Source organism: Pollicipes pollicipes, unplaced genomic scaffold, assembly GCF_011947565.3.
Source record: "Pollicipes pollicipes isolate AB1234 unplaced genomic scaffold, Ppol_2.1 Scaffold_1600;HRSCAF=1878_pilon_pilon_pilon, whole genome shotgun sequence".
Lineage (NCBI taxonomy): Eukaryota > Metazoa > Arthropoda > Thecostraca > Pollicipedomorpha > Pollicipedidae > Pollicipes > Pollicipes pollicipes.
Window position 1 is genome coordinate 13,109,745 of NW_023595962.1, and position 72,089 is coordinate 13,181,833.

Here is a 72,089-nt window from a genome sequence, read left to right on the forward strand (position 1 = left end):
CACCAGGTATTTGAAAATCATGACCTCAGGTCACCATCGTTACCTTCAAACCCCGCATAAACCACTTGGCGCATGGCTGCTAAGTCTGAACTCGTGAATTGGTTGCCAGGTTACCTCCAGACCCCTGCAAAGAGATAGACTCAGACTGGTAGATGCGAATATATAGATCAGTAAATTTTACACTTTCACAAAAGTTGGGAGGATATTGGCCGAGCCGTTGGCCGAGTTCAGACTTTGCTGCAACGCCCCAAGATCGATTTTTTCGGGTTTTAGGTTGAGTACAGTGTGACAATAGGCCACCAGTTTAGATCGACCAATGAATCACATCCTCGTTTCCGACTGACGTCATTCGCGAAAGAAATCGACACAACGGTCCCCGATCCTGAAGTCGGTCTCATGAATGGCGGCGGAGGCACGCGCCCCCCCCCCCCCCCCCCGTCCTCGGCGAGCGGCGGCCAGCGCGCGGTAACAGCCAGGCGTCATGATATACAGCACGAGTCGATCACGAATCGAATAACGGTCCCGGCTGCAGGACGGCGCAGATCGGCGTCCGCGCCGCGTCCGCCGCGCTCATTTGAATTGCGGCGATGGATGGCGCACTGCTCATGGCGAACTCTCCAACGGGGCGTTCTCGGAAGGCGGGAGATGCGTCCGAGAGGATGGCAGGAGATGCGGTCGGTTGCGGGCCGCTGGCAGCGGGTGCTAGGCGCAGAGCATGCAGCATTCCCATGCAGCGAATGTCTTCTTAACTCCGCACCGGTCTCCAAGTCGGTTCGCATGAAATCTCGGAATGCATAATAAACCGTTGGTGACGGGCGAGCTCCTTACGAACGGTTGTGGCCAAAGCAAACTATCTGACTGGGCAAATTTTGAGAAACGTCAGTGGGGCAACGAAAAGTCCTAAAAGTGTGGTGCTGCTGCAAACATTTTACTGTAAATGCCCAAGACATCCCCATTTGTTGCCATGCTTTGGCGTATTTTCTTTTTTCTGCAGTCAGTGCTGTGAGCGTGTTGAGCCCACATGCATTTATCTTGAACATTTCGGACTGTAGTGGAGGTGGGTTAGAATGGAAAGTAGCGGATGTGGGATATCCGAGTGTAGTAGAGCCACGCAAGCTGGCAACAGAGTTGGGATATTAAAGGTCACGTGTTACATCTGTAATTTAGCGCATCCGCTTTCGGCATCATTCGAGCTCTGTTGAAGTGTCATAGCTTCTTTGGTACAATAAGTAACACGCTCATGATAATCACAAATAAAAGCTGACTATCTTGCCTTAGAACTTTTCATAGACCGCCATGGCAACATCTCATCCCCTCGACAAAATGTCTAAATTTATCACCCAAAAGATAACTGATGGCAGGCTTACGCTCATCAATTGGGAAGCATGCACACCGAGACTATTGTGGGTTCATCAAAGCAGTCCTTCCCCGAAAAGATCAGGACTTGCAAGGACCTTTCCGGCCCCTCCCTTCTCCTGGTTAGCTCATTTTGTACAGCGTTGACTAGTCTTCAGAAGACCTCGTTTCGAATCCCACTAATCCAAGGAGAGAGCCCTGTTTGTGACGCGTACCTGGCTGAAAAGCCAAATACCAATCATTTCTTCTCAGGACTCAGTGACACTGACGATGGTCGTAGAATTAACGACGAAAGCGTTGTGCACATTGATGAAACGTCGTCTAAAAAAAAAACTAAAACTAAAAAACGTTGTATAACACCAGACGAGGATAGTTGTCCGAGCACTGATTCCCTCCGTAATGCATTATTACTTGAATTGGCATCAAACAATGCATTACAAGTGGCGTCGAGGCTTAAAACTACCGTCAATGCCATATGCCAATGCCAGTGTCGCCTTGGTAGGGGTACGAGTTGTGCAAGCAATGACACACAGTTTGGAAAATATTATTGCTAAAGTGACATTGGTATCAGGGAAACTTACTTTTATTAAAGTGTTTTAAGTCAACGGAGACTGCTTTCAAGGAAGAGCATGTAGTGTTATCCTCTTTGGGAGATTAGTTCTTGGATGTAAACACCATTTATGAGTACGACTGGGGTGCGCTTGTAAGCGGAGATCAGTCGGCGTCAGGCTTGGTAAGAGATGACTGTATACTATGGCAAAGGAAGCATTAGTTATTTGTTGAAGGGATCTTGGAAGTGCATGCCATTATCAATGGCGCAATGAGCGAACCAATGATCATTGGCGCACAGTGAGCGGACCCATGATCATTGGTACATAGTGAGCGAGCCCATGATCATTGGTGGACAGTGAGCGAGCCCATGATCATTGTTGCAAAGTGAGCTGGTCCACGATCACTGTTGCACAGTGAGCAAGCCCATGATCATTAGCGCACAGTAAGCGGGCCCATGATCATTGGTGCAGAGTGGGCTGGTCCACGATCACTGTTGCACAGTGAGAGGACCCATGATCATTGGTACATAGTGAGCGAGCCCATGATCATTGGTGGACAGTGAGCGAGCCCATGATCATTAGCGCACAGTAAGCGGGCCCATGATCATTGTTGCAGAGTGAGCTGGTCCACGATCACTGTTGCACAGTGAGCAAGCCCATGATCATTAGCGCACAGTAAACGGGCCCATGATCATTGGTGCAGAGTGGGCGGGTCCACGACCACTGTTGCATAGTGAGCAAGCCCATGATCACTGGCGCACAGTGAGTGGGCCCATGATAGACATGTAGACATAAACTTAAAGTCTTCAGTATCAGCGTGGGTCAGTCTGGGCAGTGGCCACAACACAGATATGAGCTGCCTAAAACCCGGTCTAAAGTGACTCAAGTTTTGCGATGCGTGACCAGGTATCGGGGCCTGACCATTGTGCAGGCCCCGACCTTCTTCCAAGTTGCAAGTGGTATCTGAGGTTATTGCATGACCTTCCATGACCTTGACTCTGGGTTGCTTGGATTTAAGATCTCCATACACGATGGTGCTATTGGTGCGCCGTTAAAACACCGCTGGGGGAGGTTTTAAGAAATTGAATTGACTAGAGTTTGACTGTGAAATACTGTTATATCACCACATGACACCTGGAATTCACTTAGGTCATGGTATCGTGGGTAAGATGACTATTATGTCGTAATAATCCGTTGTAATATCCGGGTTTTCGTCTGATGTGACCTTGACCTCAAATAAACGCACAGTCGTTGAGCGGCTCATGATCTGTTTACGGAACCCCAGCAGAACCACTGGTGACGTTTTTGTACAGTCAATGCTAAAAATGTGACAGGCCATGCAACTCTCCCATGTCTTCGCCTTGCCTATCGTTGGCAGCGGGGCGATAGGTCAGTGACTTCAACGACGGAAGCGTAAAACGCGCGGGTCGGGCTGTAAACAGGGTAAGAACTCAACTGACCAGTTCATGATTTCATTGCGGTGGGTGGCTCTGGAGATGCCCTGAAAAAACTGGAGGTATTTGTTCTCCTAAAGGTGTCCCATCCTAACAAGGTTTACCCGATTTTTGGAGCGCAAGTGTATGCGTAGGAGCTTTAGCCGTAGCCAAGTATGTCCGAAGTTCCGAAGAAGTGAAAAGCACTGTGCTTTATTAGTGAAGGAGGGCATTGCGAACAGGCACAGGGCGCGGGGGGCGTCTGCGCCACAATGATCGGGAGAGAACAGCACACCGCGCCGGTTAGTGGAGGTCCTGGACACGTGAGGTGAGTCCTTGAGTGTCATGGCAGAAGCCAGGGTCGTCATGTGACGGCCGTGGCGCCTCGCAGAGACTCGTGAGACGTCTGCAAGGTCATGCATGCAGTTATTTCACATTTGCATTCAAAACTATCACATTCAAAAGATCAATAACATGCGTTTGAGGTAGGACGGATGAAAACTGTTTACATACACAGGTAATCTGCGAAGACACTGAAACACGGTGATCTTTTCTTAGCTGGATACATTTGCGTGGTTTACTACGTCTTGCGTAGAACGACACCACGAAATTTATTTTTACTGAAATCATAGTGAAATATTAATCAACTTTTTTGTACAATCTGCAGTCTACGGTCAATATGTAGTTTGCCGGACATCTAAGATTACAAAACCCGTAAATTTCCCACCACATATAAAAAATGCAGCATTTAGACCCACCACGTCGAAATTGAAATACCTTCAGCGCCCAGCACCCAAACCCACAACGGTGAGCTACGGTATTGGCCCACTGAAAGGAGAGATTTCTTTATATTTATTCTGTCGTTTGTATATGATCAGCGTGGAGTCATGGAGATACTAAGCGCGTGAAATGTAACGTGTTTTACTCTTAGCATGCCTCAGAGAGAAACAGTAAGTTTAACGTAGGTAATCTTGCCAAACAAACTTACGTTTGCCCTTGCCGCCATTTTATATCTTCTGGTTCAGTATGGCGTTGGGGGGATAAAGAATGAGGACAGGATGGAGCAGTGGGCTGCTCGTGCTGGTTCCCGCCTAATGTTCCGACGAAAATAATGAACAGAAAAGCAAAACGTTGGTTTCGTACGCGATCCAAAGCTTTTTTCATGCTCTCTTACGAAGCCTCTTGTAGTTCAGCCGACAGAGCTGGTCGAACCAGGTCAACCTACATCTTCCTCGTCTCCCGGTAACCGTTCTGCCAGTCCTAGGCCATAGCTACCACAGGTCAAGGAGGGCTATCACGTGGTCCTAAACGGCAACGTGAGGTCACTTGGGTCATCTCGCGTCCTTCCATGATACCGATCTGCCATGACTGTGCAATTATCAAGGTCACTTTGATATGCAACGCGTGACGGGGTCGAATTCCGTCATGGACTCAGCCGACGGAGCAGGGTTCGAATCCCACGAGCGGCACATTTCGCCGGCCACATACACCGCCCGGCTTCGCAGCGCCTATCGCGAGTGACCGCAGCTCTTGGACCCCCAGCAGTCGCTCGCGTCGACCGCCAGCCGACAACCCGTATCCACGCGGCTGCCGGCGCCATCAGCGTGGTGGTGGTGCGGGAGCGGGGAAGGCCCTCCACCGACGTCTTGGTCCTCTCTGCGGAGCCACCCCGGAGGCTTCAGCACGGCGTCTGCGGGGGCGCTCCGAAGGCCATGTAACTGTCCCTCGGCTGCTGGCGCCGGCCGGTCGGACGCGACCAGGTCCGACGCAAGCGGTCAGAGCGAATTATGCACGGGAGACGGGCGCCAGGCGGCCGGCAGCGTCCTCCGCCATGGACTTGGACACGGGCCGGCCTCGCGAAATTGTACCGGGCGTGGGTACGAAAGTACGCGGCCGGCAACGGCTAAAATGACGGTGCTCAACGAATCAGGCGGAATTCATGCTTCAGATTCAGAATTCATTTTCATGCAAAAAGAAGCTGACTTGTAGCATAGCAAGATTTTGTTGTAGGTATTAGTCGTAGCGTAGCAAGTTTGAGCAGCGCATGGACTTGATCGAATCGATACATTCCTGAGCCCTTCTCGGTCCGTCTTTGCGGGCTGTTGATACGTTACGTGGAACTCCTCAAGATCAAAAGCAGTGTCGTTCAGAGCACATTTAACAAATTTTGCACCGGTGTTTTCCACCGGCGTGGGTTAGTAGAGAAGTGGGTAGTGTGCTTTTCCTGTGCCAGTTCCTCGACATTTCAGAAACGTGGTGACGGGTGCACCTCTTCTTTCCAAGGAAGACCCGAAACAGAGGGTTATGTGTACATTGGGGAGAAGGGGGAGGGGGGGGGGGAGGGGGCAGCCGCACCTCTTACTCTACGGCAGGGTGGACGGGAGCGCTGCGATTTGTCTGAGAAAGGTCAGGTAAAAGTCAGCCGATGCCGAACAGACCGGATGGCAACCTGCCGCCACCTGGCACCTGAGGCTCGCACAGTTCTACATGATAAGGGGGCGCGATGGCCGATTGGTTAATGCCCTGGACTCCTACGTCGGGAGCCCGGATTTCAAACTCGGTTGTGTCATGGCCCCTGAGCGCTATCACGGCCAATGTAGTTGCTGGCGCTCTATAAAGAGGCGTGACGACGTCCTTTTATAGAGGAAATATTCCTCTATGGAAATTTTCCATCTAGCTGTTTAAATGCCTTGATGCTTTGACATGCGCATTAAGTCCGGACCAAGAGCAACCAAGCCGTTTTGTTCCTGCGTCAACAAATTCTGGTATTCCTGGCCGCTGGCTGCTGGTTGCATGGTTGTGCAGCCGGTTCTCCTTTTGTCGCGTTATAGCTAGTTGCCCATTTGCCACAGTGTAGCTGGCTGTCCATTTGTCACATTGCATCTGGTTGTCCATCTGTCACATCACAGCTGGTCGTCCATTTTCCGCGCATGACGCTTGAAACATCTGGTGACCTACAAACAGGCGTCAATCGCAAAACGCACACTCGAGCTTCCCCTGGACATGGCCCCAGCGCCGGCCATAAGCTTCGCTGGGTCCTCTCTGTGACCAGTTCATCTATAAAAGGATGGAAGGGTGGAAGGGTGGTTAGCGGCTTTGATGGAACTGACCTCAGGACAGAGGAACAGAGCTCCGACAACTTACCAAAAGGTGGATGGCCGAGACCAGCTTAAACTTCACATTTAGCATGCAACCCGCAGGGTATATGGTGATACTTCACCACAGAATGGGGCATTCGAGGAGCGGAAATGTTACACCTCCTTTGGGGATATCCTTTGCCGCAACTCCACGTCACCCGTGGCTGCATCGTCTTGCCATGACGTGTTAACCCGAACATGCACTGTGTCATCCCAGGCTTACTCAATCCAAACTGTCTCATCCGATGAGTCACGGGAGCACGGCCAAGTGTTTAGTGGAGAGGGCCTCCTCGATATTATGGCTTTCCGTGCAGCTTGCGCAGCTCACTAATGAACCACTATGAATTCCTAATGAGCCAGAGCCAGAGATGCTGAGAATGATGCGGGAATGTCCCTGGAGAAACGTCACGCCAACCCTACAATTATGCTGGAGATAACGGCAAGTATGTGGTCTCATTTCTTTCCTCCCATGCAGCGCTACAGGTTTACCATTTAATTTCTGTTCAAGGATGAAATAGGAGAGTCGTAAAACCGGGTTCTCCAGCCCGCCGTCCCTGTACTTCTGCGCTGTGTAATGGAACCGGGGTAAAGCCCATACTCCCCCGCTTGCCAGAGGCCGCGCTGCCAAAGATACGAACCGGGGTAAAGCCCACCCCTCCCTGTTCTCCAGAGGCTCCACCGCCAGTGATGCGAAGCGGGGTAAGGCCCGCGCTCCCCTGTTCTCCAGAGGTTGCACCGCCAGTGATGCGGAGAGGGGCCGCGTTGTGACAGCCAGCAAACGGCACAGCTCGTCAGGAGCGGCGCAGAAGTCTCCCTGACCCAGAATCTCACCCACGATGCGGCGGCTAGCGTTCGGGGAAAAGCGTGCTGGTTACCACCTCGTCTCTGGCCGCGCTGTGCGCCGCAGATTTTATCTCCAGCGCGGCTGACGGCACCGGATCATGGTGTGACACTGAGCCTTTTACAGGCATCAGCGCAATTACGCTGATGGGCTAACATCTTACTGGGCCAATGGGTTAACGTCTTGCGGCATACTTATACCTTGCTCCTGGCAACAGCGCGACAAAGAATCGGTGTCATACTTTTGATGCGCGATAGATGACTCGCCTTTTTCAGTAAACCGTTTTGGCCCTCGTTATACAAATTAAATCACTGTTTTTTATATTCCGCTGGCTGAGACGACGTAGAATTCTCTTACCTTTTTACAAACCGGCAAATGAACAGGGATATATCGGATAGTTGGTGGCGGATCTATTACACAAAGACAGCCATTCCGATCTATGCCAACCCTTACTACTACATTCGCCGTGGGCGGGGCGAGATATTCGGTTGGTTTTCATTGAAATGCATCGACTGTTAATGCTTTTGTGTCAAGTATGCCGTTTGATATTAATCGCAGTGCTGACAGTTACGGCAGTGTTTGCCGATTCGGGCATTGCTCAGGATTTCTGACAAAGCGAGTCGCCTTTGAGCAGTAAAGCGTTAACGGAGCGTACGTCTTCTGGAATAATAATCAAAACTCACTGAGTGACCGACGGATTGTAACTGGCGTCTTAGGCGGGGCAGGAGAAGTATCGCGCCGGTCATCCTGTGGTTTCTGAAGTGAAAAATTAGTCCGCACAGTCTGGTTGCCTTAGGTCAATCAATCGCATGTCAGGTAATGCCAGCATGAAACACCGAGAGTCTTCCCAGCTGCGCGCCCCTAGATAGTTACAAATAACCAGAAACAGCAGTACCAGAGCATCGTGAGATTACCAGAGCAGGCGAGATGCACAGCCCTCCGCATGAATTTGCACCAGTTATGAGCTATGGTTCACCAAAGGTTGCAGATAACGCATTATGAGCAAAACTGCGAATGATGTCGGGTTACGGAGGTATGGCCGTCGTTCTGAAGGCTCACAGGAAAAATTTTAGGTCAAATTTTGCTTTACGGAAGATTTTTCGACGTTGCCTGTGCTTTGCGTCTTAATTTTCGTATGCGTCCTACTGACTTAGTATGTTCTGGCATTGACAAAGGCAGGGCGGGGTAGCATATACCTTGTGTAATGCAAGACCATCAAAGAAAAGGAGAACTGCAATAACTGGCCTCACAAGAACATGAAGATAGTATTGACGTATAACTAATCAATTACCATTGTTGTGTAAGGTTAAATACGAAATGTGACTGAGGTTTTCGCTAACGGTACCAAGAGAACGCACCCGCATAAAAAGTGTTCTTTACACATGTTGTCCACTGTCAGTGACCTCGCTTGAGCAGAGGAATTCCCTTATTTCAAAATCCATGCCAGTGTGTTGTTAGTTTCACACAGTGCTGGTTATGAAGTCAGAGCACAGAAAAAGGGCCGTAAGCAGGAGGCACAGACGAGTGTGCCCCTCTCCCTCCCTTAGATACTGAGGGCCTTTGAGCCCCACGGGCGACGATAAAGCGGCCCATTGTAGGGCCTGAAGGGCCCGCAGGGCTTGGCCCTCAACTGTAAGTCAAGGGACCTCTTGAACCTATTGTGGATCCTCTGGAGCAATGCATGCCTCTGTTTTGGTCTGAGACCAACAGCATCGAAAAGTCGACTCTGTGTTTGCTTGAGCCAAGGGGAGGACGCTTTCCAAGCAAGGACACGGCTGGTCCCGCATTCGCATCGATCGGGTCTCCTAAACAACGAGGGTTCTGTGCCGACACGAGGTTCCGAGTTGGCCAGGGGTACACTGGTTGAACAGGGACAGCGACGGGACCCCAAAAGTCAGGGGCCTCTTGCACCGATTTGCCCTCCGTGAGATTTAAGATGAGAGTCTACAAGGAGACAATAGACGGGGTCTGTATCGGTCAGGGACCCAGCGCCGAACAGGGCCTTTCTTTCCCTTATACTCAGTGGCTCTATAAAGCAAACTTGAGTCTCTGTGGCAATTGTTGGACCCCTGGGGCGGTACGTGATCCGAATGACGGCTCTGCGTCCATCCAGGAGGGATAACTGCCCGGACGACTCTACCCAGACGGACAGAACGACAGAACATGATGGACGGACGGACAGACAGAACATGGATTGGCCATGTCGATACAACAGTTTGACTCAACTTCGATCTACGGTTTACAGTCGATCCACGGGGACTTTTATGTACCTGTAGAGATCAGAAAATGCCAGCGGAGACAGGTAACTGTCCCATAAATTTACGACTTTCCATGCCACTTCGACCAAAAGCACGAAGGCAAGACCCAAAAGCATCAACCAGACACTACGGAATCTTAATGTCAGGTAAGCACTTACACAGAGCCGGTCCTAGTACGCCACCTTCAAACAGTGCCGATAAAACCGATGAGCCTCACCGCGAGCCCCTGTTTACAAAAGCCCTCCTTCCACCGTGAGGTGATGACCTTGGCACGCGAGTGTTAATGCGCTAATTTGCCCTGCGGCGGCGGCCGCCCACCGGACACAATAGACCGTATCCGCCGTTGTTTGCGCCCGCTTTCGCAAAGTAACAACCGAGCGGGGAGGCTCTGGAGTGGCCCTGCACAAACCTGTCCCGTCCAGAGTCCAGCGCTGGCTGACTTCCGGCGGGGGAGGCTTCGGCGGGACCGGCGGGACCGAGACGGAAGGCAACAGACCAAGATGACAGACCAAGATAACAGACCAAGACAACAGACCAACGACGGGATCAGAGGAAAACGGGGTTGGCGAACAAGACGCTGACGAAGCCACACACACACAACCCACAGGCCGTTGTGTTGGGCGGCAATCTTCTGCAGCAGCTGTAGCAGCTTCAGTACCGGCTGTCCGCTGCCTCGAGCAGCAGTTGCAGCACCGCTTCCTGGCCGCTGCCCCGACGGCTGGCGGAGCTCCCGGTCGTGGTGGGAGTCTTCATTCTTTATCACGTGATCCTCCAGCGCCCACCTGTCCTCCATCACATTCTTTCTTTCCATCGCATTGTTCCCCCACCACATGCTCAGTCACGGGCTCCGCGATGTTGCCGGTACATTCCGTCGCGTTCCACCCACAATCCGGCTCTAGTGAAGCCAGCCGTCCGTTTGTCGTCTTCATACAGGCGTTCATCAGGGTACCCCACAAAATACTCCGCAAATATATTAATATAAGATATGGAAATATGAATACAAATACTTGTTGAGCGGCGGGAGCATCGTCAGGCCATGCCCGGCAAGGCAGGCGGCAGTGGCAGGGGTGACTCCGGTGATCCGGGTGGCCTGGCCAGGCAGGCCGGCTTCTCGTGTTTTACGGGGGTACATTTAAGAGTGTTCTTCTTACAAGTATCGGTTTAAAACAAAACCTCGAAGTTCTCTTCAAGCTTCCTTGGGGACCACCACACGGCACTATGTCTGCTTTTGGGCACGCCACGCCCAAAATCAGTCATGGCGCCAAGCCTGTGGCGTCCAAGCAATACACCTTCCTCAACACCTGGCAACGAGTTCGAAGACGCGGGGCACGGCGGACGCCGTAAATGCGGGGCTCAACTTATTTCGACCGTCATCTATGACGTCACATCTTCTGAGGTGGGGAAAACTTTACTATCGGGCGGCCGCGTCTTGATATTGTGAGTGAAATTCCCAGTTCATAACTGATGCATGGATGGAAAGCTAGCACAACCTTATCTCATGGTTTACATGACTTGGGTGGTGTCATGAGTTATGCGCAACAATCCGTCCTTAGCACGGCCGTCCATCCAAACGGCACTTCAATGACAATGCATAAGCATCGAAAAGTCATCCTTGGAACGGTCTCCCTGACCACACCACCGAGAATACGTCTCCTTTGGTGGGGACTTAGTGTTCTATCCCGCCTGGCAGTGCCTTGCCAGCCGAGGGCATCTGGCAGTCATTGCTGGAGGCAGCTTCGCTGATAACTTGAAGATAAATGCACGATACATTGCAAATCATTCAAACATGCAGAACATCTGGCTGATGTAAACCGAGGCCGAGCAGCCGAGAGTGAAACGGGAAAGCCACGAGCTTGGTTAGGGCCAAGACGTTTGACTGATGAAACTGTCGGCTTTGGTGAGCGATGGCTACAAACAAATAGCGTAACTTGCTTAAATATGTTAGCTTACGTCAACTGACCTGGATGGTCAGCTCAACGGTGAGTAAAACTGCGCCGTAAGCTTAACAACTAATATACAACACAAAACACAACTCACATGTCTCATAGAAAAAAGGCGTACACACACCGCTTCCGGCCCAGGCGAAACCGTTGGTGGGATGGCGGGAGGCGGGAAACTGGCGAGAGGCGGAAAATGGCGGGAGGCGGCGGGGGTTGGCGGCGGGAGGTCTCCAGGCCTGTGGCACGAAGTTCGTCGGTATTTCTATTCTGCGTGCTCTTTCAGCCATCGAGTTCAATTTGTCGCGCGGTTTTGATAAGTTGAGCGGCGCGTGGAAGCCTCTGAGCTCTGAGAGCCCCTGAGAAGCCCCTGGCAGTCCCTGAGAACACCCCTGAGAACGCCCCTGAGCATCACTTGGTTATTGCCTTCTGTAATGAATCACGCGTTCTTCTGCGAGTTGAGTGAAGAATACCGGCTTACACACAGGTTTGTGTGTTTACTGTGTTTACTTTACTGTGTCTACTGTGGTTACATATACCACTGGGTGTATGAAGTTTCTTTCAAAGCCGTACGACTCCATTACAAACGGACCTACGGCCAAACGACTCCATCAAAAGCAGGCATGCATTCACACGACTCCATCACAACTAGACATGCAGCTCCGCGCATATCAATGTTTTTTTTATTTCTTGTCATGGCTATATGCCGATCGGCAAACGTTTTGGTAATGCATGTCCAACTACCGCATTCAAAAGGATCATTTTCTCATGGAGCACCAAAGAAATGTGACGCGACGTTCATGTCGGGCAGCACAGGAGGGTGTCGTGCGTTCGTGTCTCTACACACTTGTTGATGAACCTATGACTGGATTTTGTACATCAGCTCAAAATCCAACAAAAAAAAATGTCCTTTCCTTTTTTGAACGCACTCCAACCATGACGTTCTGCCACTATCGGTTGTGCAATATTTTACTGACCGGAGTGCTTCTAGCTTTCAATGCGTTTCCGAAGATAAACATGTATATATATTATGTATAAACGTGGAGTTCTTTTTGCATTGCCGCAATTTCTAAACGTGGTTTTGCATGTGGGTGCGATGCAATGTCTATGCACGGTTTGGTGCGGTGAATGTGTTGTGAGGCAGCTCTAACCTTGCTCACGTGCCAGTATGAAATAACGTGGGGATCAGGATGGAGGAGCGGTGTTTTACGTGTTTGTTGACAGCAGGATATCCTTCTGCGCTTAATGTTTATCGATACTTAACTAACAATGAAATAAAGCAACAACGCTTTTGCGGTCCTGTATGCATTTTTTGCGTAGCTAGTCGACATAGTGGGCAGTTGAGGATGCTGCTTCTGATTTTGGTGCCGGCTGACAAGCTTATCAGCACAATAGGATGTTACGTTGCATGAGCAGAGCAGAGGTTACCATCATCGCAGAACACGTCTGCCAGCAGCGGGACATGAGTCCTACTGGTCAACTGGATAGACAGTGGTCGCGTGCCACATGTCTTCCTGGGCGACTGGATGTGGTCACGTGCCACATGTCCCCCTAGGCAACTGGATAGGACACTTGTCACGTGACACATGCCCTGCTGGGCGACTGTATAGAACACTGGCCAGCAAACAGCCGGCAGAGGCAGTCACCGTTGGTTCAAGCCCGAATGAGGCAGTCACCGTTGGTTCAAGCCCGAATGAGGCAGTCACCGTTGGTTCAAGCCCGAATGCGATAAACTGGCGCCGGAGGCAATTGGTAGAGCGGGTTCAGTGTACCAGCAACACGCGGTGACCACACTGACCCTTGATCCCATCATGCACATCCCGCTTGGTTTTAAGGATTCGGCATCACCGAGTCAGTTGGCTCTGGCGTTTGCCGCCTCCTCTGCTGGGCGGAATTACTCCGGAGCGTTCAACGAGTCACGTGTCGTCCGCTGTCGGCCTGCGCCACCAAGCTGGAAAATCTCGAGACAAGACCGCATACTGACCTTCGCAGGCAGCTGAGCTTCTTGTGACGCGGGGTAAGTCCCAGTGACGTCATTATCAGCTGTTTGCATCAATACCCGCATCAACAAACGCTGACAGTGCAGTGAAATTGAACAGCGAAACAGTTTGGTTTGTTTGCTTACCCCAGGGCCTTGAATTCAGTTTTCTAACCGAGATAAGAAAGGTCTGATATCTGGTGGTCTGACTATCCTTCGTTCACCGCACGATGGAGGTCTCTGGCTTCCAAAATAGCAAAAATAGCATAATAGTAAAAAATAAAGACACTTGTAATTTGTAAATGCTGATATTTTGTGGACCCATCAATGCCTCCAGCCAACAGTTTGGTGCAACTCCGACTCCTACTCGCACAAATGTTTACAAGAAATTATTTCACCTTGAAGCAATGATTTTTGATGATCTGAGGTCGACGCCGACCTCACCCGGAATTAAACACAAGTATACGATAGAGAGGCAGTTAGCCTGCAGATCGTGAGTGACATCCCGCCTTGGCGTGCAGAGAACGCTTCTACTTCCGCCGAGCCGTGCCGCAATGAACAATGGCCTTCAAATGTCAAAGCCACCAGCGGACCGCTGCCAGGATCAGGCATTCGAATAGCGAGAAGCTGTTCAGAAGCTGAACAGCAAGTCAACGAAGAAGACGGCAACGCTACACAAGAGGCTATCACAGTGAGCTGCGTTGCCAACCAGCACACTATCCACGTTCTTGGTGCTCGCTGCGTGCGTCGGTGAGCGGGGTGCTCAGTGTTGTTGATATATTTCTGCACTCTTTTGACCGCACGGATCAGGGTATGACACCCTTTTGTCAGACCTATGGAGATAAAGCGTGCGGGCGTCATGCGCATGATGCGTGAATACGCGTTATGTATGATGACATAATATGCGTGATTAAGCGTGCGGACGTCTTGCGTATGCTGCGTGAATACGCGTTATTTATGATGACATAATATGCGTGATTAAGCGTGATGTACATAATATCCATGATAAAACGTTTTCCAATTCGTGTTCTATTTTGCACGCACTACCAACCAGCTCAATTTCAGCTTTTGGCTCCTCTTCCTTATGGACACTGTTTATAAGCTTGTTTACGGCACTAACATTCCCCGAATCTGGCTTAGATTCAAATGCACTCCGTGTATCCGATCTGACCTGACCTGGTTCTGACCTCTTGAGATATTGATGCATCTCGGGATGATTTGTTGTTCTCAAACGCAGACTGTAGCATAATCCCTGACGCTTATTCGAATGGAAGATATGAGCAATCGCGTAGATATTTCGTCACTTTAATCTTATAAAGGTAAAAAAGTCACTGACCTCATTTACCTTGTTCTTAGAACAGGTGTCTTCCTTCATGGCGGTTGTATGGGGAATTCTGGGGACACCTGAGGCACCTATCTGGGGTTCAGCCTTGTTTGACCCTATTTGATCCTAAGGTCATGGCCGAACCTTGACCTCGAATTCTGATAAAACTGAGTTCACAAGCATTGAGGACGAGCTCCAGAGCGAGTGCATTGCCTGGCCCGACTAAAATAAAAAAGTCAGCTGGCAACTGGCCCACGAGGGTCAACCCAGGCCCGGGGCGGCCGTGCCGCAGCATTGTGCGGCACGTAAACCCCTCTACATTTCTGTCTGTCGAAACGAAGACAGAAATGCGAGGGTTAAAATCATTCGTGGAGCTGGATATTTGCGCTTGGCAATGGCGGGCACTCTGAATCCAAAGAGCGCAACCTGAATCCATGAATCTCTTATCCCGAATCTTTGAATTCATGCAACCAATTCAGTGCAGCTTTAGCACGGCTTAAGTACAAGTTAAGTAGAAAACAAAGACGCGAGCTGCTGTTTGGGTCAGTCTTAAGACTACAAGTACCGTTTGAAGCAGACAAATGACTTTCAAGCTCAAACGGCCATGTATCTACTTCAGGCACAATGCTCTACATCAATGCGGCGCTGTCCGAAAACTCCGCTTCAGATAGTAATACATGCTATCACGCGGCAGCGACTTCTGAGCGCATAGCCTCTTGCCATCCAATCTTCGGTGGCATGGTAGCATTAATGTGGTGGTCATGTTAAAACTGGAAACAGTGGAGGAGGCGTCACTACGGTGGGCTTCATTTCAGGCAAGTTCATGCTCTTTTCACAACGCGAGAATCATACTAGGATCAAATGAACAAAAAGACAGAGTCATTCCTCTTCGCCAAGCTTTAAAACTGTCCATCGAACTACTTAAAATATGCAGAGCCACAATGTTGTACAAGGTAATATTAGCCAAAGAACAATTTAACTAACATACGTCAATCTTGCCTTGCCATGCAAAGCGCCGTCGACAAATCACAAAAAATCAAGACTGGAAAAGAGCATGAACGAATTGAACCAAATCGAAAACGAACCGAATGGGTCAAACCAGCCCCACTCTAAGTTTTAAGTGGCCACAGCCATTCACAGTGGTGAGCATGCTACGCTGCTTAAAATGCATTTGTTGTAGAATACTCACTAGAAGAATATTCAGACTGTCGTATAATTTTCTCACTTTGGGAGCTTTTGGGAGCACATTTTTGGCTACAGTGATGTATGACATATTTATAACTATGTGAATATCGTAAGAACACACAAGCAGACCATTTTGTGTTGTCAACAGTGGACATAGGAATATTATCGTTTCTATCATTACCCTAGAAATGTCGCTAACACATTTCGTGTCATTTGGCCTTTGAAAATACTTCTTAGGACAAGTCAGTAGCTTTAAAAGCGTTTCTTTAACAGCCTGAAAAGCAAAATGAAAATAGCAATGAAAAGTGAAAAAATAAGATATCGGTTCGGTGCGCTGCTATCAGGAAGGCTCAATATACTGCTCTATAAACAGCTGATATCTGACACTCAGGAGCATATGATGCAGACTACGCAGAGCATTTTATCGCACATATACAGGTGTTCATTTGGGCCGAATGAAACGAACATCTGGTGGAATCATCAAACGTTAAAAGTGACTGAGAAGGCCATTTTAGCTTCTGCATCTGGCCATTTGTAACCTTTGGTCGCTGCATCGTAGGCCAAGATAGACGATCTATTCATGGTTATGGATGCGAAATCTTATCACTTTTACACCACCCTTAGATAATTTACCAAGTAATTTTTCTAAGCCATTTTTTAACTTTAAGTATGTGAAAGTGCTTGTAACAATATGCGGTTTCATGTTTTCACGTCTTCGATACTTTTTTAGTGCATTTATAACCTTTTGGCATGCTTTTAAATTCAGTAAAGTCACTACGATTACAGGAAATAGCATTCGCAGCATTTCCTATATCATGATATGGCTCCAGTTATCAAAAGAATCTTTCTGTGTGTTGTGTGTGTTGGGACTTTCCATGTCCGTCGTTGAGGTGAACACAAAAATTCAGCCAAAAGCCAGGCGGAATAAAAAAAAAACTCTTGGTGCCCCAAGAGATGGATGATACTGATGGTGACTAGTTCCCTCGGGTATACACATCAGTTGACCCGCAAAGTGGAGCTCTCAATCTTTGCTAACTGCTCTTCGCAATTTTCACCCTCATTTTCATCTCCGCCGACGGATGTTGGCCACGGCGGCCGGGCGCTCCAGCGCGATGTGTCGGAGTGTCCTCATGTGTATCACAGTGGACTGGCCAGAATATTTCCGTGCTAAACTTTGATGCGTACTTTACGAGGGATATTGCTTTGTGCGTACGGGTACATCCAGCGTTTTCAGGCAAAAATTTAGGCATCCTCCTTTTGAGCATCAAATAAGCTGTAAAATGTGACAGCAGACTGTGAATATTTGTGTGTTGCTGACTATGACTGCATCTCATAGCGCAGGACAAAAGTCAGGATGCTTAGAAATAAACGGTAATGAACGGTGCAAAACTAAAATTAGTTCGAACACCGCATTATCTGGAGGTCGACTCCTACGGCTGCTTCCAGAGTAAACGCATTTTTTTCAGACTTCAGATACATTGCCTTTGGAATTTTTCCTGTTCATCATCAGCATCGACGGACGAAAAACGGATGATTTTTTGCATCCATCTGTTTAGAAGGCGTAATGTCACCGAGTTTATCAACAGATACCAGATGGGCAGTCCTGCGTTGCGCTCCAAAAAGACACGCTAAACACATTCCCGATCGCCAATCACGCCTAGAGGAGGCAACAGCGTCCTGCTTGACACCGTTAGTTTTGACTGTTTTGGTTTGCCTTCCGCTCTTGGTGAACCTGTTCCGAACCGCGCCGTTGTACTCCGGATCATACCGGGTGAAACTGGTGATGTAAATCAGGGGTTCAGCACGGACGCTACATTGGTAGGGCATATCAAACGGGCAGGTAACGGTCCCCGTGCCGTTATGCTGCATACTATTCTGTCCCAACATGGACTGGCGGCACGGTTCTCGCAACATCACTCTGGCAGCGACGGATGGGACTTTCAATGCTTTGAGCTGATCCCCTCCCCCACTCCTGTGCCGTCGGTAACTGCTCATAGTGGTCTGACTGCCGGATGGGCAAGTGGTCTCATTACCGGCTACTGGCTAGCGGCCTCATTACCGGCTACTGGCTAGTGGTCTCATTACCGGCTACTGGCTAGCGGCCTCATTACCGGCTACTGGCTAGCGGCCTCATTACCGGCTACTGGCTAGCGGCCTCATTACCGGCTACTGGCTAGTGGCCTAATTACCGGCTACTGGCTAGCGGCCTCATTACCGGCTACTGGCTAGCGGCCTCATTACCGGCTACTGGCTAGCGGCCTCATTACCGGCTACTGGCTAGCGGCCTCATTACCGGCTACTGGCTAGCGGCCTCATTACCGGCTACTGGCTAGCGGCCTCATTACCGGCTACTGGCTAGCGGCCCTCATTACCGGCTACTGGCTAGCGGTCTCATTACCGGCTACTGGCTAGCGGTCTCATTACGGCTACTGCTGGTCTCATTACCGGCTACTGGCTAGTGATCTCATCACCGGCAACTGGCTGATGATCTCCATACCGGATACTGACAATAGTGGTCTCATCAACGGCCACTTGCCAGTGGTCTCCTTACCGGTTGCTGGCTAGAGGTATCATCAACGGCCACTGGTCAGTGGTCTCATCACCATCTACTGGCTAGTGGTCTCATCACCGGCTACTAACAAGTGGTCTCATCACCGGATACTGACAAGTGGTTTCGTTACCGGCTCGTGGCTAGCGGTCTCATCGCCGGCTACTGGCTAGTGGTTTCATCACTAGCTACTGGCTAACTGTCTTATTACCGGCTACTGGCTAACTGTCTCAGTACCGGCCACTGGCTAGTGGTCACATCATTGATCACTGGTTAAGTGGCTGATCATTGGTCACTGGTTACTGGTCTGCTCACCGGTCAGTGGTCTGGTCGCCGATCAGTGGTCTGACCAACAGTCTGACAGATAGACGGATTAGCGTGGTCAGCCTGGTTAGCGGGCTGGGCTCCTGTGTACAGCCTCTGGACACTCCAACCCACCGACCCATCTCACTGTCAACCGCCGTACTGAGCGCAGTAAGTCTGTCCGTGTCCCAGGTCAGCTGGGCGACACCAGAGGTCAGACCGAAGAGTCGGGATCATGGCGTTCAGGTCGCGTACATCGCCGGGAGCAGTGATGGGCAGTACGGGATACCGGACGATGGGGAGAAGGACTTTGGTTAGTAGGTCAACGGGTTTGGTTATCTTCTACTTACGCGCGTGCTTGGTCGCAATTCTCACTCAAGTCCCGAATGCCTTTCCGAAATCAGTCAACGTTCACGAGGCCACCAGGCCATTTCCAGGAATTGGGACCGTTACTGATGCTCGCAGCTCCCCGGCAGCTTCCAAAAGCGGTCCCTGACTACCTCAGCGCCGTTCCTGCCATCTCTTGGTCAATGAAGGCCATCTGATTATTTTAAGTCGCGCTGAGTGCAGGGCTGAGAACGCCTCATGGAACCTTCTCACCATCTCTCACCATCTTGCGGCCTCGAGCCTCACGATATTCCAACACAACACCAGCATGTAGACGTACGTGTGCAAGGCCACAACTGCTTTGGAACAGAGCAAGAATACATGAATAGGTAACGGAAGAGCGAAGCGATACGTGAAAGATGTCACCCGTTTCTGCACGGCACGAGAAGCGGTTTTCTTTGATACAGATGTCCACCGCGAGCAGACGTTGCGGTCTCGAAGAGGCAGCGTGGTTTTCCCTGCGTTTCAATGCATAGGTTGTCACAGTTACCGGGGACGCAAGATTGATATACAGATCAATAGACGGTAGACCACCTTGTTCGCTACTCTCATATTTTAAACATACGGAACTACTTATCTGTGAGTGGCCGCATTCTCGCCCGACCTCTTCCCAATAATGATCATTACGGCCAAATTAATCTCAATTCATTTAGTTTCGTTACATTCTGTGATTTGGGCACATGCCGTAATGAAAATGAAGTGAAGTTCTGTATTAATTACGCGTAATTTTGACGAAAACAGGCAAACAATAGCGTGATAACTGAGATATGTATGCTGAATCTAATACACACATTATTAAATCGAACGCACCTAGGAAACTGCTTATTTTGAAGCGAAGTTTCCCATCAGCCCAGCAATCACGTGAAAGCTGGTAATCTATCACATTCACTGTTCACATCTGAAGCTGCATCCATATAAATCGCATGCGTCAATAAGCAAATGACAAGTTTTGTCGCTCTGGCCACATACATATCTCTTACATTGACAAGCGACGAAAAACCCGCATATCAGCAGTACGTGAGCTGATTCATCCCTGGCCAATTCTGTCCATTATGAAGTGCAGTGCCAACGATCCGGCTCAGCTTCAACACATATTCAAGGACCGTCACCTGGCTTCACCGGGGTACAGCTTGTCCGCAGCGACTATGTCCCGACAGTGTTCGGATAGGCGGCCGCCGTTGGTCCTGCTCCGAGATGGGTCGTCAGGTGCGTTAGCGGGGGTTGGCGCACTTCGCTTATGCAGAACCCCACCTAAATACCAGGCGCCAGGGGCGAGCCCAGCCACCAGCTCGAGGGGTAGTCCGGAGAACCGGTTCTCAAAAGGCGAAGAGAACGGTCGTGTCCGTCTTACTGTCCGCTGTCACTATCACAGGCATCGCACCACAATTACCACCTTTTCTTTGTTTGCACGATACCGAAAACGCCTCTTTCTTCTTCCGCACCCCAGCATGTAGCGTATTCAACCCCACTCTCCTGCCACTTGACCTGGGGCCATCCCTGATGGGTCGACGCGTATCCGCAGAATGGAAGTGAACGGGTAGGCGGTGCAGTTGAGGACGCACGGACAGGCCTGGCAGATCAGCCTGGCCGGCTGCGCGTGTGTCAAGGATAACTGGCGCACATCCCAGCGGTGCGTGGGCGATTTTTGTGCGCAGGATTGTGCGCAGACGTCGCTAATCAGGCGAGGGTACTCACACTGGACGACCGGCGGCCGTGAACGTGGGTGTGCGGGAAAAAGTTTTTCATAACGTGGAATGTATTTATAGACCGCGCCATCTGCAGATTGCACCATGCATTTACAGGTTACTCTGACTCAGTTTGTTGTGGTAAGTTAACAGAAAGACACCCTTTCCTGCGTGGAACGAGCGAGCTCCTCAGAACCGATGCGAATAACTTATGGCTGTAGTGAATTTTCATGTTTTCATGCATTTGGAAGCCAGAGGTGTAGTTATGTTTGGCGTTCGTATTTAAATTCAAAAGCGCCATTCCTGGAATATTGACCGACTTTACGTCCACCATGGCCTGGAAACTTCAATCAGCAAGGTGGACGAACTTGGAGCAGATTAGTTTTCTGATTGCCGTGACAAAAGTGTGGGGAAAAACGCCTATGTTTTCGGTAGATGTCGGTCACAACAAAGTGAGCCATGCGTTTATGTCGTTTTCATGAAATGATCTGTCTGGGCTTAGACGACAGCACGATGCATTTGGGGCCAGCTCCACAGTAGGTATTCTTGGCTGCTTCCCTTTTTTACTAGTGCACTTGTGGGCTGGAAAACCTCGAATTTGCTTCATGACTTGCGGACGGTTTGCTTGTCACATCATACAGCTGCACCGCACTACTGCACCGCACAACTACACCGCACTAGTGCACCGTACAACTGCACCATATTATTGCACCGTACAACTGGCTTTACGTTTCTACCTCGTCTGGCTGCTAAAATATGGCATCTTGCGCACAATTGTGCGTGATAGTGCGCACACATCGACCAACAAGTCTGCCGTTGCGGTTGTCCGTTTTTCGTTAGCATGGGCTGTTTTCAGATGTCTGCGTTATCAATCTCTGCACCAGCTCCGAGCCGATTTTTCAGTTCTCTCACTGTTTAAAAGCTTTATGCTCCCCGCGTTATTTTTCAAAAATGTTATTCAAGCTTTTTTGGTTGGACGGATTTCTGCGATCAGAGTTCACGCTAAACAGTGCTTGTTATTTGAGCCCTGACCCCTACCAGCTGATCACAAAATTCCAGATCAGTGGCAAAATTTGGTGACGAAACTTTAACGTGCTGCAATACTCGGCACGGTCCGTCCTGCCCTCTGACGTCACTTGAGCTTTAGCACGGCCGCTGCCACCGGCCGCATGCCATACCTGTCAAAGGCAAGAAGCGAACGCCTTAAGTGACACGAGCCCACCCAACCAAGGGTGGGTGGGTTGGGAAGCAGGCTCTCTAACCAACTGAGCCATCCGGACCGACTAATTGATTGGGAAGGAAAAAATGCACTGTTATTGCACCGTGGTGAAGTACGTCACCTGTCCGTTCTTTCCCGTGCAAGAGCCCTGTAAACATCAAAAACCTTTAATGTTTTTTTGTTGTTTGCACGGACATCAGCCTGTCAAAAGCGTGAGTTACAGTGCTGCGTCGGATCAGGCCACTGGAGTCACAAATTTTTGACTTTGTTGACGTTAAACGCCCCTTGGTCTCGCATTATAATCTTGGTCGGTATATGCGTATGCATTGCCTCATTTTTGATCAGCGCTTTAAGTATGGAAATGGTTGAAGTGTCAAGTTGTAGTAAAAACACATAATTTAAACTGATAAGTTAATAAAGTGCAAACAGAAAACGTACAGGCGGCCATTTCCGATCTTTTACTGGGCTGTTCTGGTACAGGACTTCTTTGCATTGTTATTCGGGTGGCGTTCTTGTTTGCTCCGGGACCTCTCAATGGTGATTTAAGCTCTTATGCTACTTTTCCGACGATTGAAATAATACCCTAGCCTATTCACCAGGAAGGACGGGTGTGCATACTGATCTGAACTAAAACAACGTCTACAATGAAATGCTGGAGGAACAGTAAAATCCTGGAGCCTTTTGTTTCAAACGCTGAGGACAGACCTCTAACAGCCGGGTGGTACTACTAGTGTTCTGCGTTCGATCGATGTCGTTTGGAACGGACTGGTAGTACACGGACTTGAAGCGCCTTCGAGATATACGGGGGCACAGCAGGATGTTAAGTCATCTCCTACTATAGAACGCTTATAGTCCTCCATGCTCCATTTAGAAAAAGTGGGACATTCCAGCCCCTCCACATGCAATGAAGGTACTGTCTATGGAAGCGCGCCACACATGTGTGTCGGACGGGCACCTTTGCCAGGCTGCTATGTAACACATTGGTGCCCGAGTTAATTTGAATATATCTTCTAAATGATATTGAATTTAACTCACACTATCGGTACGTGCACACGCTTCATTCAAAGTTGTCACTTCACCACACTCTACTTAACCAATTACTTTTCATCATTACGGCTGAGAGCCATCATCGTTACGGCTAAGATGCACCTCGTTTGTGGTTCAAATAGCCCTTTTAATTTATGTTTATGTCATGAGCACACAAAACTTTACTAGCCTCCCACACTAGCTGCACTTAGACAAGCAGCACTGCCTACTTTCTTCCACCTGCACTCCGTATAGACCAGCCCGAGCGTGCCCGCATCTCAGAGGTGGAACACACGCTCCCGACAACGCTCTTCTCTTCACCCCAGCCACAGGACAATCGCTGCTCGCCCCCCCCCCCCCCTCCCTGCCGCCTCGCCATCCGCTCCGCCACTCTGCCTCGTCCTTGCCCGCAGCACATTTCATTTGTCTGCTCTCCGGGTACGCGTGTCTTGTCTGGGCTGGTTGTCTGGCGCCGGGCACCCGATCCGCTGTCTGACCTCGTCCGTCGGCGGCGCTGCAGAGCTTTGACAAAAACCAGCCCCGTCACTCCGAGCTGCACGCGCAGCCGCCCCCCCCCCTTCCCTCCCCACCCGCACCCACTGACAACCACCGCACAATGCGTCCATGAGTCGGGATGATGTCCACGAGATCAATCTGGCATATTAACAGCTGCTATCACGGTTTTAATGTGGGGAATGTTGCCAAAAATCGATAGCAACGAGGGAGGGGTATTCGGTTTGCTGGGGCCTTGAAATGGATGGGATCGGTTTTGATAGAAAGTGGCTTAAAACCAAGATTATGATTTGATCCAACCTTTTTATTTGAACAGCAATTTGAAAATAAATCAGCAATACACTGCTGAAAAACGAAGACAAAATCTAGACAGTTTGTCTTTGGGGCAATTTGCCTAAATACAAAAGGATTGGGCAATGCTGTGCAATGCAGGTTGTAGCAGTGGCACCTGTTCCTCATATTGTGATCTCTGTATTCATCTCTATCAAAGCACCGATCTTGATGAAATGTGGAACATCGTGGGAAGAGAGGAGCCCCTCCTTCCATGACTGCTGCTAGGAAGTAAAGTGGCGCGGAGAAAACATGGGACATGTAAGAGGTACGCCAGCCCGTTCGCAGCGATGGGAGCACCCGGCTTCTATCTCAGAGTGAGTTGCAAGCTGCTGCTTTTGTAGCTGCGTACCTGACTGCATCTCCGTTGGCGAAGAGGTAGGTGCCAACTGGAAACCTACGCTCTGAGCCGTTCCACCGGTTCTCGCGGTCCATACCCAGCAGGGCGTCGAATGTCTCGTTCTTCACCATCTCTGTATCGTCCGTCCAGCTCTGTATCGTATTTTAAGGAGTGGAAACGATGGCTGATGGTTGCTGCGCATTACATAAGACATTGCAACATAGACGCAGAAGATTATGCAATTTTGCTGTTAGAACGCAGGAAGGTGCAATATTTTACGGCGTCGTTTCAATCAGGGATAATTCTGAAAATGGAAAGGAACATGCCAGATGAATTCTACTTTATCAATCGGGCTAGCTTATCATCGGGACCAGCCGATGAAAAGCTAGCCTCATCACCTTTAACAGAGTAATACATGGCACAGGTATTTGCCTTGCGTGCGTGCCATTGGAAGGCATGGGGTGTTTTCGATAATTACTGCCAGATAGAAACAGAAGGAAGGCAAGCATCACAAGTAAAAACTAATGAAATATCTGTAAATCTGACGTAGAGGCGCGGAGAGGGCTTCGTGGGCGGTCCCGAAGCTCATTGAAAACTCACAACACGATATTGACGCATTCTACCAGGAGCTATCCACGGTGCTAACAAGAAAACGCGAGTCAACCCGGAAGGTGGGGAGTGCGTCCCCCTTGGCTGCGCCTATGGCCTAACGTCAGCGTAGGCAATCGTTTTCACGGATAATTTACCTTCGGGTAAACGCCATCACCTCTCTAATTAGAGTGCCACAGCATGTCAGAGCTGGTGAGGGCCGGCGCAGCAGGCACGGCAAGAACAGACTCGATCGCCAACGGTCGTTCCGGCACGCTTTTTGTGCACGCGCCGCGCCGGGCAAGACCGCTTTCGACCCGCAGGCCCTGAGCGCGGCCTCTGATCCCGCATGACCCTGCTGGAGGCGGCCCTGACCCCGCCTGACGACAGCTCGTGCTCCTGCGAGTCTGCAGCTCGCGCTACTCCTCGCTCTAGCTCAGCTCCTGAGCCGCGATCGCTGTAGGTCAGTTGCTGAGCTTCGCTCACTCTAGCTTAGTTGCTGAGCCTTGCTCACTCTAGCGCCGTTGCTAACCCTCGCTCATTCTAACCCCGTTGCCGAGCCTCGCTCACTAGCTCCGTTGCTGAGTCTCGCCGACTCTTGCCGCCCCTCCCCCTCCCCCAGGTATTGACACGGTAGGGCGTGCCTGTCGAGGTCCGGGCGCTGTTTTTTAGGCGTGTCGCCGTGCCCCCGCGTGAAACATGTGCCTATAACGGGGACAGCCTCTACCTTCGCGAGGGAAGAAAAAAACGCAGAGCGTCTTCTTACATCGCACGCTCTCTGCATGGAGTCTTCTGCCATCATACATCATGAACATACACCGCCTGACGATGTATTGTAGCATCATCATCAGCAGCAGCGTCATCACGCTGAGCGCATTTAAGACTGCTATGCGTAATTATATGAGTAAAGCCAATCATCGAGATTTGCGTTATGTCTCCGTGACAAAATGGCAGTTTTGAATTTGGCGTTTCAACTTGACTGGATAAATTAAATGTTTGACTGCCCTGTGTGACAGACAACGTAGGTGCAGAGTGTCCGTCATCTTTTGACGTGAAACAGTGAAGCCCACATCTTGGATTGTTTCAAATAAACTAACCTGAATTTAGCTGAACTAAACTGAGCTGAGCTAAACTGAAGGCGACGACACTGCTGGAGGCCATTCCCAACATAACCGAGATACGAAACGTTTGCGAAAAGCCACAGTTAGTGCATAGAGTCATTAGAGCCACCATGCATAGAGTCATTCATACATTACGTCACGTATCAAGGGGAGGGGGCAGGGGATATAGCATAATCAGATCGAAACATCGGGGCGGGTGGACGGCATAACGTTAAGTTCAGGTGTAGCAACAAACCATGTCTAAGGTGTTTTAATGTTCTGAAACCTTGAAGTTGGATACCACGACTTCCACTTCTGACAAGCAATGCGCTCAACCTTGTTTCGCAACTGTGGCTCAATTAAAGGCCAAATCGACATCACCTTTTCGAGACTTTACGCAGCAAACGGCGTAACCAGAGGGGACTCATCCAGCATGACCACTGCGTAACCAAGGGAATGGCCCGTTGAAAATTGAAAATCTTGTGCAGCGTAATCATGGACGACCCCCATAACAATGTCTAACAGGTGTCAGCGCGCATCGACTGTTGTGCTGTGGTGCACAACACTGGTGCCGGTTGACCTGATCGCTGTGCACAAGGCTGGTGTGCTTGTAGCCTTGGGCGCTGTGTCAATGGCCGTCGATCGTTCAACCCAACACTCGGTTTGCACCGAAGCGTTGCCTCCAAGACGTTGGCTACGAGGATTCGAGACGAGTGTGGTTTCTTGGTGTGATGGCATGCGTTTGGAAGGCGCTGGAGTTCAACACAAGCTTACGACCGTTTGGGACTTACGGCGGGAGGTTGGCACAATATGCTGTCGCCAGCAGCATCGCCGAAGACGATCAAGAGGTCAAGAGGAAGGCTATTTTCGCAGCGTCGTGGGAGCCCAGACTTTTGTCTGGTGGTAGACATAGTGGCGCCGGCAAATATAAGTCAGTGCAGTTATGCACACAACGTAAACTGGCTTGGGGGCGCTTTTCAAACCCCAGACGTCTGTAATCGTAGCCAGATTCCGATTCCACTACTTGATCACCATTAAAGTTATTTTATGTCGAACAACTTGGAAATAAATTCATTGCAAATTGTTTGCATCTGTGACTTGTAGTTAAGGGTACCTGCCAGGCGTAGCCTGTTGCGTGTACCCTGACCTCGCCGCCCGGGTTATGCCGTCCAGCTCAGGGGATGGTTTTGCCTTCACTCTTTCGTCACACAAGACTGTAGAGGACTGTCTTCCTGCACAAAGCTGCCGCACACCAACCATGGTCTGGGTTTGCCTTCTTTGGCAAGTTGCCATCTGACCTGTCCACGTCAGTCAAGCAAAACAACGCGCCCAGCCTGGGACTCGAACCCAGCGCCGCTGGATAATGGATCATGCATCCTTCTTCTAAACCATAGCAACAGCTTTTGGCCACGTGACGAGCACCTTTGTGACGATTGGTTGTGTTTTTTACCACACACGCCGCCGATCAATCAAACAACATCCCAGTGTGACAATGCCGCGTGCTAGAAATCTCCCTGGACAGCCGCTGAGTCATCTGACGCCATTTCTTGCCCATATTTGGACTTATGCGCGTTCTTTATGTCGTACATGACGCGCCTGCCTGTGACGCCAGTGGTTGCTACCTGAGTGAACGGCGTTTGCATGCAAAAAACGCCGGCCCGGGCTTCAGCAAAACGCCTGCAAAACCAGCCTGTGTGAGAACAGTGGCGCCACGCGCGGCCAGCGGCCAACCGTCGAACTAGACTCGGCCGGGGTCTTGCGGGGATCTCCGGTGATGAGGTGCCTACGGTTGGACTCTCCATATTGTTGTGATTAGATGCACCACGTGACAGCTCGCAATATTTCCCTGAAGCCAGCCTGCCACATCAACAGTCCAGTGAGGACGTGCCATGTCAGACTGTTAAGCCCCCCACCTCACAGGCTGATAATGGTCAGCAATCATCTCCTATATGGCAGGTTCCTGATCATCATCGGGATGCACGCACAATGATTGGCGGCGTTAAGCAGAAAACACAGGCTACTGGGTACAGAATCCCAGCCCAATTGAAAGCTGGGCGAATATTTCCGTCCTAGGATAGAGAGAATCGTTACTTTGGTATTACGAATAATATCTGAAGTTTATCCGACCAACTTGCTTCCTGGATACCTAAGTTAAATCATGAAACACATATTTCAAAATACGGCACGCATCTTATCAGCAAAAAGGAAGGCCAATTTTATAGCTCGTCGGTGACACCGCCCGCTTCTGATCTGAAGTAGTTATGAACCGAGGGGAATTATGGCGGATCAGATGATGATGATGATGCAGCGGATCAACACCCCTAAGAGTAAATGTCTTTTAGTGTAGGCACAGGCATTTAGTGTATTGCTAGTAAACAAACCGAAACCACTGGTATGGAATGGTAATACAAGTTTACTCTGCATCTGGAATATCAATGTGAGGTTATCCTGCCTCTAGAATGATAATAAGATTTAATCCCGCGTTTGGAATGGCTACCATACCAAGATGGGCACCATGCTAACGATTTGGGAGGCACAACGTACGTGTTATGAAGTGTGTGTGTGTCGTGTTCGGTGCGTTGCGTTGTTGAATGCCACGCGAGCTATGCGGTTTGGGGCTGCCAAAGTCTGCGTTTGCAGTGGAGCGCCGTGTCGGGCGTGTGATGATCTCGGGTGGCGCAGTGGAGAAATGCTGTCTCATGTGTCCAGCGCTATCCCAGTGTTGTGATCTCGGGTGGCGCAGTGGAGAAATGCTGTCTCATGTGTCCAGCGCTATCCCAGTGTTGTGATCTCGGGTGGTACAGTGGAGAAATGCTGTCTTATGTGTCCAGCGCTATCCCAGTGTTGTGATCTCGGGTGGTACAGTGGAGAAATGCTGTCTCATGTGTCCAGCGCTATCCCAGTGTTATGATCTCGGGTGGTGCAGTGGAGCAGTGCTGTCTCATGTGTCCAGCGCTGTCCCAGTGTTATGATCTCGGGTGGTGCAGTGGAGAAATGCTGTCTCATGTGTCCAGCGCTGCCCCAGTGTTATGATCTCGGGTGGTGCAGTGGAGAAATGCTGTCTTATGTGTCCAGCGCTATCCCAGTGTTGTGATCTCGGGTGGTACAGTGGAGAAATGCTGTCTTATGTGTCCAGCGCTATCCCAGTGTTGTGATCTCGGGTGGTACAGTGGAGAAATGCTGTCTTATGTGTCCAGCGCTATCCCAGTGTTGTGATCTCGGGTGGTACAGTGGAGAAATGCTGTCTTATGTGTCCAGCGCTATCCCAGTGTTGTGATCTCGGGTGGTACAGTGGAGAAATGCTGTCTTATGTGTCCAGCGCTATCCCAGTGTTGTGATCTCGGGTGGTACAGTGGAGCAATGCTGTCTCATGTGTCCAGCGCTATCCCAGTGTTATGATCTCGGGTGGTACAGTGGAGCAGTGCTGTCTCATGTGTCCAGCGCTGTCCCAGTGTTGTGATCTCGGGTGGTACAGTGGAGCAATGCTGTCTCATGTGTCCAGCGCTGCCCCAGTGTTATGATCTCGGGTGGTGCAGTGGAGCAGTGCTGTCTCATGTGTCCAGCACTATCCCCGTGTTGTGATCTGGGGTGATGCGGTGCAGCAATGCTGTCTTGTGCCTCCAGCACTATCCCCGTACTCACATAAATCCACATTAACGAACGAACACAATGCACGCATTCATTTCCTGGCTGGAAATCAAAGTCTCATCACACGTGATGGATCCAGTTCTGCATCCTGCGTGACACCCTGTGGAGTAAGATGTGTACTGACGTGTCCGGCGTCCGTCAGATCCGTGGCCTAAGCGTCGGGTCGAAGGCCACAAACGCGCGATGGTGTAACATCAGCTGTATTCAAGCACCACGCGGCGTCACACGGGGCCTCGCGGGCACGTTCGCGGACACGGGAGCGCCGTGCCCGGTGCGCTCGGGCGCGGCAGCGGCGCCGGCCGGCCGGGGCTGGGCGACGTTGCAGTGCCTGTGTGGTTATGCTCCTAAGTAGTGTACTCTGCTAAGTACTCCACTGCTGGTACACTATTAAGTGGGGCGCTGAGACGGACGCCAGGCTGTGGAGCGCAGTTCTTTGTTTGTCGCGTGGCGTCATGAGTGCTGCGTTGTGTTATGTGTGCTGTGTTGTGTTACGTGTGGTGTGCTGTGATATGTGTGCCGTGTTATGCCACGTGTGTTATGCGGTGACATGTTTGTTGTGTTGCATGATGTGTGTTATGTAGTTATTTGTGTGTTGCGCTGGGCTATGTGTGCTGTGCCATGAAGTTGTGTTGTGACATGCACGTTGTGTTGTACCGTGTGTTGTACTGTAACATGTGTTGAGTTGTACCATATGTGTTATATTGTGCCAAAGGTGCTGTGTTGTATTCTGTTGCGTTATGCCATGTGTGCTGCGCTGTGCCACGTATTGCGCTGCACCACGTGCTGTGCTGTGTCTCGCGCAAGCACCGTGACGCGCAGCGGACAGCGCCCCGTATGCCGTTTCCATGACTCGGTTGGCAGGGCAGCTGACATGTGACCTCCGTCTGACCTACATATCGGCCCGCGTTTCAGCCACGGCGCTTAAGCGGCGCCTCAGCTTCGGTCGACGAGGTAGTCGCCAGGTCGGGCTGGCGAGGCTGCCCAAGTCCAGGCGTGGCATCACAGGCTGAAAATTCTTCATTCCTCTTCCCGGCAAAAATTGCCTGCGAACCGCCATTGTCTTTCGGGCGGCGGGATCAGCCTCTTCGCAACACAACACGTCATACAGGAGCACCGGTTCCAAAACCATCCCCGCAAACAGTTCGCATGACGTGGCGAAAACCGTTTCGGTGGCCGGGCCGGCGCGTGATACGATCGTTTCCACCCGGCCCTTCCATCCGTCACGTGGACTGCCAACGGCCCGAGGGCGGCGCAGCCCGGCCGGGGAATAGTAAACGACCCCAGTGACGTCAATGCGTGCCCATTGACGTCACTGATGACTGGAAGAATGCGTTTCGCCGTTTTTGTGCGATATGGGAGGGCGATAGGAGCCGGTGTGAGATGCACTGATGTCGCGGGAGCAGGACCGCGGGGCGCGGGGGGAGGCGAGGCGCGGGAGGAGGCGGCTGGGGGAGGGGCGAGGGGAGAGGCAACGGGGGAGGGGGGGGGGGGGAGCGGGGGCCGACCGCGCGCAATCGCCCCGGTAGCGGAGAATGGTGTTCGTTACACGGTCTTTGGCGGGCGGGCGGGACGGCAGCCGCGGATGGCGCCTGCTGGTGCGCGCGCTTGGTAACGGCAGTTTTTGCAGTTTTTCGGTCTTTTTTAGTTTTTGACGCCCCTGTCATGGGCGATACCAACTAAAAACTCTAACGCATGGACTTCTTCTACAGAGCCCTCAGGTGGAAAAAAGCAGGAGGACGTCTGAGTTGCTTTAGCATTAATGTATGTATTTACAGAATTTAATTCGTATAAATTTGGGACGATTTTGGTGTTTCAGTTCGTCGACTTAACTTAGAAAGAACGCCAGCTCCTGGAAGATGCCCTTCTCCGTGGCCTCATCCCATGGCAATCTGATTTCAGGTGATACTTTTTTCGCAACATGCCTCAGAGTGGAGGCAGCGCCATATCCTTCAAATATTTCGCAACTTGTTTGAGAGTGTAGACAGCGCCGCATCCTTCCCAGAGAAAATTCAGCGTAAGTTTTCAAAAGCAGTATTCAGTGTGTGGGCTCTCACTCACCCGGCCCCGGGCCAGCATCGTACGCCGACCCTCCTGAGAAGCAACAGTGCCGCCAGGACTGAACAGCTTCTGTCAGGAGCCGAGACTTGCTCTGATGCCCCCCACAGTGTCACAGTTAGGCCCCGACCCGATCGGCAGCCACGGACGGTCAGCGGGATGTGGGGCCCGGTAAGGAGACGGGCATGACCCCAGGATGACCCCGAGCAGGTGGAAGCGTTCATGCACCATGACATCTATGTAAGGATCCGTCCGTAAAATCCAACGGCGTTAACAGGTGCAGATAAGACCGAGCGGCGGACGCCGGTCGAGAGCGAGAACGACTGCCATAAAGTAATCATTTTTCGTTCAATTAAACTTGTTTTTTTCAAAATCAACTCGTGCCGTTCAAGGATTAGAATGGGCGCGTATTATTTCACCTTTAAAGCTTTTATATTGCCCTTTGAACGGATGAACGATTACAGCAACACTTAAAACCGAAATTCTTCTTTTGCTATTCCAGTTCCACGGGCAGCAGATTCCAGCACCAGTTCACGGTGCTGTGTAGATGCTAATCCGCTTTAACTATGAACACAAAAATCGCACAGGTGAAATATACGCCAGGAATACCTGTTGAACAAATAGATTGATGTCCTAAAGCGTTCAGAGGCTCTAATTTCAGATTCATCATCATTTCAACCGCCCGCTAACAGGCGCCTGGTGTTAGCTACCGGAGGAAGGCTGTGCAGTCTACGGAGACTGCAATGCCGTACGTTATATTTTTTTCTGGAAGACTTGCGAGCGCATGATCAAGACTATGTTAAATAATTTGTCTCGCTAGTCGATTTTAACTGACGGTTGAACGTAACCAGACTAAAATGGGCTGGCCCTGTCGGGCAAAAAATTTGACCCCATTTCGACCTACAACAGCCCATCAGAAAACTGGTAAAGCCGCGGAGTGTCACTGGCTTAGAAAGGGTCCGCTAAACCATTGCGAAATGAATAGCGCCGGTGGGCTATTTCATGCAGTCATTTAACGCCAGTTCCTTCCACTTTTTGACTTATAAACATTTACCAAACGAAATCATTAACAAACTTGCAACTTAATTTTGTGTTCGCGCACCAAAAACCATTTAATGGTAACGTAAAAAATCAAATCACAAAGTTGAAGCCCCTGTTTCACACTCGTAGCTGACCATCACGCTTTGCTTTTCCCCTGGCTGGGATGGTTTCTGGCCGATGGTATTGGCTGACCTGAAGGTCAGGTGACGTCAGAGGGCGGAGCGCACCACGCCGAGCACTGTGACAAGTTTAACGTCTGCTACAATATTCTGTCGCTGACCTGGAATTTCACGATCAGTGGAGAAATCGGGGCTCACACAACGAGCACAGCTTAACTTGAGGTCTGATCCTAGAAGTACACCCCATTCAAAATGTTCGCACCGAATCTTTAGTTAAAAACACTGGAACGTTGTTTTGTTGTTTCCCTTGTCGCCCTTGTTTTGGTTGCTACAGCAGAACTTCGGTCCAGCACAAAGCACATGGCTATGTCCGTGAAAGCGCAACCTTTCAGCCATCGCTTCCCCGTGAACGCTGTCTGGACGGTCGCATTTCTTGCCTCAGACATGGTTTGACTACTTAGCGATTCCCCCTGCCGTCCTCGCCCCCCCCCCCCCCCCCCTTCTGGTGGAGACGTCACGGACGTCACGTGCGCCGCCCCCCGCCGTGGACCACTGATGCAGCGGACTGGCGTCGTCCCCGTCCTGGCGGAGAAGGCTTTCCAAATCTTGGGTAAATCCAAAATTTGCCCCTCAAATTTCAGATGCCACTTAACCATAAGTCCTATGGCTCTGCGTGGCAAGATAAATATTCCAGATGCGTTCCGCCCCTCCTCCAACTCCTCTTTAGCTTCTGCGACTTCTTTTCAGTATCCGCGTTCCTGAAAACTGGCGTGATGTGAGTGTTGGCGACCTTCCCTCTTGGGCCCGGTCAGCACAAGGTCAAGAGCGAAAGTGAACGGGTAACTGGGGACCTCCAAACAGATGTGCGCATGGTATGGATGTACCGGCTACCGCGCATTTGAAAATCAATGTCAATTGCAAATAACTTCCACATGAGCCGCGAGGAGGCGGGCACACGCCTTCTCGAGGCTGTACATGCCATTATATATGCATGTGTGTGTCAGTTCTGTTCATGTACACGGTCAGCTTATACATGTATCAGATTACCAGAACGTCTCTTGCAGGGATGTAGAACCCTTTTCAGTTGAAGGAGGTGGGGGGCTGGCTTGAGTGCCACTTCCTTCCCCTAACTGGGCTCCGGCTCCCAATGTTGAGAAGAAAATGTGACAAAAAAACAAAAACAGGTGAACCCGTTTGTCAGCGCAATGTTTTTGGAGAAGGCAGGTCTCATCATTTTCACCCCACAGTTAACCAAATTATTTTGCGGGACCACGTCCCTGGTCCTCTTGTTCCCCACCACCTTCATGCAAGGTCAATGCAAAGATCAACACTAAGGCGGCGTCATCGCGGCGCCGAGCGGCTCTCACCACCGAGCCACCGAGCGGCTCTCCCTCAGCTCTGACTGCGTGGATCACCGAGTCTGCGACGTCCCCGACAAGCCTGGGTTGGCATCGGCTTCCAGCGGGCGCTCAGACACTGGCCACTAGCTGAGATCCGCCACCTCGTCGTCGGCACGACCACACGTCCAGGTACGGCCAGTACCTTCTCGACGTCCGGGTAGTTTTCGGCAGCCGGAAGGAAACAGTGCCAAATGCGTCTTTGTGTATTGCCATGGGAACAAGCGACAAGCCGTACATGCCGACAACTGTTTAACAGTTTGCCGCTGCCCTGACCTTCAGCGCCGTTTGCAGCTCTCCCGGCAACTTTGCTGCTCCGCAGAAGACGACGATCCGTGGCGCTTTTAACAACCGCTACAGAGCGTTTTACGCTAACAAATGGATCACAAAACGCTCCGGTCACCCACCTAGAAGCTTTTTAGAGGGAGTTACGGCTGCACTCATGGAAGCCGGGAAGCAGCCACGGCGTTTGAACGGTAGGAACAACGTGACCAGGCGCGACGCAGCGCTAAACAAAACAGGCGGCGACATTCACGTGTACAAGGAGCAAGCTCAGCTCATAGACAAAAAACTCGTCGTTAGTGCTCACGATAGCGCGTTGTTAAGGTTGCGAACATGAAGCTCGATGATCATGCTACACGCGCGGGCGTTAGGAAGCCGTAATACGAGACACTCACGAAACCGCCCATCTCCTGGAAGACACGCCCACAGCGGCGCACGATCGCGCCAGCGGTATCAACATGGACTCGCCCAACAGACGTGTGCATCGGTACTTCATAGCGTACCTCGTGCTGACCTCGTGACGCAGGTTAGCCGAGTTAGCGAAAGTGTCTCAGAGTTCAAATTGTGTGCACGTTTCGAGGGCGAGTCACGTGTCCGGTCACGTGGGTACAACAGCCATGCTCTCCGGCAGACTAGACGACATTGCACGAAAAACAGTTCGTAACAATCTATCTAAATGTATGCACAAATTTCGGGCTCGCGTTCGGAGGAAGCGCAGTGAAGTTTAGCTGCCGTTCTTTTTCGCATTCAGGCCACCAGCTGAGATGCAGATGTGTTGGTGTGATTGGTGCAAGGGAAGAGAAGAAGCTCCGCCCCCAGCATTGTGATTGGCTGCATGGTGTGGTACCGGAGCAGCTCATCTGCAAGAGAATGGAGACCGCCGAAATGAGTCAAAGGGGCAGAACCGCCTATTCCAAAGCGAACATAACGCAGAGTGTCAAGGGGGTACATCAGCCATGGGGAAAAGGAGTGACCTCACTTCAAACAACTTATCCCATCGCACACCTAAATTCATGATAAGGACGTGTCACTACACACCATCATGGTCCTGCTTTCTCGCTAGTAGGCGTGTTGTGCTGCAGACAGGATATATTCTGTTCTCGTTCAGGCAGTAGCGTATCCAAGGGGACGCCTTTGGGGCTATACCCCCCCCCCCCCCTGCAGATAGCGCCCCCTGGCACCGAAGGCTCCAGGCTTTAGATTCCATACTTCCACTTCTTACCATGTTCTGGACTTCTAAACGAAAAAGATCGGCTCCCATCGCACCAACATAGGGTGGAGTCAGCAAGCATGAAACAGTTTTTCAACGAAAATGGATCTCAATAGTGACAGAGGGACCCATATGTCCCGCTTAGGTCCCCCTTCGGGCAAAATTCGTGTCATGCCGCGCCTGGAGTAGAGGGGACACTCAAAACTTTCTTCTAGGTGCCTAAAATAGAGCGTAATTTTCTAGAAAGGATGTCACATCCGTGACAAATTACGTGTCGTACATATGCCACCGTAGCCGACACTCAAATATGCCTCTAGTCACGCATCGTTAGAAGCGAGGGGAATCCACCAACACTTATTTGATGGGAGAGCGAAAGCCTTTCAGGCATTTGGAAAAGGCGCTTTCAAGCACACAACCATTTCCTCTGTAAAATAAAGGCATAGTAAATTATAGCTCTTATGTTAAAAAACCAGCGCGCAATAGCCATCGGGCGCTGGTTTAGTGATGATAGCCTGCAGTGACTAGGATGTGTCGCGAGAACACTCTATCGACGAGTCATTTCATCTGCGATGAGGACTTTGACCCTACCTTCGCATTTTGCAGAGCATTTTAAATCTTTTGATTTTTTAAAACCCTATGTCATGCATTTTCGTGGAACTTCGTAGCTGCTGCCGTTCCTGTACATAACTGTGAAAACCCCACTAAAAGCATCTCGCCTCAATCCGCGACCAGTGGCACTTCCTGGAGACATGGAATATTCTCATGGCATTCCTTACGGCTGTTTGACTTACACATCGCCGCTTACACAATATCTCCCGGTTTAATTGTTGTTCCGTCATATTCGGTCAGCACGGTTTCAGTACACGAACTCAGAATGCGACGAAAACGAAAAGACTGGCTTTGGCGGATCAGAGACAATAAGGCATGGCGCTCCTGTTCCACACCTGGACAGACCGTCGTCTATCCATGCGTGGTGGCATCCGTCACTGGATATATGCGAGGATATACCGCACGCAACCAGAGCTCTATCTGTGCGCAACCATTTAAAAACGTGCGACCGCGTATGCCACAGGAATTGCACACGCGTTTTTGGAAACTGAAGCGTAACAGGACACTACATGCAGGCCATGTTGTCTACCGTCGAGTCGGGCGTTCGCCTGGGGTAAGGGGGAAGAGGAGTAGAGGGTTAAAGGGGAAGGGGGAAAGGGGCAGAGGGATAGATGGAATAGAGGGGGAGGGCGTAGAGCGGGGGAGATGAGTGGAGAGGGTGGAGGGGTGTAACATCTCTCACTCACCGAGCGTTCTAAAACATCTGTCCGGGTTTCCGTAGAAGCGGTAGCCGACGTCGGCTGCCTCCACCAGGAAGTGCTTGCACCGCTGTTGGGCCCGGTACGAGAGCGTGTACCCCCAGATCCGCAGCGAGCACCGCACCAGGTAGGCGCCCGGCGGGCAGGGCAGCAGGCGCTGCTCGGCCTCGCCCCGGCCCACCAGACCTGGCCGCCGGGCAACGCCAGGTCACGCGGCGCCCGGGGACGCGGAGCCCGAGGGACACAAGGAGAGCACCGCAGGCAGCGTGGCGCCTTCAGGTGCAGACAGCACACACCGGGCACACGCAGGCGCGCGAAGGCGAATCTATGACTCATCTATGTTAAATCATCTCACTTATTGCACAATCGCAGTTTTTTACCTTACGACGGCTGAAACATCATGTTATGTGAAAAAAGGCCTCAGATCTTGCTGTTCGGCACTATGAATATGTGTCTATATATATATATATATATATATATATATATATATATATATATATATATATATATATATATATATGCATGATGTTAACAACCTTCAATATACTACGAGATTCTGGTTATACGGCTTGTAGTGCTGAGAACCGATTACATTGACAATATAATCGACAAGATATTGACAACTGACGATGAAACCATCAATTTAGCACTACAAAGTCGTTTACCCAGCACCTCTTGGCATAATGACGGTCATGAACTCTTCGCATCGCATCACAACTTTCACATCAGAACTTTGAATCAGTAATGCTAAAACATCATTTTCCAACAGCAGCGGACCTCCCACGAGCCATGGCTTCAGCGCTCCCCACCCGTGGAGCCAGGACTTACCGTGGAACCAGGGCGCGGCGCGGCCGGTGAGGGCGTCGACGCCGACGCCGCGCGGCAGCTGGTGCTGCTGGTACCAGCGCACCACCTCCGCCCGGCTCAGCGGCCGCCGCGCCGCGTCGCTCGCCACCGAACTCAGCTCGTCGTCCAGCACGCTGCGGCAGCGACAGGCGGGCCGACGGGTGACGGGTCACGTGCGCTGGTAAGTGTACGGAGTGGTGGAGTGGTGGGAGTGGTGGGAGTGGTGGGAGTGGTGGGTGTGGTGGGAGTGGTGGGAGCGGTGGGAGTGGTGGGAGTGGTGGAGTTTGTGGAAGTGGTGGAATTGGTGGGAGCGGTTGGAGTTGTTTGAGTTCTTGGAGTTGTTGGAGTGGTTGGAGTGGTTGGAGTAGTGGGAGTGGTTGGAGTGGTGGAAATAGTGGGAATGATTGGCATGGTGGAAGTGGTGGGAGTGGTTGGTATGGTGGAACGGTTAGCGTGGTGCGAGTGGTTGGAGTGGTTGGAGCGGTGAAATTGGTGAAGTGGTGGAGTAGTGAACTGGTGGGGTGTTGAGAGGGGCGGATCTACCTTGGCGTTGTTTTTTTTTGGGGGGGGAACCGTTCGTCGCCAGCTGCTTGGTGCGGGATCCGAGGTCCAGCATGCGTTTTGTATATTCAAATTGCTGCCAACTTTTCTTCATGAACTTTTTTCCGAAACGAAAAGAAATGTTTCATACCGCACTATCAAAAGTTAAAACGGACGGTGAATTGCCAAAAAAAAACTTTTGGGAAGGTTTTTTTGGGGGGGGCAAAACACACTCTCAGAGTTTTTGGGGGGCCATGGCCCCGTGACTCCCCCCGCCCAGGATCCGCCTATGAGTGTTGAGAGAAGTGGAAGTGGTGAGAGTGGTTGGAGTTTGGGGAGGCAACTGCAGCTGTATGCCTTCATGCGGCCCTACGGTTAGGACCGCTTCACACACATTTTTCCAGTTGTAACTAGTTCACAAGAGCAACACATTTACAAGGAGGGCCAACGGTTTTAGTGTTCTAGCATGCCCTATGCTAATGAAACGGAGGTTAAAGGTGCTTTTGCCGAGATGTTTACTCAGAATCGAATAACGATCGTGTTTTCGTTACAAGAGCTTCTCATCTTCGGCATGTGGCCACAGTTACTCCAGGACCACATGCTGAGGCTTTCTCTACGGCGCCGTGCTCACGCTCACCTCGATACTTCGCTGCTGGTGTCGAACAGCTGGTTCCAGTCGACGCTGACCACGGAGCCACTGGGCGACAATGGCGCCGCCCAGCGTCCACCTGGTGCTGCCATCTGCGGCGTGATCGTCGAAGCTTGCGACGCCGTCGGCGACAGGCTGCCATCACGCCACTGTTTCGCAAACCTGTCGTCGGGCGGCGTCCACGGCTGCTGGCCCGCCGGCAGAGTGCTGCTATGTCTCGGGTACGAGCTCAGCGTGGGACGGCGACCAAAGCCGGAGCCTCCGCGTGTTTCGGCGAGCGTGTTCGATCGCTTCACCTGACCGCCCGTTACAGAGCCGGCAGACCACGGGAACTCCAGCGCAGCCGCCGGCGGGCCGCTGGGCGCCGTCTCCGCCTGCTGCCAGGCCGGCTGGCCGTACCAGCGCTCCTGCTGCTGCTGCTGTTGCTGTTGCTGTTGTTGTTGTTGTTGCTGTTGCTGTTGTTGTTGCTGTTGCTGCTGCTGCTGCTGCTGCTGTTGCTGCTGCTGCTGCTGCTGCTGCTGGGTCTCCCTCCATGAAAGCCGCGCCGACGCCGGCCGGCCACCGTCGGCGCGTGGCTCCAGCGCACCGGACCATCGGACCCCATCGGCCGCTGGCGGTGACGACAGCCGGTGGGAGGCGCTTGATGCCGGCCTCCCGGGCGCCGTGCGGTCCCGCGCGCCCGCGCCAGCCGGCGACGGCTGCAACTGCCGGGCGGTCGTGTGTGATCGTCATCGGCCAAATGATCAACGAAGTAAATGATCGTCAAAACTGACATCCGTCGCTGCACATGTTCGCTTATTTCGCGAGCGAGAAACGTTGCGTTGAGTTGTGAGCTCTCGCTGGCAGACACGCTCTGTATTTGGCAGGGGATCGGCTGAGGTTGGTTTGCTCGCAGATATCACAACTAATGTGAACCGAAAACACAGCATGACCTCCCCCCTGTGCTCGGTTGTACGTTATTACGGGATTTGAAAACAGTTAATACTGTCTGCTATGGATGACTCATCACGCTAAGTCAAAGGAGGCCACGTCGCATTTCCAATGCAGTTTTCTTCTATCAGTTCGCAGTTAAGCTGGCTCAAGTGAAAGCACAACTTTCTTCCAGGAAGTAGGTGTCAAAGTGATGCTTCTAAAGCCATTACACTTCTCTCAGTGGCAATGACCTCGGACGACAGCGCTCTCGCAAACCGCACATAGGGCGAGATTATCGGCACCGTTTACACCACCCGTCAGTATTTCTTCAGACGGCTTTGAAGATCTGACCTGACATGGTCTTGACCTTGAAATGCCCCTACATCAGTAATCTCAGTTCATATGGCAATCCTGTGCGTTAATCTAGGCATGCCCTGCCCTCACCTTGACACCAAATGTTCTTTCAAAAGGCGACGAACGCTAATAACGCTCACGATATAATCACATGTTTTCACGCAGCCATGCGGGTCGCCATTACGCAGTCGACGTTCAAGTGAGACCTCTTGAGCCCTCCTCAGAGGCTGTGACCCGCCTCCTCGCCCCCAGCGCGCCGGGAGCGCTACCGTCCAAAGGTAAAACCCCATGTGTTCATTTGTGACCATTTTGCGTTTATTGTTTCAGCTGATTCTTCTACTCGTTCGGATTTCGGTTATTTAAGCAATCAGCTGTTTCCACAAACTTTTGGCCGTCTCTTTTAGCTAAACATTTGCGAAAATCTTAACTGTTGGTCTCAATATCCGAATGTAGCATAAGAAGATGAATCAATGACAAAAAAAAACGCAAAGTGACCAGAAATGAACATATGTGGTTTTACCTTTGGACGGCAGAGTGCGCCCCGTACTGACCGCCGGCGCGGGCGGAACTACGCACCCTGCCCGTGATGGTAAGGAGCTACGCACCCTGTCCGTGATGTAGCGGTGTTTCTGCAGGCTCTCATGGCCGATACGGCTGATCTGGCTGCCCACCTCGTCCGCGTCGGGCTCCTCCGATTCTGGAGAATCGTGACACGGAATGAGCAGGGGATTATCAGGGAACTGGTGTTCAGAACTGGCGGCAAGGCGAGCACTGTCCTCACGAACTCTAATATTTTTTTTGAAGTCAGCTGGACGACGCCGTCACGGTGAGCCCCCGAAAAAAATGTAGGGGGCCCGTTTTTATTTGTCTGAAACAGCACAGGGTTAATGTACGGGGCCGACACACTGGTTGCCCCCAGCCCTCACGCGCGCGCACGCACGCGCGCACGCACGCACTAACGCAAACACGCACACACGCACGTACATATTCCACCGCTGTCCCCTGGACGATACCAACCATTCACAAACTAATATTTAAGAGAAAACACGATAGAACGACATTTGAACAGTGATACATCACATGACGCTGACAGTAGTGTAAGCAGACACATCGGGATAAAACAATATCTTCAACACGCATAACACACAATCTGCACGTTTAATGTTTCCCAGAACTGCGTAGATTTAGGGGAACGACGAGAACAACGACCACCAGTCAGAACCCATAAGGAAACGGAAATCAGATCAGACCCCACCAACCCACCCATCCAAGACGGCAAAAGCTCATCCACAGTGGCGCGTGCTGGCCGGCGATGCCGGTACGGTGAGAGCACGCAGCGGGGTGGTGTATCTACCACGCCTACCCTCTTCTCAAACAGCACGTGGTCGGGTCGACCTGGACCGTGTTCGCCATTGGCAACGTATCTACGTGAGTTGCTACATATGATGTCACAAGTGTCTTCGTCATATATCAGTGACTTTATTCCGAGTCGCAGGAGCTGCTGTGATGCACTTACACATGACATCACAGGTGACAGCTTGTGGACTTCGTTTGGTAATGGGGACCGCGGCCCTGACGAACTGCCCGACACGTGACCCACGGGAGAGGGGGGATGTGGGGTGCGTTAGTGTCACGTGCTGTCTGTGCGGTCGCTCCGGGTGGCCCGCCGCACCGCATTCTCACACAAGTCCCGCAGCGTGCGGCGCTCACCATGGTAACCGATCCGTCTTCCGTTGGTGCGTGGACTGGTGCTGGCGACGGAGGCGGCCCGAATGCCGCGCGCGCCCTGGTGCCGGTCGCCGTCACCGGGCTGGCCCTCCCACAGGGCGATTTGGCGGGAAAGCACGTCCTGCTCAAACAAAACTGGCTGAAGGTTTCTACATGGCTATGATCTGTACGGTCTGCATGGTTTCTCCATGGTCAGCCGAGCATGGCTACGCTTATGTTAAGTGGAGCGGACATTATAACAACGTACAAAAAGGAGAACACTTATCATGAGCCTTCGTGTGGGCAAACGTAGCGACCACACTCCAAGACCAGGTTCGTTTTCGACCTATCTCACGTAAGCAGCTCAGAGGCAGGTTAAGCGATCAGATGCCCGCCGCTTTAGCCGGGCTGTTCTATGCTGCCAATCATCGGATCAATGACGTGCATGAAAAGCAGCTGATTCCAATCCAAAAACTCGACGCACGCCCGTTGATGCGGGCAACTCTAACCTGGCGTGCATCGTTCTAGGCGCATTTTCTTCCAATAAGTCTTAATCAATCACAGTTCGTAGCAATAGTAGCGCATGTAAAACCCATCCAAAAACACATAAAAACAGCTCAGCGCTAAACACCCGGCATTGCAATCAACCTGCTCGGATCCCAACTAGCGTTAAGGTGACTCTTAAACAACAAAACCATTCTTGGTAGCCATTCCCATATCCGGTCTGTTGACACGCTTGCATGGAAAACACGTAATAATCATGTGATATTCCACACTTCGAAACCACGTTCAAACACTTACAATGCGTATCGCACCCGAAGACAAGAAAATTGAGTTGGAGGCGTTTCCACCTTACGTAACATGTAGGCATACATCATTTAAATAAACACGTTGTGATGTTTCACCCAGAATGAGCCTACAGAAAGGCACAAACATTGGTAAACATACGAAGCGAACACGAAGCGTCAGTAGCACCAAGCAACAGGAGACGACAATGTTAATAAGAGATCTGCTTACATGTCTGTTATGTTCCGTCCCAAGCAGCCAATCTCCGACCACCAAGCGAGTCCAGTTAGAACTATCGTTTTGTCCAGGCGTCCACAGATGACGCGCATTGTGCTGCAGTGGACGAAGCACTCCGAAGGACGGCGACTGATCCTAGAATACGTGACGTCACCGGTCAGGCAGCACGTGACGTCACTGGTCGGGCAGCACGGGACAGCACAACGCCACGCTTGCACTCGATGCCGATATAATTTCTTGCTGGCCCAATGCGATAGTCAACCACCCACAAAATGGGGGTGGAATATTCAACGACTCTAGACAGAGGACCAAATGTGGGTTTCATTTCGGCGTGAGCAACGAGAATGCTGGGAATGTAGATTCAGTGGGAAAATGTGGCCCTTGCATGCCAACAACTAACTGTTTGTTCCTTTTTGACTGGCTTTTGAAGGTTGCACACAAAAAGATGCCAGCGCGAAATAACTGCCGCCGGGTGAAAGCCTAAGCGACAAAACACTGTTACAAAATACAGTGCGGCTGCTTCGCACACCATTCAAGCAGACACTAAGCAATACACAGTTACACTCTGATCACCAAACAAATGTCCTAATTCAGGCACATCGCAATAAAAGGAAAGACTGGACCTTGACACGTCTAAGCAACGCTAGAAATCATTAATCCAGTGCGGAGCTAGTGGTTAGTGGGTTAAGTCTGTTCGTGCCGCAGACAACAAGCGTAGAGTTTCAATGGAGCACTCAGATGCGTACGCAATTGGAGACCTAAGGAGTTGTGCCTCCTCCCCAGATATTTAATGTATTCTAGGGCCTTGCTCAGTCCATTGCAGACATACAATATACAACGGGGATCTTCACAATAACTTGGGAGCAAATCGAGCGATATCGAAAATGTTACAAAAATGTGCGCAGCTTTTCAAGACACCTGGGGAAAACGAGGGCAGTTGCAACAAAAATGTGCGTGTCAGTTAAAGCCTAAAATAATTCCAGGATCTGCGAATGGATCCTTCGGCAGCACGCCTACAGTATCGTCTGGAAAAGGTCATACAATGACAAAGTCACCAGGAACATTACGAAGAGCGCATGAACGAATCTTAGGGCAGTCTTCAGACTGTAGAAGGCCCCTGTTTGTAAGGCTTGGAACGAACCGTGTGTCTGAGAAAGGGTCACGCACTTCAGACGTCTCTGGGGCGGATAAACGAACTGTGTGTCTGAGAAAAGGTCGCGCACTTCAGACGTCTCTGGGGCGGATAAACGAACCGTGAGTCTGAGAAAGGGTCGCGCACTTCAGACGTCTCTGAGGCGGATAAGCGAACCGTGTGTCTGAGAAAGAGTCGCGCACTTCAGACGTCTCTGGGGCGGATAAGCGAACCGTGTGTCTGAGAAAGAGTCGCGCACTTCAGACGTCTCTGGGGCGGATAAGCGAACCGTGTGTCTGAGAAAGAGTCGCGCACTTCGGACGTCTCTGGGGCGGACAAACCAACCGTGTGTCTGAGACAAGGTCGCGCACTTCAGACGTCTCTGGGGCGGATAAACGAACTGTGTGTCTGAGAAAAGGTCGCGCACTTGAGACGTCTCTGGGGCGGACAAACGAAGCGTGAGCCTGAGAAAGGATCACGCACTTCAAACATCTATCGGGCGGACACACGAGCCCTGCGCCTGAGAAAGGGCACTCCAAATATCTCTGAGGCAAACAGAGGCTTGAGTTGAAGAAGGGGCCCAGACCCAGAACCAGACCCAGAGGCCCAGATCATCAGAGGACAGGGTCTCCCTGGACTACCAAGAAGCTTCCATTACGTTTCAAGGGGGTCACCTCGGGGTCTACTGAGAGAACCTACAGCTCGAGGTCTATCTCGGGGTCTACAGAGAGAACCTACAGCTCGAGGTCTATCTCGGGGTCTACAGAGAGAACCTACAGTTCGAGATCTATCTCGGGGTCTACCGAGAGAGCCTACAGTTCGAGGTCTATCTCGGGGTCTACAGAGATCGTTTTTTTTCGTCTGGAGCGGTGTCCATCGTGTCCTACACCAGTGATCTTTTTGACAAACGTAATATTTGATTTGCAAATGTCAAAGGCCCCAGCCCACTACGTCGGAGCGTCCCCCCACCCCCATCCCATTCTGGCCCCCACTCCTCCTGGCGATGTTCTGTTTAGGCTGCCAGGTGCAGATAAGATCAGCAATCAATCGCTTAGCTCAGCAGGCAGGATGTCATGTCTGTGGATGACTGGATGGCAATACCATGAAAGATCAGGCCCTACAACCTTAAGCTTTGAGTGGACTTACCATGCCGCACAATGACTATATCATGATGGCGTGAAAGGTTCGAATCACGTAGTCATTCAACTTGCCGTGACAGGTTCAGTCCAACGGATGTCAGTGCACGGACTATGCTCCTCGTCTGGTGCGTTAATATGTACAACACTTCGGCCGTTTAAATCCCCGACGATAGTCAGATGTTATGGAGTCCTTACAAAGACTGGATGGTGTTTAGCTTTTAGCCACGTGTGCGTCACGGCCCCAGTTATCTCCTTGGAATTGCTAGGATTCAAACCAGAGTCCTCCCATTAGGAGTCCAGTGCTCTACCGAGTTCAGCATTCTGTGCCCAACCGAGCTAACCGGTTCAGATGGCCTCCATCCGGCACAGGTCAGCGTGCGAAGTCTCCCGGCACAGGTCAGCGTGTGGGTCACCCGGCACAGGTCAGCAGGTGAGTCACCCGGCACAGATCGACGTGCAAGTCACCCGGCACAGGTAAGCTCGTGATTCACCCGGCTCAGGTCAGCATGTGAGTCACCCGGCACAGGTCAGCGTGTGAGTCACCCGGCTCAGGTCAGCATGTGAACTACCCGGCACGGGTCAGCATGTGAGTCACCCGGCACAGGTCAGCATGTGAATTACCTGGCACAAGTCAGCATGTGAGCCACCCGGCACAGGTCAGCATGTGAATTACCTGGCACAGGTCAGCATGTGAGTCACCTAGCACAGGCCAGCGGCTGAGTCACCCCGAACAAGTCAGCGCGCGAGTTACTTGGCACAGGTCAGCGCGTGAGTCACCGGTCGGGGGCCAGCCGCGGGGTCCGCCCTCTGCCAGACGCCGTGTCGCCGGGTCTGGTCGTCGGCTGTTGTTTACCCAAGCGTCGCACAGATCTGGCTGTTATTGCCCGGCTCACAACGTTGGAAGCGCATCAGCCCGCCAAGGACGGCGCGCCAAGAAGTGCAAGGCCACACGATGCGAAATAAAAACTAGAACTAAAAAAAACTAACGAAAACGAAACGAAACACAGGACCAATGCGTGCTGTAGTAAGACATCTGACGCATGCAACATGACATGGTGTGAATCGATCGAGGCCATTTTAGGCCAGTGATCTTTCCTGACTTAAATGAAGTAAAAATATAAGTCTTTTGACCTCGTTGTGATCCAGAAATGCGAAATGAGCCTTCGAACTACTTCAGAAAGTAAATTTTCCAGTAAAAAAGCGGCTTTGTTCCATAGCAATTATTTTCGTCGCCAGGTATGAACTGATTGGACCTGGCGTAGTTCAGTGATCTTACAAAGTATATCGACTTGTTTTATGTCAAAAGATCCACCGTTCAATGGTCTATATATACACAAGGTTTGGCACGTTTCTGCCGCGTCGTTCACAAACTATTTTCGAAAACCCCTAGAAGGGGTTAAATTGACCCCTACACGAGCGCGTCTTAATCATATTCAGTGGCGGCCTCAGCTAATAGGACAGCTAAATAGCAACTGAAACGAAACATGATCATTTAGGCAGATGCATAGCTATGGCCTGCAATGATCTTCTTTCCTCGTGCTCTCAAGCTAATAAAGCTTCCAACTGACGATCAGATGTGTGATTTGCGTATCCCGGCCACTTGCATTGGGACCAGAAACATTGGAATGCGTCATCTTCTTGCGCCGGTGCTGATGCGAGATACCCGGACATAAAGTGCCGATCTCTGGCCGAGATACTTAAGGAATTTAAGTCCTAGCCAAGGTTGTCGGCCGAAATCTTGGCATAGGTTCGGCAAGGATGCCTCAGTACCCAAAGTTTTGACGAGTAACCAGGCAATGTTTCTAAATAGGGCAAATAAATGTAAATACAACTAAAATACCACGAGAAGATATGCATGTCATACTGAAAAGGTTTGGAGCAAATTTTGAAGTTTGACATGATGACTATAGATCTAGACGGCACGAGGTATAAAATGCGTTGAAATGTGTCGTGATAAACGAAGCTTTATCATGCAATACCTTCTTTAAGAATGCTGAAGTGGACTCTTAAATTGGTTGGGCAGTGCCTAATGTCCCTTAATGTCGCCATGAACGCCGTCAGTGCTAAATGGGCGATCCGTTTCTGTTCAGTGAGTTCAAACAGCAACGCACGTCACAAAAAAACTGTACGGCACACACAAAACAAGCATGCGTTATGGAAGGAAGAAAACGCACGCAAGGAAGAAAATTAAGGAAGGTGGTCTTCCTTGCATGTCAAGAGCGAAAATAAGGATTCGCACTAGTAATTCGCTTCTTAAACGTGGTAGCAGTGTTAAAGAAGCCTTCATGCTTGAAACTGAATATTGCATGCATTCGCGTAAACGTTGCTAAGATCGAGAGAGTCCGGAGTCAGGACCTTAGTAAATTTGCAACAAATTGCAACATGTTCATTTTAACCCCGCAAAATGTCGCACCGGAGCAGGACCGGACCCAGCAACACTTAAGATGTTGTTACGCTTATGATAATTTATCAAATTATATGGGCAGGAAAACTCCTATCATGAAGACAAACTACCAAGCGCGAACAGAAACTCGAGTATAGTGACTATCCTTGGCTTTCTAGCAACATAATACGTCAACGAGGACCCTCGCTTAAAAAAGGAAAAATACGCGGATTATGTTCGATGTCAGCCTCGTTCAAAGAGAAATGAGCAAAATAATCGACACGACTCGTTTACACACTGAATAAGCATCAATCCACACACACGAAGATCATGCATTAGGCTGAACAAGTTCGTGCATTATGCTAAACGCTTCTTCAAGGAAAGAGAAAATATGTATAATCTGTACGCACCTTTACGAGCTGCATTTGGCCCGCGGCCTCGGTTTCGTCGTCATTGTTTTTTCCCCACATCCTCTTCCTGTCGAAGTTCTCCAACTCTGCACCGTCAAAGCTCCTCCTTCGCCAGTGCCCGCTCCCACCGCCACCTAACGGCACCACTTCAAAGCTGCGGTTGAGATTCTGCCGCGTTGCGTCAGCCGCCGCCTCCCGCCTGTTCGCGTTTTTATTCACGCTGTCCTGCAGCGAGGCCATTGCCTCCTCGACGGACTTGAGGCAGATCTCGAGCTCGTCATCCAGCGGGCTGGGGCTGCTGCGGGCGCCAACTCTCCCTGTCGCGTCGAACTGCCGGTCACCCTCGGCCCGAGACGGCTGGGCAGACGGCGACGGGCGCGACCCCACCGGCGGGGACTGGAAGCTCCGCTGGAACGAGACTCCGCCCGGCTCCGCACCAGCCTCGGACCCGACCGGGGCGGAGCTTGGCCGGAAGTCCGCCGCTCTGCTCTCCTGCGCCGTCGGTCCGTTGACGGGCGTCGCAGGTCCGCTGGGCGTACGCCACGACCCGTCCCCCTCCCAGCCGCGGACCAGTGCCTCCGCCGCGCCGGGAGGGCTGACGCCGCTGATGGCTGCGGGCCCGCGCTGCTGCGGCGCGCGCGCCGTCGGCGCCCGTCCCCACGCGCCCGCCTCGCTTACGTCCACATCAAATATTCTGCCCCAGTCCCGCGCGGCGTCGCTGATCGTGACTGCCGTCGGCGTCGGCGCGGCCCGGACCGTCGCCTCCAGGGCGCTGGAAGGGCGTCCGCCGCCCGCCTCCAGCCGCATGTCACTGCTCTCTCTCCAGTTCACGTCCAGGCTCCGCTGCGGCTGCGGACGCTCCTGTGTCAGCCACAGGCGTCGCTGGTCTTCCTTCTCCTGACGCTGTTCTAGCAGCTGCTGCTGCTGGTGTTGCTGTGCAAGCAGCTGACGCTGCTGCTCTTGTTCCTGCTGGCGCTGTTTCAGTTCAAACATTTGCTGCTGCTGCTGCTGCTGTTGCAGCCGTTGCTGCCGTTCTTGCTTCTCCAGCAGCAGACGTCGTTCTTCTGCCTGCTGTTGTTGGCGTGCCCGTTGCTCTCTGAGCTCCTGAAGCTCTTGTCGCAGCTGCTGCATTGCAAGTCCTTCATGTTGTTGCTGTCCCTGCGGCTGCTGCGTGGGCTGACGCTGGGCGGGAGGGGGCGGCGGCGGCGGCGGCGGAGACGTGACCACCCGCGCCGGCCTCCTCGCCAGTGTGTCCCGGTAGCGGCCCTGCAGCCCCGCTGGCTCCTCAGCGTCCTTCTCCGCAGCTCCATCGGAGGCCGTGCAGAGCAACCGGCTCCAGACGGACTCCACGCGCGTCGGCTTCTGCTGCCGCCCGCTGACGTCAGCTGTGACGTCACCGCTGACGTCACGGGCCACCGCGGACGTGGGGCGTCGGGCTGGCGACGGCGAGAGGTGCAGGAAATCCTCCTCGCTCGGGTGTGTCGAGTCGGCCTCCGTTGATGTGACGCTCGGCGAGCTGGCGCCGGCGGTGACATCTGGCGGTGGCCCCAAGAACCCCACGCGACTCGGCTGCGGGGCGCTGATGAGCGACGGATGGTTGACCGTGATAGAAGGGGTGAGAATTGGCTGATCCGGGAACGACCTCCGGTCACTAGATGACTTGTCTGGGGACTGTCCGCGCTCGCCAGATGGCACTGCGGGTAGCGGCCTCTCCCAGGGCCTGCCGTCGACAGCCGCCGCCAGGGGGCCACCAGTCGCCGCTAGAGGGCCGCCGGCCGCCGCTAGAGGGCCGCCACCGACGCGCACGGACTGTCGCTGGCCGGCCACGGCGTTCAATGACGTCAGCTCCGTGACACCGACGCTGGGAGCTGGAGGGAGCCGAGCTGGGATTGCCGGCCGCGAGTTCCTCGCATGCCACTCCTCCGAGGTGTTATCGTAGTACTCGGGCTCCGGCTGGCTTTGAGGCTCTTTAGAGGAGGTCTTTGGCCACCACGAAGGCACAAGAGGCTGGCCGCTGGCCATTGGCTGGGTGATCGGTGTTCCGTGACGTTCGATTGGAGAGACCGGTCGACCCGAGTGCGGAACCTGATACCCGATAGGTGCGCGCGGTGACGAGTAGTGGTTCTGCGCTGTGACTGGTGGGGGCGCGGAGCCTCCGCCCTCGTTGTGGCCTGCGATTGACGCAGGTGCCGCAACTGCAGGCCGGGGAGAGCTCCCGGACCCGTTCACACTCGGATACCACACCGCACTGTCCACCGGGTGACCTTGACCGATCAGCAACCCGGACACGACCTTCCGGTCCTCAAGTGGCGCGGGCGTCGCTGCGGTGGGTGCGTGGATGGGCGCCAGGGGTGTCGCGGCCAACGAGGGTGCTGTCGACGGCTGCGCATGCTGAGCGGGCCTCCCAGCAGTCTGCACGGCCGTCTGACCCAGACCCGGGTCGGCAGGGCGGGGCCACCACGAGGGCATACCATCGGCAGGCGCTTCGGCAAAGGAGATAGTGTCATCTGTCGGCGAGGATTCGGACTCGAGCTTGAAGGTCACCCGCTTGGGACCTGAAACAAAAGGACAGGCTGTGTGGAAAACCAGTCAGCACATGCTTGCACAGGATGCAAGACGCAACTGAATGAAAATACGAAAAAGACGGAAGCTTGGAAGGAAAACCGCCAGCACAAGCGCGTAGAACGTGAAAGACGGACTGCGACACGAACACCACGTGCCTGTTGACTCAGGCTGACCAATATCTATCGACGACATGTGATATTTAACATCGGCCATCGTCGACGTCCGAGTTGGAGACAGGTTACAGTCTTTTCGGTTGGGTTCGCGTGCTGGGTAAATACGAACCATGACATCGTATCAACGTGGCGTATACGACCGGGCACCAAGAGTGATAGTTCAGATTGTTTTGAAATTTGTAACTGCATAAAATAAATACCAGACCCTGGTATCAGTAGCGTATCATCCTCTTACAACCTCATGTGACCAAGTTAAGTGTGATCATGGTGGCAGTCGTGTAGATAAACATGCCACAATCCCCAAGAGGCACAATTTCCCTTCGATATTCTTGCTCTCTGTTGACATCTTACAAAAGCACCACATGGTGTTTGCTGTGGTAAGAATGACCGATTGCATTACGACGTGGATCGCAGCGAGTAAATGTTTCACGGAACATGCCACGGACATGGTTATCATAAACATAAGAGCAGCTGTCGAATGTGATGTCGCCTGTCTGACTCTGTCCAATGCAATTAAGCACAACCCATGAGCATACGCCTGCAGTAATGTATACTTAGCAGAAGGTGTGAGGAATGCACATGAAGATCCACAAACACACGCCTGTCCTGGACTGGTTAAGATGGCAGAACGTATGTAACGGACGTAACGATGACTGGTGAGAACGCAGGCTTTGCCGTTGATAAAACATCCTCCGACATGACATTTGTCCCTCACACGAACACTCCATCGGCCTGATCAAGGTGGCTGAATTGCAAACACAGTGTGACTGTGTCCGTTGTGACCAAGCGGTCAGTCCGGACCAATAGCGCGGTCCTCTGGCCCCTGACCTCTGACCCCCGTCCGTGTTCCAGGTACCCGGTGTCGCGTTCTGTCGAAGCACACACGGAGACGTGCAGGCGGCCGATACTCAGGCTACGTGACAAAAATTGAAACGCGTGTTTCATTTAGACTAGAATTCGAATTGTCCCGCTTCTTATGCATTGTGTGTCTAACCCATAACCCTGAAATGACCCAAGTGTACGACTGAGTCCAGCTATAAAACGGCTTACTGGCATTTCACGGATGGATTAATGCGCGAATCGTCGTCCTCGTCTGGTATATTAGTATGCACGTCACGTTTACACCAGTTGAAGACTGGAAGTCAAACTCTGCGGCCGTCATCAGGTGGTATGAGGTCTTAAAACAGACTGGAGGATGGTGGGCTATCAGCCATTTATGCGCCACAAACCAAATTCTTTTCTTGGAATCCTTGATTTTGAACCAGGGTTTTTGATTGTTAATTTAGCGCTCCACTTACTACAATCACCAAGAAACTGAGCTACTACAAAGGACTCAGTTGGTAGAACACTGGACTCGCAACGAGAAAACCCTGGTTCAGATCTCGGCATTCCCAAGGCAGAATACGACGCGTGCTTAACTGAAAGGCAATTGCCATCTAGCCCCTCTCAGGACTCCGTAACACCTGACGATGGTAGGGGAGTTGGTTGGCCGCAGCATCGTGAGCAAGCTGTCACGCCAGACGAAGACAAGTTCGAACAATTATTGCAGCCGTACCACTAATTTTAATACTTACATACTAAATCCTAAACAATACTTAAAAATAATACTTAGGTCACCTTAATCTCTCCGTCAAATTCATAACCGCTGTTTTGCCGAACTTTGACCTGATACAGCACGTGTGTGGCAAAAAATATCCAGCAAAGAAACATTTCAAAGCACCAAATTTCATGTTCACATTTGCATGCACGCACACGACCTGCTAACAATACAAACGTCACCCGCTATAAGAGCCCTGGCCCATTTCAAAGTTCTATGCTGGCGTCATTTCTAACGACTATTCTCGCTGGCTTGGTCGCCAGCTGACCGGCGTCAGTCACCCGGAAACGGCCTGATCACGTGCGGTCAAGGTCACAGGGATCCGCTGCACCAGCAGAGATGGCGAGCAAGCGGCGCTGCATCTGATTGGTCGCTGGAGCTGCAGGAACCGCATCTGATTGGTCGCTAAAGCTGCAGGACATCCGACGATTGGGGACACATGTCCGTATGAGGCCCGGCGCCTGGGCCGACATCTACAGGCTTCCAGGCTGTTATCGATGCTTGTACCGGCTACGGCCGCGTGAGTGATGGCGTTCTTTCACGCCTGGCAGAGCACAAACGCCAGAGAATGAGGAGGAGACGACCAAATCAAATGGCTGGCATTTGGTCTCACGCAACAGCGTAGAGCTAATGCTAAACTGAAGCACAGAGTCGGGACTGTCTTCTGCCCCCTACCTCCTTTGCCTATGCTTAGACGAATAAGATCTGGCACCGAAGCAAGGAAAGTACGTCTTAAAAACGCCCTCACACTCGCGCAGGACAAGTCTCTGCCACTACAGCAGTGAACAATGGTACGCGCCTGGGACAAGACTTTGTGGTGGTTGGGAAGGATGGGCATCCAGGGTTCTTGCGGCCACATACACGTGCAACATACACCCACACGCACACACACATAACAAAAATCGATTGCGAACGTTTTAACAATTTTGTGTCATTCAAAACCTCCAGTGGGCTCAAGCAGAGGTCAGCATCTATTGAGGGTCTGCTCAGGCTGCTCGGCTCTCGCCGCTAGGCAGCACCGAACACAGCTAACCACGTCAACTGGTTGCAACGAAGCGGCATTGCGAAGGCACGGTCAGGCACGCAATCGACCAAGCCGCACCTGCTCTGGCAAGGTCACGCGAGATTCAGCTCGGCGCGCTCAGCACTCCAGTGCCCCCCCCCCCCCCCTCCCCCCCTCCCCCCCCCCTGCGACGGTTGGCACGCTGCCAGCGCCGCGCCGAACTCACCGGATTTCGTCCTGCGCCGGCCCAGCGTGCTGGACGGCACCGAGTCGCTACGGAGCACGCCGCTGCCGCCGTTCATCCAGACGTCCCCGTTGGAGCCCATGGCGACCGGGTCAGGGGTCAGGTCACGTCACGAGGTCAGGCATCGCCGCGGCGTCTCTGGAAAGACGCAAGGGGCGCTGGGGTTATCGCCGCTGCGGTAGATCAACAGCTGACCTGTGAACTTCAGCGGCGTCGGTGAGATCTTAGACGAGCAGCGGCGTCGGTGAGATCTTAGACGAGCAGCGGCATCGGTGAGATCTTAGACGAGCAGCGGCGTCAGTCAATCTATCTAGGTTAGGTTGTGTTTAATTCGCACTTAAAATTACAACCTTGTAATGCATAAAGGGTATTATGTAATCAAAAGTGCCACAATCATCAATAAACCATCACAAGGCATCAAATGTTTTTAGAGAATATTTTTATTTGCACAAGTCCAGCTCGCAAATCTTCCGAGATGAATGCAAACATCCTTTGCACCTTTCTTCCAACCTCAATCTCTAGGCAGTTTCTTATCTCCGTTTTAGCTCATGTTTATCTCGAAACAGGCATCACACATCTGTTTTGCATGGGTACGTGCATTCCATATCACCAGAATTTTATTCACGTTGCGCAACCGGCATAATAACTGTACCGTGACGGTACAGGCATGTACTTAAAGGTAGCTCAAAGCGTCCTGTTTCACTAACCCCGAGTGTAGGTTTTCCTGTTGCACACGCGAGTACCGACAATTTTTTCTGATCAAAGACCATGGGGCCAACGCTACGTTTGCGGAAAGTTGAAGGGGGGTTAGCGTCTCTTTGTACCCCCCCCCCCTCCCCCTTCACGGTCGGGTTTCTGTGCTCCTGTCTCAGCATTTCAGTTCACGGCCTTGCTGGTGACACTGATGAAAGGGGACCACCAGACGATAACAATCAGACGCCACACAGTGGACCTCTTTTTCCATAGCCTTGCTGGCGGATACTACCAGTCGGATTAAACGCAGCTGCGGCTCAAAAGCTTTGCCACCGTAGCGGACTGTGACAAGCGGCCTTAGCTTAAGTAGCTCACACTGCGCGTAAAGGAGTTGTGTAAACGGATACTACACTGCGCCTAGGCATCCATAAAATTGCGCTAGTCACGTACACATGCACCCGATCTAAACAGCGTCATTTTTAGCTGTATGATTGGGCACTCTCGAGATCGCCGGTCTTGCCTGCAGTTTGGGCTCGAGCGCGGGTTTACGTGCAGGTTCGCAGGAGCACGTATGGTCGAGTTGCGATGCCTCGTACGCCGACTTTGGGCTTGTGTACATGTCACGGCCCCTTTTCTGTGGGTGCGCTGACGGGGTCGTGAGAGTTGCCGCCTACGTGCTGAGCTCTGGTGCATGTCATGCCTTTCGTGCTTTCCGGGACTCGTCAATGTTGGAATCGCACGGAATCATACAGATGAATTCACAACGAGCGAAGCAAAAAAGATAAATCAAATCATACATATTCGGGAGGAGCTAATGGACTGATTTGCTTGGAGAAACACACCTCTCGCGAAAATGACTCGCAATAGCGACCCTGCCACGTGTTGTGCTGATCGAAGTTAGCTGATGACGTATTTTGAGCCGCTCAGTGTGCCCCAGCACGCGAGACACGCTGCCGAGCACGGTCCGTTAGGAGTTACCAAATTTCCCCGATCGAGTGAGCCAGTGACGTCACTGGTCACGCTCTCACACGCAAAGCATGGTCCGTTACGAGTTGCCAACCTTGCCTCGATCGAGTGAGCCAATGACGTCATGGCCACTCGTCCCACACAAAGCACTGTCCGTTACAAGCTGCCAGCCTTGTCCTGATCGAGCGAGCCAGTGACGTCACTAGCTACGTTCTCACATGCAAAACACAATTCGTTATGAGCTGCCAGCCTTGCCCCGATCGAGTAGGCCAGTGACGTCACAACCAAGATCTCACTTACAAAACACAACCCGTTACGAGCTGCCAACCTTGCTCTGATCGATTGAGCCATTGACATCACTGGCCACCTGTTACACACAAATCACTGTTCGTTACGAGCTGTCAACATTGCTCCGATCGAGTGAGCCAGTGACGTCATGGCCATTTGTCAAACACAAAGCGCTGTCCATTATGAACTGCCAACATTGCTCCGATCGAATCAGCCAGTGACGTCACTGGCCACGTTCTCACATGCAAAGATTATGCTAATCGAATTAGCGCTGACTGACGTGTTATGCAATGTTTTACATCACTGCGCGTTTGCTTGTAAAAACCTTGTTTTTTCTGTACCGGGCCGGATATACATACCCACCGACCACACTTGACAGACGGATCATGATGATACGGTTGACGACATTAAAAACAATGTTTTGCTTGCTACAACACTTCACCTGATTTGCTTTCAAATTCTTACGAAGTTCCACGCTTTAAACATAAAAACCCGTCTGCTGCGTCTGAATCTTGTTACTTGGATGATTCCCGGCGGGTTACAAGATTCAAACACTTTACTCCCGGCAAGTAACAAGATTCAAACGTTTTAATTCTGAGGGCTTCGGACACACCTGTCTAACAGTGCACAAAATTGAACCAGTGACGTCATCGTTCGCTATCAGCTCCCACCCACACCCAGACTCCGCCACGCCGCGCCTTCGGCCGCACGTGACCGCGGGCTTCTGGGACGCCGCCACAGCGGCCAGGGGATCACGTGACCGGACCACGGTTTTTACCGGATCCGTAAGGCGCGGGTGCGGTTATGATCGGTGGTTCGGCGCTCGACACGATTTGTCAACTGTCAACAACTGGCGTCTGACGGTCAGCGGCCGCTGCTCGGGCTGTCCTAGCCCTACGGCGGGTGCAGCTGCCAGTCTGTGCTGATGACGACAGGTGCCGGTCTGCGCTGACAACAGCTGCTAGTGTGCTGACGATGGCTGTGTGTGCTGACGACTACGACTGCCAGTGCGTGCTGACGATTGCAACTGCCAAAGCGTGCTGACAACTATAACTGCCACTGTGTGCTGACGGTGAGCCAGTGCGTGTTGACGATAGCTTTCTGTGTTAACGACGACAGCTGCCATTGTGTGCTGACGACGACAGCTGCCAGCGTGTGCGGACGACGACAGCTGCCAGCGTGTGCTGACGACGACAGCTGCCAGTGTATGCTGGCGGCCAATGCAGCCAAGCGAGAAGCATACGCCGCTACCTGCCACACCGCTCGCTGATAAACAGCAGCCACCGAACGGGTCGCGTCTGACGAGGCTTCCGAGGACTCTGAGGACTCGGAGGCAGTGTTGCTTTTCAGATACCATCGCCGGAAGAGGCTGGGTTCCTGCATGACTCACCGGCCCGGTCCGGCCGCCGGGCTGGGTACCTGATACGGGGCCGACTTGCAAATGTCGCCATGTAGAATGCGGTGGATTGGCCTTTGAAATTTGCAGGCCTAGCCTGCCATGTCGCTACCGAGAAACAGTTGTCCACAGTTGTGCAGAGTTGGATTGGTTTTCCATCGCCTGTGCACGGTGTTGCATTACGTTATGTTTTGTAAAAATGAAAAAAAATACAGCAACTAACCACGCAGTCGCTAGTGCCGAGTTGTAGGAGCAGCCGAAGAGGCCGTGCGCACAAGTCACGTTCCAAATTGGTGTTATGACTGAGACTGACTGATGAAAACTACACCTCTGATAATCTCTTCTGCACGTTTTGAAAAGAATCTTACTGGTCTGGTTCTCTGGCTAGCCAAAACTTCACTGTTCTTTTTCAATGGCGGGATGACAACGCTTCACGTAAACCATCGCGTTCTAACTCTATTCAAGTAGTTCCAAAAAAGTTACAGCCCCATAATGCGCTCCATCCCTTTCGCTACCGTCACGACGAGTCAATACTCTGTGCAAACGAGACGTAGTACGACCAAGTTCACTTGCTTCAGGTGGTGCAAAAAATTGTTTCGTCCCGTCCCATCCGTAAGACCATGAGCTGTTAAACCCGCCACATTCATTCACGCGCGACACCCACTCACGGAACACGTGTAAATATTTGTTGAGGGAGGCACGTGCCCCGGTGTTCTTTCCTCTTTGAATTCGTCCCTGCCCTAACATTTGCCCCGACTGCCCTAACATCCGACACCCTGCCCTGATGCCTGACACCCGTAGATTTGAGAACCTCGCGCTGCCTCGATCGGGGATCACGCTTGCAGCGACGCTGGTCCGAGAGTGATGCCCGGGGGGGGGGGGGGGGCCCGGGGTCCGGCCGATGCTCTTCTGCCAACGTCGCAACCCGGAACTGTTTGTGTTGGACGCGTGCGGCGTCATAACGGAGCGCCCACTGGACCCGGCCGTGGTCAGTCGAGCCGTGGCTGGATCACATCAGACGTCTCCGGCATCAGCAGACAGCCGACGGCCGGGCCTGGTCAGTCGAGCAGTAGCTGGATCACATCAGCCATCTCCAGCATCAGTAGACAGCCGACGGCCGGGCCTGGTCAGTCGAGGCGCGCTCCACAAAGGTTTGACTTGTTTTCCGAAGCCCCTCCCCCCCCCCCCCCCCATTGGCCCCAGGGCTTTTGGTACGACAAGCATGTCGGGAAAAAGGGGAAACAGGGAGAAGATTAAGCAATCAGGAGGAGACGAGGCGGTGCCCCAGTCAGCCTCCGTCACAGCCCGGCTCGAAGGCAAACTGTCTCCGCCCCGAAGCATGCTGTAACTACGTCAACAACGGAACGTCCTTCGAACCGACCCCACAAGGCGACCATGGATTACATCGCATTAGCCAAACAAGGATGGATTAGCATTGCATTCTTACGTGATATCGTGTAATATTTGCTCCAGCCGCTAAAGATATTGTAGTAAATGACATTGCATTCGACCCCTGATGACCTAGCATAATAAACGTTCCGCGAGGAAGCGCACAATACATGATAACCATCGCATGTATGCGTCACATAGGTCCCCCAGGGCATTCCAGCAGTCCAAGTCTAAAATCAAACGTAAACTAACAAGCATTCTTCTGTGAGCTGCAGCCTGCATCGTGGAACCGCCGGTGGAGCGGCGAAGATTGACAAACTGCAGGCGGGCGGCTCCGATAGCTTTTCGATTCCAACAAAATAATCACGGGAGCGCAATGGGCTCCGGCCTAAACAGCGCGGGCTGCGGCATGCACGCCGATGAGGATGCATTGATACAAGCGCATGCCTATTTCCCGCCGGGGAAGTCATGAAAGCGGAAGACCGTACTGTTTGCCGATGTCTACCGGTGCCTACCGATGTCTACTAATGTTTGCCGATGTCTACCGAAGTCCACCGATGTCTACCGATTCCTACCGATTCCCGCCGATGTCTACCGATGTCTACAGACGTCTACCGATGTCTACCGATGCACGGTTTGCGGCGGCACGGAAACAGTCATACATCAAAGCTGCCTCTCCTGGAAAGGATTACCACGCGCGGCCATACCCTGATCAGCCTGTGTGCTCAAGTCACCAGCTGGATGTCTGATCATGTGTTAGCAGTCGGCCGTCCGCCAGCTGGACGCGTAGGCCCGTCAGCCCGCGTGTCCGGACAAGCCGCCAATGATTTAGTGTGCGATGCTCATCACGTGACATCTTGCTGCAGCCAGTCACGTGTGTCCGCGCGCCGCATGACAAAGGCCCCGTGGTCACCGCTAAGGTTAAGAGGTCGCCATCGGGCGCGGGGATCAAGCAAAGGTCGTGACCTTTGGCGGCTGGGCGCATCGGCCCGCTTGGCGCTCCTGCACGGGGTGGAGCAGCATCAACAGCACCGCCACGGCCCTCGTCGCATGAGTTGAACGACTACGGGAAGGGGACACGTTTCCTTACCGTTCCCTAAATGAGATTCAAACGCCTCTTTCGCCCGCAGAATGCATATCTCTATGTCTTTGTACTCAAAAATGGTGTTTAAGTCAGGTTGTTTCCCAGTTTCCAGTTTGGCCACCCCAACGATGATTAATCCCCGACTCCACCCCTTTCAGGGAGATGGCTACAGCCATGCATTGACGCAACAGAAGACGCGATTAACTCCAGTTCCATTGTGGTCCTGAATGAGCCATACATCGCAGTGAGGATCAAGGAAATATTCTCGCGGGTTCATCGCGACGTGTACTCGCGATGGTCGTGTTTGTTAGGAAAGGACATTGTCTAGAGTCCAGATACGCCCCGGGTTGGTTTCAATAGCTGCATTCAAAAACCGTTGCACCGTCCAAACGTGCGCTTGCTCCTCGCCACGCTTTCCAGCTGTTGCTGCTATTGTTAGCTATTATCAGTATCATTACCTCCTTTCCATTGCCTTCTTATCATGCCAAGAGAAACCTGCTGATGACGAGCTGCAGTGCCAGGCCAGCACCACTGTAGTGTCAAGTCAGCACCAATGCAGCGCCAGGCCAGCACCGCTGCAGCGTCAGGTTAGCACCAATGCAGCGCCAGGCCAACACCACTGCAGCGCCAGGCCAGCACCATTGCAGCGCCGGGGTAGCACCACTGCAGCGCCAGGACAGCACCAATGCAGCGTCAGGCCAGCACCATTGCAGCGCCAGGGTAGCACCACTGCAGTGCCAGGACAGCACCAATGCAGCGCCAGACCAGCACCAATGCAGTGCCAGGTCAGCACCGCTGCAGTGCCAGGCCAGCACCACTGCAGCGCCAGGGCAGCACCACTGCAGTGCCAGGGAAGCACCACTGCAGCGCCAGACCAGCACCACTGCAGCGCCAGGGCAGCACCACTGCGGTATTAGTGCGCGCACAATACGAGCTAAACAAGATCCAAGGCTGGCTTGACCAATCCAACGGAAAGGGCCACTCGCCGCGGAGTAATGCGGAAGCTTACGTCACTGGAGAAAAGTGGGAAGCCACTCCCCCGCATGGGTAAGCCGGAAGCGATGCGGGGGCCCGGCCGGCACGGGTCATGTTTTACGGGCGAAGGCGCACGTCAAGCTCCGAGGCCGCTGCAGTGACCTCACACGAGCTGGAGGTACGGTGCACGATCGCGGCACAGTGGAAAGTGCCAGAGAAGGCCCGGACAGACACCAGGCCATGCGGTGTGGGCACTAGAGTTTCAGCTTAACGTGCATCAGTGTGTGCATCAAGGTTGCGGCGTCCTAAGCCTCGTGTATGCCTACGAGTTTACGTCGATGCACATTGGAATCGACGCCCTTCCCTTGATTATCATTGTCAACATCATGCAAAAGCCCTCCGACATCTATCTTCGTGAGGTCTGACCAATTTCATGCAACGGGGTGCTCTAGTTTTGCCAACATACCTGCCGCAGAGTACTATAGGTCACCGACTCGTGCAAGCGCTGCAATTTTGTTCAGCACGTCTGGCGTGAAATGGGGAAGCAACTGGCGTGCACACGGTGCATGCTGTTGATAGCCGACAGTGTTGGTCTCGGGTTCGCTGTGCGTGTTAACTTCCCAGAAACAGATTCTTTGGATTTTTAGCTGACTTTCACCTATGCTTCTCACATTAAAGCTCACAAATGTCCCATCGTTTCGCTAAATGCTGTACAGCCGGCTCGGGCGAAGGGTCCTCAAAAAAAAGTCGGGAGGAGTGGCGGGGAGGACGGGAGGGCTGCTCTTCATCAACTCCATGTCGCATCCGAATACGGTACATGCTTTACGTGCATTGTTATGGCGCTAATTCAGCGTAGTGCGGAGTGCATCTATCACTGCCCCTCCTCCCCCTCCCCCCCCCCCCCCGTTCTTTTGCGCACTTCATGCTATGCACCTTGTAACGGTAGCCCGTCTTGTTCGGCTCGGAACGGGCGAAAAAGCCACGATGTGATTGATACTAGAGCTAAAGTAACGCTAGCTAGGTATATGCCTTTGACATTTGCTGATCGACGATGTTATTGCACATCTAGACGAGTATCAAATGGACCTTGACGATACATCGAAATATTATAATTCCAGCGCTCATCCTTAAGATTTCCATATCAGCGGGTTGGCTTGCTGATGTAAGCCCACATATCAGCAAATCTGTTCGCTGATGTAAGCCCACATATCGGCAGGTCTGTTCGCTGACGTAAGCCCTCACGCTCCCTGCAGGTCGCACGACTTGACTGTCTGCCGGCAGTGGAGTAGGCCTGGCAGTGCAGTGCTGCTGGCCTGGCGGTGCAGTGACGCTTGCCTGGCGCTGCAGTGCTGCTGGCCTGGCAGTGCAGTGACGCTGGCCTGGCGCTGCAGTAATGCTTACTAGGCGCTGCCACTTCGGCGAACAAAATCAATGAATTGTGTGTTATTTGGTTTCTCTGACCGCTATCAAAATTTTGTCTGGAACCAAAATGTTTTGGATGTACATGACACGAGGTGAGCCGGCCTTTACGGTTGGACAATCGTTCACCCCAATCCCTCTCGGTACAGGATGGTGTTTTGCAAGAGAGATCGGTGTCTGAACGGAGACCGGTGTCTGGTGCACTAGCGATGTCTGATGTCTGGTCAATGCCTGGTGCAGCGTGTACACCTGCACATATCAATGTTGAAATCCAGGCGGGATTTGAAGGCAGTGCACTCGCTACACCACGCGGTCGGCTGAATGCCTTTGTATTCTCGGCTTGCTGAGATCACTCATAAATCCTTCAAGAGCCCCAAACCGGCCGGTGGTGGATGCAATCAACACATAAGCCTGTCAACAAAGTGATTAGCTTGACTGAGCCGGGCCCCTGAGGCAACATTTCTGGCTGCCTGGCTTCAATAAGAAGCCGGGTACACTATCAGATGCATAGATACATTAAGAGATACGTATTAACATTAATGGCTGCCTATATGCATTTTTACACATAACTTTATATATATATATATATATATATATATATATATATATATATGTGTGTGTGTGTGTGTGTGTGTGTGTGTGTGCGTGCGTGCGTGCGTGCGTGCGTGCGTGCGTGCGTGCGTGCGTGCGTGCGTGCGTGCGTGCGTGCGTGCGTGCGTGCGTGCGTGCGTGCGTGTGTGTGTGTGTGTGTGTGTGTGTGTGTGTGTGTGTGTGTGTGTGTGTGTGTGTGTGTGTGTGTGTGTGTGTGTGTGTGTGTGTGTATGTACATTAACGTTGATTGATTTGTCAATTAATATAAATTGTGATCTAAGATATACATAAATACATATATGTATATATACATATGTGTTTATAGATACATAGACACATTAACAGGTCGGCCTGCGCCCTGGCGTACAATGCTTTTATGGGGTTGAGGTAGAGGATCTGCCTCGGCACTCCGTTCTTGTGCTCTCATACGAAATTTGGAAGCTTGTTATTGGAACGCATATGAAGTGTTGTGACAAGTTTGGAATGTGACGAGCAAGAATACAAGCCCAGTGAAGCCTTTTAATTTAAGTTTTGCGCACAAAAGTCAAACAAGAGCTGCGAGGACTTTTGACTACTCAAGGAACAGACGACATGCGTCTGATGCGTCATCTTTCGTCACATACCTGACCCTTTTTGCGGCGAACCTAGTTGAGGATTTTTAGTGTGACGTCATTCCATATTCCGGAAATGTGTGGGTGTAATAATGAAAGCGAATTATCAAGAAAACAGGATCTGTTGCAAAAACGGCAACTGTTCATGAACTTTCGGTGAATTCCCACCCCGCAACTGCAAACAGAAGTGCGCATCGGATATTCATGCTGCAGGCCACAGCGCGGTCACACGTCACACATCTCTGTGATGGTCTTACATGCTACAAGGCAAATATAACAATTTCGGTAAGGGCAGTATCGTCGAAATGGTAAAGCGAGCATTGCGTATCTGAACGCCATCTCTTCATATTTTTCTCGTCTTCGTCCGATCTTATCTTGATCGTGACACGATATCAGGAAATGACCCTGAGATGCTGACGTAGCACGACAAGCTTCCTGACGCTTGATTCCATCTTGAGAAAGCCAAGAACATTCGTTTCCTTCCATCAACACAGATGACAGCCAGCCAGTCACCGACACGAAGACACAGGCTTGGGATTGGTCGGATACAATCTGACCAATCACGGCTTCCGTGGCGGATCAGCAGCTGGGTGGCGCAAGCCAAGCGAAAATAATGCCCGTTTGCCTAACTTTGCACGAGCCAGACTGCCCGGCTTGGGTCCGCTTCTCGCGGACGAAGCCAGTCGTGATCCAAAACATCTTTATCCGATGGGTTCTAACCCTTCCAGCACGGAAAAACCTGCTCAGAAATTCTCCGGTCAAGTCAGCGGCGCATGACTTGTGAACCAAGCCCAGCCCATGCGTTATTCATCGGGAGGTAACTCCATGAAAGTCAGCAGTCTGCAGAACTGGACCGCGACGATTTTCCATTACCAGCTGTAGTAGCGCGATAAGTTGGCCATTTTCACCGTCCAGTTTTTTGGAATACACAAAGCCAATGAATGCTGCTTCGAGCGCCACTAACTGGAGACCGGACACAAGAGTGTTTCGAACTACATATAGGGATACGGTCCCCCGAAACTATACGAAGACTCACTTAAGATGGTTGCTCGACAACGTCCCGCCCCATTCTCGGGACTCCAAACGATTGCTGATGCATGTCAAGCGCACACTTCCTGAAAACCTACCATCACCGTAATAGGTCATGTCTGGGCAGCGAAGGCTGAACATATGCATACGGCCAGCCTTGGCGGCATGCTGCGGCTCAGATGCATGTCTCATAAGGAAGAAGCCGGCGTCCAGCACGAACCGGTTTCAGCAGGTGTCGTTCTACGTCGGCAAAAACGATGCTCACTCACACCTAGCTGTACGGACGTCCGTCGATACGGGCGGGAAAACGTCGCCAATATCCTGACAGCTAGCGACAAGCGCATCACACACCGCAAGCGGTTTTCAGAAGCCAGTAAGCTGAATACAGCGGAGCAATTTGTCCGTATCCACCGGTGCGGACGTTCTGTGGGGTTGGACGGGAAAACGTCACCAATATCCTGGCGGAAAACTAACGCATGACACACCGCAAGTGTTTTTTACAAGCCAGTCGGGCACATTGAATCAAATGAAACAATGTCTGGACTCGACACATGTTTTGTCATCATCGCTTGTGAATGGAGTGCCGAGTGCTAAGCGTCTGACGTCACCGGTGACGTAACCGCGCGGCTGTCCTATTACAACGCGAGGTGCGTTTTTTTTACTGAAAACTTAAGATTTGTGGAATACATGAAGTCCAGTCGGTTCAAGTCAGTCAGTCAGCAAAAAAACATTGCAAACATTTTCTTTTTTGTTAGCTGTGTGCGAGCCTGCAGTGTTCATATATTTCCGTTCCACTTCTATGCAATAGTAAATTAAGCAGAATGTTTAGATCATCCAAAGCGTGTCATGCCGTTGTGTTCCATGGTAAACATGATGTTCTTGGACTTAAAATCATCCATATTTTAACTGGAGGAACACGCAGGAAAAAATCATGCTCTGCTTACGCCCCATGGCACAACAAAGCTCACTCGAAACAGGACTAGAAGGCTGATGTTTTCATCACAGACAAGTTTGAGGAAAAAACGCAACTGAAAGAAGCAAATAATGTGAAGGTTCGTCATGTCGCCTGACGAAACAGCATAGCTTCCAGTGCCCAACACTCCACGCTGAAGGACGAAACCCAAATGCAATGCGGAGGAATCGAGTGTGCCATACTCAGCTTGTTGACCACCTGGATACGTGAACGTTTGGCAATTCAAGGGAGCATCACGTCAGGATTAGCACAGTTGCGCAAGGAATCACGGGCATCCTCACGCTGTAGTTGGAAGCCTTGCGCAAGGCGCCTGGCTTGTTTGCGGATATCAGCTAGTTCGTGCCGCCTTCTACGCTGGGCATTGTGAACAGATGCCGCAGGCAGCGGATCCGGGATCTACTGACAGTGGGTCCAGACTCCACTGACGGCGGGTTCGAGATCAACTGACAGCGGGTCCGAGATCCACTGGCAGCGTGCCCGGGGTCCTTCAGAGTGGGTCCAGGATCCACTGACAGAGAGCTCGTGTCCACCGACAGCGGGTCCAGGATCCCCTGACAGAGGGTCCGGAATCCACTGGCAGCGGGGTTCCTGAATACGGACGTTGCAACGGATCCGTACAAAGGTGTCAGATCCATTAGATTCATGCACACAACGCAGAGTTTTGGACGCAGAGGTTCCTGACTCGTGATCCATGATCCATGACCCCAGACCCGTGACCCTTAACCCACTGTCCCATGCATGACCCACGTGACGTCCATGACCCGCTATCAGCGGCACGGAGACCGCAACGGAACCTCTGCATACGGCACAGCCACCAGCACCGATGCCAAATGTCCCGTTGCTAGCTTGGAGTCATATCGGAGTCATCGGAGTCGGACTCAGTCGGAGTCCATAGCGAGGAAACCTGAAGCCCCGGGACAGAGAGCAGGGGAAAGTGAGGTTGTTGACTGCGGCATGAACACGAACGGAAGCTCGAGCCTAGGACGAACCCGTGGCAGGCGTGTTACAGCTACCACACTAAGTCGGTCTCCTAGCCTTGCTTGGTGTTTGGTTCGTACGTTCCCATCCTTTCGTACTTTTTTCCGTGATGTCTCCGTGCGCCCCCGGGCGCCGCGCACCGGCGCCATCGCGTCTAGCGGCGGTGCCCCGCCCCGCCCCGTCTCGCACCGCCGGTGCCGGCGCCCACGCCACCTTCCCACGCCCGGAAGCCGGCGCCGGCTGCAAGCCGCAGCCTGGTGCTCCTGGGGCCGGCCGCGCGCCGGTGGCGGAGTGCCGGGCCGGCTGGGGCGCAATGCGGGCCAGCGGTGGAACGCGAGGACGTGGGCGGAACCGGTCCCGCTCTCGGCAGGGGCGCGGGCAGGGGCGGCGGCAGGGGGGTCAACTAGCAGGGGCGCGGACACGGGCGGTGGCAGGGGGTCACCGGGAGGGGGCTGGGGCGGCGGCAGGGGGGGGGGGGGGGTGTCATCCGGGGAGGCAGGGGCACGGTCAGGGGCGGCGGCAGGGAGCTACCGGGAGGGGGACAGGGGCGGCTACAGGGGGTCACCCGGGAGGGGAGGGCAGGAATGGCAACAGGATGGTCATCCGAAGAGGCAGAGGCGGCGAAAGGTGGTCATCCGGGGAGGCAGGGGCGGTGACAGGTCATCCGTGGAGGCAGGGGCGGCGGCGGCAGCGGGGTCATCCGGGGAGGCAGGGGCAGCTCCATGAGGTCATTCAGGAGGCAGGGGCGGCAACAGGGGGTCATCCGGGATGCAGAGGCGGCGGCAGAAGGGTCACTCGCGCGGGGGGGGGGGGCAGGGATGGCGACAGGAGTCATCTGAGGAAGCAGGGGCTGCGTCAGGAGGATCACTCGGAGAGGCAGAGGCGGTGACAGGAGGATCACTGGGGAGGCGAGGGCACCAGCAGGTGGGTTAAGGGAGAAGAGGAGGCACATCCAGCTGGAAATTACGAGCTGGCAACGGGCTCATTCGGGGGAGGGAGGGGGGAAGACCCGCAGCGAAATAAAGATGAAGATGTTGTCCGCCGCGAGGAGGCGAACCTAACAGACGGTATGCAATTGCGGTGCCGATAACACAATTATTGGGAAGGAATGTTAGTAAGCTTGAATATAAAACCAAGATCGGCTGGTGAGCAGACCGCCCAGAAATGCGATCAACATACCGATGTGCACCTGCAAAGTTGCCTGAGTACCGAACTTTACTTTGCATTCATGTGTTATGCTGTTTCGCAAGAGAATCAGACTCATCACATGCGGGCCGGACGTCTGTAAAACCAAAAAAGCTAATCTGAAGACACAAAAAACGTGACCGACAGGTAGAAGAATTTGTTGAGGACAGTTCATAAATCTGGCATGTTCGGGAATGCGCGAACACATAAAACTAGCGATAAGCATATTGCAACGATTCGTTTGCGATTCAACGTACAACGTTACGTCAACGTTGGCCACAGCGAAGACATTGGCATTACATCATGTACTACATTCTCCGTACTTCGAATTCATGCCATTGCGGGTCAGATCGCCATATTTACCTCGTAATAGCCACGCTTTTCAGACACTAATGCATTATTCAGACGCTGAAAATGCACGAACCCGTGGCCACACCGCCTGCCGCAGACCTGCGCACGGACATGCCGACGCACCGCTTCTGGTGAAGTCAGCAGAGCAATGGCGACAGTGTTACGGCAGTCTTTTCTGCTCGAGACGCTCCAATGGTGACAGTGTTACGGCAGTCTTCTCTTCCCGGAATGCTCCAATGGGGACAGCGTTACGGCAGTCTTCTCTTCCCGGAATGCTCCAATGGTGACAGTGTTACGGCAGTCTTCTCTCCTCGAAATGCTCAAGTTGTGACAGTGTTACGGCAGTCTTATCTCCTCGGAACGCTCAAGATAGCTGACATGGATAGCAAGAAGATGCCCTAACCAATAATGACCCAGCTTCGACATCTTCCGAACCAGCAACAAATTTAATGGGCTGGGCATGGGTCTATTTCTGTAAAACCGACCGAGAGGGCCGCTCTTCTTATTGCAGAAAAACGGAATTTTGTAGCAATGTATTCTTCTCTTATGTTATTTAGACCATAAAGCTTGTTCGTTCATCGGACCATGTACCACTTTCCAGCAAATGCCTTTTAATATCATGAACCAGTTCTATCGCAGAACTTTTTCCAGTCATGCAGCATCAAAGTCATACTCGTGTTATAATTAAGGTACTGAGCGACCATGAACGCTTGGTATGGAATGAACGGGATGAACAGAATCCTGTTTTCGCGCGAATTATAAACAAAATAACTGTTGCCTCTCGCTAAATAGGAGTGAAAACGGCGGGAAAGAAGCCTTTTCACCCCACGTGTTGCCAATTCTTAGCATTAACGCCATGGTGATGCATGAAGGGGATCCTTTTCGAAGTTGGTTGGCCTTCCACGTCCTGAGCCATTCGTTCGGCTATATTCTGCCAAAAATGGCAGCCTTCAGCTTAGAGTTCTGCAGCACAGATTCAACTTCACATCTATAGACGAATGTACGGTGACAAATGGGGGTCTTGCGTAAAAATCAAAGCGATCAACAGTTTCAACAAACCAGAATAGGTTTACGCGGAGAGCACAGACCAACTAGGCTAGGTATACACGGATAGCACAAACCAACTAGGCCAGGTTTACACGGAGAACACCGACCAACAAGGCTGGGTTTGCATGGAGAGCACAGACCAAAAAGGTTAGGTTTACTTGAAAAGCCCGAACTAACTAGACCAGGTTTACACGGAGGGCACAAGTCAACAAGTCTAGCTTTACATGGAGAGCATCACCAAACTAGGCTAGGTTTACACGGAGCGCACAAACCAATAAGGCTAGATTTACATGGAAATCACCAACTACCTAGGCTAGGTTTACATGGAAAGCACGAAAGCACTCTTCTGCCCAGGTCAAGCCCTGACCCCAATGCCGGGTTCATGAGATTCGCCGCTGCACCCGACGACAGACATATGCCGGGGCAGTATGTCGGGGGCGGTGCTATGTCTATGCCGGAGCAGTATGCGCCGCTACACCTCGTACCGGTCTCCGAGGCGGGTGCAGAATTAATCCGAAGGCTGGTGGCCCCGGCTGACCCGGTCTGATGGTTGGTATTAGTGAAGTTCAGAGGGCTCTCCCTTCCTCCCTCTCCCTCTCAGAGCGCTCAGCCCTCTCCCCTCTTCCAGGAGTTTGAACTCATCGCGATGTGTAGCTTGATCCACCCATGAACACGTTGGAATGTTAGAGACGGTTCACAAAAGCTGTAACTATGGAAGCTATGAGGTTCCATCCCTCATGGCCGGTCTTTTCTTAAGCAGCCAGTACAACGAGTCACGACTGGACCTCATATTTCGATAAAAGTCAGTCTGTGCTGGCCTGCTGCATTAGTCCTATAATAGTTTGTACGTATTTAGCCTCCTGATAGCAAGCTGGAAGTCGGTACTAGCGCTGCCATCGCGAATTTATCGGCCAAAAGTTTGAGGAGTAAAGGTCATGATAATGCAGAAACGTAACACTTTGTTTCTGTTTAGATCAGAGTGAACGAAACTGGCGCTAACTTTATGTTAGATTTGTTTTCGGTTTCCTACTTCTCCTCGCGCTCCTTTATTATCTGTGGCTGTGCGCATCACCAAAGACTAGCACACCAAAGACTCGACCTTTGTGTAGCCAGCTCTACAAGAAACCAGCACCGCCACAAGGGCTGGCCACAAGCCATAGCCAGGCGGAGGAGCAATGCAAATAATTTCAAAAATGCCCAAAACCCGACCCGCAGGCACACTGACCGCCAGAATTCGGAATCGCGAACGAAGGCTCTCACCCACGGCGCCATGTCCATATTTGCACAGCTGCAACCACTGCGCGAGACCAACTGCTGATCACCGATACTCGCAACGAACTTCCGAAATTATGCATGCGAGCGTCGCTGACACCACGCGCGATAACCCCCAGCGCGCCGCCATGGCGCCGACGCCGTCTGATAGCCCACACGCATGTCACGAACGCGACTCAACTAGACAGGCAGCTAACAATCCCGTCAAATCCCGCGCTGTACGAATTCGAGCCGAGCGGCATAAGAGGGTTATCAACGAGCATGAAATGAACTGCCTAGTTTGCCCAAATTCGGACTGTATTAACATCGAATTATGCGACAATACTGATGACAATGACGCCACTGTTGCTGGGGTGTTAGCTAGAATAGCGCCGCGATCTGATCGCTTGAAATCAAATCCGGCATGCCCACCAAGGACATCTACATCGGGGACTTACACATCGGGGGCCCAAACGTGTAAGAACTGCAGAGACACCACGTGGAAGCACTGTTTTAGGGACCCACATATGTAAGAGCTGTTTCAGGGCCCTACACATGCAAGAACCGTTTCAGGGAACCGCACATGTAAGAACTGAGTCAGGGATGAGGGTTGGGTTTCTCATCTCTGGGATCAAGGAGCAGGGATTTCAAGGATTTCAGTGATTTCATTTCAGATCATCATTTTCGTGCACCAGACACGTGCCTCACATTCCTACGAGCCCCCCCCCCCCCCCTCCTTCCTTCTTGATCCGACGACCATCAGGCAGACGGCAGCTTTCCGAGGCTAGTGATGCAACCGGTTATTCCTGGTGCGAATAACCGGTAATAACCGGTCGCTTCTTCGATACACCTTCCGGCTGTCAGCAGACTTCTCCCTATCAGCAAATCAGAGCATAAAGACGGCCGTACAACTTTACACAACGCCGCTGAAAAGAACTGATGCTTGCTGATGGCAGGGCCGGTGCTGCCAATGATGAAACACCGAGGAATTCTCGGGCAAGAACGGTGCTCCGAAAGGTCAAGAGAAAATTAAAGTCAGGCCTTATCAGTTCATGGGACTTCCAACCACCAGTATCTTGATGGAATAGCAGAATTAACTGCTCTCTGCGCGAAAGACAATTACATCTTTGGCAAGTGACGTCACGGCGCGGAGTTGACAGATAGTGACGTCACAGCGCGGAGCCGACGGATAAAGTGACGTCACAGCCCGGAGTCCACAGATAAGGTGATGTCGCAGCCTGGAGTCCATAACGTGACGTCACAGCGCGGAGTTTTTGATAGATAAAGTGACGTCCACAGGCCGAGAGTCGATAGATACAAAAGTAATGCTAAGGGGGGAGCAAAACCTAATGCTCACAAAACTGCTGTTAACGCTCTGAGTCCTAGCAATAGTGGTGCAAGATCAAGACGCACAGTAGATGAGCCGCAATTCCGATTCCGAACAAAGCAGCTGATAGCAGGTCCGTCACACCTGAACAGCCGTGGGCTGTTCGACCCGGTCTGCAGTTTCTGTAGGAAGTCCGCATTCGCCAGGTCGGTGGTACATTTTTCACGAACGGACCCATCGCTTTAAGAAAGCATTACTCCAGAGCCTGGTGATTTGGCAGCTTCCACACTGTCCACCCTCCTGCCCGGCTGCGACCGACGCCACGGCTTCTGGAAACCCCACAAATACTGACGCGCATGCGCGCAACTTCCATCACCCGTCACAAAAATACAAGGCAGAGACGTCGGAGATATCGCCGTGAGCTGGCATAGGAGGTGAATGTGCGAGATTTAGAGATCAAGAGGCTTATTAATGAGGAATCAGCAGTCGTTGCCTCAGGTCAAAGCATGCATAAAAGAAAGGGTTATGTCAAAATATGCCAAAATATCAGCATCCACACACATATTAGATATCTAATATATCATATAATATATATCCGGACTTCGATAATGTATATATATATATATATATATATATATTGTAATATATATATATATATATATATATATATATATATATATATAATATATATATACAATATATAATATATATATATATATATATATATATGACTGTTATTGAGAAATATTCTAAAGAGCATT

General features: G+C 51.9%; 1 protein-coding gene across 1 annotated transcript; it reads right to left on the reverse strand.

The window, feature by feature from the left end:
* Positions 1 to 34,501: 34,501 nt before the first annotated feature.
* On the reverse strand, positions 34,502 to 53,908 carry LOC119104433 (uncharacterized). Its single transcript, XM_037228165.1, has 10 exons — positions 53,758 to 53,908; positions 48,194 to 50,748; positions 43,124 to 43,264; positions 42,110 to 42,248; positions 41,005 to 41,096; positions 39,733 to 39,837; positions 39,122 to 39,564; positions 37,927 to 38,078; positions 37,087 to 37,284; positions 34,502 to 35,441 (listed from the first exon to the last, which is right to left on the reverse strand). The coding sequence occupies exons 1-10, from the start codon at positions 53,855 to 53,857 to the stop codon at positions 35,329 to 35,331; spliced, it is 4,038 nt and encodes a 1,345-aa protein (XP_037084060.1). The 5' UTR covers positions 53,858 to 53,908; the 3' UTR covers positions 34,502 to 35,328.
* Between the last annotated feature and the right edge of the window lie 18,181 nt (positions 53,909 to 72,089).

Bases quoted from the DNA above. Each gene is read 5' to 3' on its own strand.
- LOC119104433 (XM_037228165.1), bottom strand. From the start codon at position 53,857: ATGGGCTCCAACGGGGACGTCTGGATGAACGGCGGCAGCGGCGTGCTC. The intron at 41,097-42,109 runs GTGAGCGCCGCA...ACGATTCTCCAG, and splicing joins AAGACGGATCGGTTACCATG to AATCGGAGGAGCCCGACGCG. The intron at 37,285-37,926 runs GTAAGTCCTGGC...CCCGGCGGCCAG, and splicing joins CGCCGCGCCCTGGTTCCACG to GTCTGGTGGGCCGGGGCGAG.